The sequence below is a fragment of the Panicum virgatum genome, chromosome 8K, assembly GCF_016808335.1.
Source record: "Panicum virgatum strain AP13 chromosome 8K, P.virgatum_v5, whole genome shotgun sequence".
In the NCBI taxonomy this organism is placed as follows: domain Eukaryota; kingdom Viridiplantae; phylum Streptophyta; class Magnoliopsida; order Poales; family Poaceae; genus Panicum; species Panicum virgatum.
The window spans coordinates 2,538,903-2,599,850 of record NC_053143.1 but is presented as its reverse complement, the minus strand read 5'-3'; the positions used below and the strand labels follow the sequence as shown (position 1 = coordinate 2,599,850).

Here is a 60,948-nt window from a genome sequence, read left to right as displayed (position 1 = left end):
CGCGGGCCTCCGCTGCTGTGCGTCGCTCATCCGTGGCGCCGCCGCCGCGCCACCTGCTGGCTGCTGCTACCGCCGCATAAGAGGAGCGGACAGCCTTATGCGTTCGCCTCCTCGCCATTCCCTTTCGCCTCACCTCGCCGCACTAACAAGCCGTCGTGTACACTCTGCGCGGGCTAAGCGCGCACCGCGCCTGAGCCAGAGCCGCAGCCGCCATTGCCAAGAAGGCAGAGCTCCAACCCGGCACGTGCTTGCGCGTGCACAAAGCCGCTGCGCCCACGCCTTACGGGTGCCGCACCCGCCGCCCTCGCTTCGCGCTTCCGCTCCGCTCTCCCTTGCCCAAGTCCGCCGCCGAACCAAGCCGCCAGCCATTGGGGTCTCTCTGCCGTGGGTCCCGATTCGCCTCAACCGCAGTGGCTCATCTCGATTCCTCACGCGAGGAGCTCCCTCACGACCTCACCGACCTCCCCTGCACCTCGCCCTGGCCGTCGTCAGACGGAGCCGTAGAGCTCGTGCTCGCTACGCCGCGGCATGTTTGCCGGCCGCACATCACCGCCGCCGCCTGCCATGGCCGCCGCCCGCACGTCGCCGCCACGCCACCGCCGCGTTCGCCGCTTGCCATGGCAAGCACGAGGTGCGCGCTCGCTCGCTGATGCCATAGAGCCGATCCCCATCCTCGCGAAGGCCACCGCTGCGTTCGCCCATGGGCATGTCCAGCGCGCCGCGGCTCCGCGCGCTGGCGTCGCTCGTAGCGAACCTGCTGGCAGCGAGGCGGTGCCGCGCGGGTGGGCGAAAGCACGCACTGGCCTCCGGCCTCCACGCCTGGGCCGCCGTGGGCGGACAGGCGGGCAGACGGCGGCGAGCCGCGGCTACACAGGCAGCGGCAGACGGCAGCGAGCCGCGGCGGCACGGGTGGGCGACCGAGCATCGGCCGCGCGGTCGGGCGAGCAGCGGCGAGGAGCGGCTGCGCAGGCCGTCCCCTCCCGTGACTTCTTTCCCTGCCTGGCCTCCTCTGTGTCTTCACGTGTGGGCAGAAGGGCATATTAGTCATTTTGCGATGCGGAGCCCACGCGTCTAACGGTGGAATCTAACAGAAGCAAGCGGAGTGTCAAATAGACCATAAAATTTTCAATTGGAGACATACAGTCAAATTCTAAACTTTCGATGTCAAATGAGCAAACCTCGTTTTTTCCGGTATCAAATAGTCAATTTTCTCTTTTCCGCTCGCCTTCCCCTGATGCTCCGATCGAAACAGAATCCCCCTACCTCTCTCCGTCGTCGCGGCGGACGCAAGAAACACTAGCATCGGCGATGGCGCCACCGGTGGAGGAACTCCTCCACCCCAATACCACTATAGATCGCTCGGATCCGGAGTCCACTTCGGCGCTTGGCCCTGAATACTGTGCTCCCATGGGCCAAGGTTCGTTGTTCTTTGATGCTTCTCAAATATTCTACTATTGTGTTTATTTGCCCTACCCGCATCACTACGCAGGCGCTACACTACCCGCATCACTTACGTAGGGATTGTTTGGTTCCAGGAGCTAAACTTTAGTCCATGTAGTATTTTTATATTTAGAAGCATTAAATAAAGATTAATTATAAAACTAACTGCAGAACTCTAGGGCTAAACTGCGAGACGAATCTAATGAGGTATATTAATCCATGATTAGCGGATGGTTACTGTAGTATCAATGTAGCAAATTATGGATTAATTAGGCTCATTAGATTCGTCTCGCGAATTAGCACAACAGATTTTATTTGATACTATAAAATGGTAAAATTCTTTTTGATGTGATAGGGACTAAAAAAATCCATGTATGATTCCTCGCTTTCAGATGACGACGACGACCTCTTGGTGGCGAAGACCACACCGCGAGGTGGAGGATGACCCGATCGACTATGAGAGAGTCTTTTACGTGTATGTCCTTATGAAAGTTGGTGCTGACCTCTGTACCCCTAAAAAGTTTAGTTGCACGTGTATGCCCTCACATTTTTTTTCCTGTGACCTGTATATCCTTCCATCCATAATCTGTTAGGAGTTAACGGTAGAGAGCCCTGACAGGTGGGACCTGGCACGAAAAATGTCCATACTGCCCTCCTCTCCCCCGTCTCCATCTACACCTCCCTCTCTCTCTGGGTTGTCTCTGCTCCAGTCTTGGTAGGTAGCCAGCGGCGGCGTGGTGGGTGCCGGTGGATGCGGGCGGAAGCTCGAGCTAGCCTGTGCTGCCCTTTCTCTCCCGTCGATTCAAGCTGCAGCTCCTGCACTCCATGTCCTCTTCCAAATCGGCAAGAAGCTGCAGCTCGAACCTTGCTTGCATGCTCTTAAGATTACAATTCACACTCACCAGCTTTGCAAGGGGGCCGCGCTTTGCGAGGGCGCGCCGCTCGCCGAGCTCACCGCGCCTCTGCGGGCCGGGAGCTCGAGCGGGTTCGATGGACGCGAGCTGGCCTCGCGCCGGCGGACGCGGGCGGCCGGCGGCGTTGCGCGGCGCCAAGCTGGCCCGGCGCGCGGCCGCCCCTGCCCTGGTGCGCGGCTCCCCCAGCACGCGGTGGCCGGCCCACGCCTACCCCGGCGTGAGGCCGCCCTCGCCGGTGGCGGTCCCTGCCCCGGCGCGCCCCTGTCCCAGTTCGCGACCGCCCCTGCCCGGCGCGAGGCGGTCCCCGCCGCCGGCGGTCCCCGCCTGGAACCGAGGGGCGCGACGGGCGGGAACAGGAGGCGCGAGGAGCGATCTGGGCGGCGGCTGGCGGCGTGTTGCAAGGAGGGGAGGCAACGGCCCCAGCTTTCTGCAGCAGCAACCCGACGGTCTCCCTCCTCCTCGCTTGCCGCGTCCCTCGGGAGGGACCTCGACGGCTCGCCCGTCGCCTGCTCTCCAGCAAGGGCAGGGGCAGCGCCTCCTCCACGTGCTGGGCTGGGTCGCTGGGAGGCCGCCCGCCTGCACCAGCGCGCGTTAGGCCTGGCGGCCTCGCGCGGCGGACGCTCGGTCCTTTCACGGATCTCCGGTCACGGTGGCGGGCGCCTCTGCTCACGGCGGCGGCCGGACGTCCAGGCGAGCGCGGGCGCGAATGGGTCCACGGGATTGGGCGTTCTCCGGCCTGTTAGCAAGAAGGGCAAATACGTCTTTCTCCACCTCCGTCAGCCACCATAACCCTCTATTCCATCCAAAAGGGCATACGGGTCACAACAAAAAATCACGAGGGCATACAGGTGCAACCAAACTTTTTAGGGGCACAGAGGTCGGCACCATCTTTCATAAGGGTATACACGTAAAAGACTCACTATGAGACAGCTTGCCCGGGTAATGAACGTACTTCGTTTTCCCGGCAGCACCATCTCCGAGCAATAGCTTTATATAACCATACAGTACCACATTCGTATAGATTAGTACTATGTGCAAAGATGGATTACCTGGAGAGGTTAATTGGCATTGCCATGCCCAATTTTTCAGGGCAGAACTTCAGGGAGGAACAAGTAGAGGAAATAGGTTTGAAGTGGCTAGAAAGATGGTGCGATCTGTGCACGCAATTCTCGGATTCGTGCGATGTGGTTCGAAGCCAGGGAGGTGAGAGTGTTACTCTTCCGCCAGGGCCTCTGAAAGTTCTCCCTGAGACAACATATTTCTGCATCACGAGGGATTACTGCTATCATCGTGAGTACATGACCAAAGCAAATGATGCAAGTCTTCTCTCTGAGGTTGTCAAGCTATAAATCTAAATCCTATCCAATAAGTATTTATGGAATATTCGCCGTACGTGATGACTTGAAGCCGTTGAGGAATTATGTCTTTAACCGTTCGAGAGACAATCCTGTCATGATTCATCAGGTATGGTTTGTTTCCTTCTATTAACCTTGGGGAATATTTTGTCTAATCCTTACCATGCTGAGCTTAGGCATGCAACATGTCTTAAAAGCCTAAACCTAATAAAGTTTGAAGCCACGACTATATAAAGTTAGCAAAAAAAAACTGAGTGTACAAAATGTGAGCTATGGTGTCAACAAACTGTAACTAGCCACAATTATGTCATGAATCTAACGCATGTATAAGAAACAGTGCATGCCTAAGTTAAGGTGTGACCGAAACAACCTCTAAATTTCGCTGGCACAAACACTTGCCTAATGTTAGTTTTAGCAAAGTTAGTATGGTTCGTTCATTGCTAAATTCAGATTAAACAAGGTACGCTTGCCATTTTTTGGTTCATGCACGGTTGTACCTTGCCACACCTTCTGAGCACCTTAACCCATATTCTTGATCAACTTTGGAAGTGTGTTAGATTTGATCAACTTTGACAAGGAAACAATATGTCGCTCTCAACCAAATATGCTCTAAATGTTTGCTCTAAATGATTAGAAGTACGAGATACAACAAATTAGCTTCTTTTTTTTGTTTGGATACATCAGGAGTTATGTACGGTTACATTTAGTCCTTGAACTTTGTACAGTTCATTTATCTGTAGCATTTCAGAATAATTTTGTTCACTGCTTCAGTTCCATGTTACTTTTGATTGACAAAACAATCATTGGATCCTGACTATCATTGCAGTTCATGTTGCAATAATTTCAGCATGGTTACATTTTTTTTGTTTTCAGTCTGTGACCACCCTAACATGCTATAGATCCACTAAAAATTATATAATTGTATTAAGAAAAATTTGCAAAGGTGGGCATCTTATTGATAAAGTATCACCCAATAATTCATTTGTACATGAGCATTCACATCTTGTGTTATTCTGTTGTCACTCATGTGTGTTTTAGTATGGGTTAAGCCCTTTGAGTTTTAACAAGTTGTTAAATTGTAGGATTCCCTAGCCCTGCCTCTTCGTAGCCCTTGCCGAGGAATGTATGTAGTGGATCGTGCATTGTTGGAAGTTGATCTTTGGGTGAAAAAGGAAGGAGATGGATCAACTGATGAACAATTACTTTCTATGTATGTTGAGATTGACTCCGGTTCTAATCTCAAAAAGACGCTCACAGGACGGATTCACAGTGAAGATTGCATCTTGGATATGGACTACATGTTCCTTGCAGTGGGTGTTGAAGTAGTTATTCAGGTGTTCACAGCTGTTGACAGTCCTCATCATGTGAGATTCTTTGCTTCCAGCAGCTGTTTTGATAAAGAGATTGTGATTTTTTAGGGCAATTGTGCCAAGAAGGGCGAGCTATTCACACATACTGTTGCGGTGATGGCAAAAGCAAATTTGAGTGTTTGCTTGGAATGGGAGAATTCAGTTCTGGAGTGGACGTTTAAGGATGGAGAGCTTGGAGCTATAAGCTATCCTGATGACAACTCCATTCCGTTTTATGTAAGGGTGTTCTTTTCTCCAAAGAAACTGGAATTCAGACCATCACGAGACCATGCCTGAAAAGAGATGTGTTGAAACAAGGGGAGAAAGCTTCCAGTGGTGGATTGCTGAAATTGGCCATTTTGAATACAGGAAAGTAAAAGCAACTTGTGGTGGATTGTTGAATTTCCTTTTGTAAGCCCTTTATCACAAATGGGAGGAGTTTGATGTATGACTTTTGTAGCCATGTGTGGCTCAGATACTGTAATCAGCTATGTTCGGTGCATGTATGACTTTACACAAATGGCAGGAGTTTGATATATGACTTTTGTAGCCACTGTCGCTCAAATATTCCAATCAGCTATATTCAGTGCATGCTCTGCGTTATGTTTTGAGTTCTGATTATTTCACTGTGATTTGAATGCATTATGTTTTGAGTTCTGATTTGTATGCATTCATAAATTGCACATCTCTTGTACCCTTGGGGCTCGTGGATTCATGTGTGCATATATAATGTGGCGATTGAATGAATTCCCAAAGCTAAAAGAATAGTGGTGTTGTTGCAAGTGTTTGAGATGTGTTACCAATCTATAACTTGGCAATTCTTGTAACATGTGTATTGGAGGAAACGTTACGCTTGGCAACAATTTTCTGTGTTGCCCCAGGCGCAGGCTCCCCTGCTAGCTGTCGCTTTGCTCCCATGAGCTGCGCCTGCGCAGAGCCAAAGTTCTTGCATTCCTCTTTGCAGAGTTACTCATATCATTATCGACTCGCTGTATAGAGAGACAACATTCAGTTCTAATGCCGGACAACATTCGAATGAAGCATCCTTGCTGGGCAAATACGGACCAGGAAGGTCATGCATGGTGCACTGATTACGCAACATCGTCTTAGCAGCCTAAGCTTCATGCTAAGAGAATGCTGCGTGCATGCGTGCGTCAAAAATAACAAAGTGCCTGGGAGGGTCTTGCATGGCGGATGATCCCAAAGCATTGTATTAGCATCTGAAGCTCCATGCACTTAGTTCTCTTGTTTCTTTCTTAGCTTATATCAAAAACACCAAGGGCTTCTTCAAGTCTGACCAAAGCCTCTTTGATAAATGGACGGCACAGGGAAATTCACACAAGGGACAGTGATCATCTCCAGGCCAGAACCAAGCATACTTTGCAGCACCCATCTATCTTCTACCCAACTCTCTATCCGCCAAGAAAATGACAATGCACCCAGTCTGTAGAAGGGAGAATGAAGGATGCACCCCAGCAAAATCACGATTGATCAAGTGTCTTGGTGGGGCTGATGCTGATGAGCAATCTTCATAACCATATCTGCAGAAAGTGTCTTCTCCTCCAGGAGGCCATTGGCAACTGCTTCTAGCTCCTTCTCTTACTGCAGGTCAGGATGCAAATTTTATTGGGTCGACCCAACGACCCGGTACCCAAAACTCAAAGTTTGGTGTAATAACCCATTGGGCCGGCCCATAAAAATTTGGTGTCAATTGTTGCTAATAGGTCTGGGTCTTTGGGTAACCCAATGTCATCCATCCCCGCTTACCCCATCCGACGCAACCCCCCTCATCTCGACGCCACCCCTCGCTCCTTCGTCTGCGCGCCGCCTCTTGTCCCCGTGCCGCCCCTCCCCTACACGCCGTGGCTTGCCCCGTGCGCTTGTGAGTCCCACGGGCTCCCGCCTGCGACGCACCAGGTGGATGCGGCGGCGGCCGCGGAGGATGCGGCCCTGGGTGACCTCGGCCCTGGGTGCCGGATGACCAGCGGATGCGGCGGCAGCAGCGGCGCGGCGGTGAGCTGGTCGAAGGAACGAAGCACGGCGAGTGGGGGCTGATGGCAGCGCAGATGAACACGTTGCTGAACTCTACGGGCGGGCTTCGGCAGGAGCAGGCACTGGCGGGGAAGCTCGTCGGGTTCTTCTTCGCCGCTGGCATCTAGGGCGGCATGTGGAAGTCTATCGCGCTCACTGCCGTGACTCACTGGCGCACCACGGCATGGACGAGGCAGGTCAGGGGGAAGCCCGTATGGGGCTGGCACCTTCACCGGCACCGACAGCAGCAGGACGCCCAGCGAGACCGAGCTCGTTGTGGCGAACCACCGGGGGAAGACCCGATGCACTCATCATGATTCCATGATTCAATAATAATGACAGGAGTGATGGATTGGTGCGTGATTTGCACTGGTTGATGCTAATTAATAAAGAATAATTTGCAATGGCCATGAGCAGTGCATGATATTTTTTTGTATGTTTTGGGTTAATCCACTGGGTCACTAGTGTAAATATTGTAATGGGTCGGACTAACCCAAAACCCAAAATAAATGCTAATGGGTTGACTGGGTCGGTCACTGGTTGACCCAAACGCGACCCATTTGCATCTTGAGCTGCAGGTAACAGCTTTCATCAGTAAAAAGCTAGTTTTCCCCATGTCAAACAACCTATCAACAAGTATGAGCTACAACACGGGACATATCTTCTTGAGAAAGAGCTTCACTTGCTCATAAGATTCTTCTAGTACTTTGTTCACCTCTTGCAAGCCCACGTTATCAAAACAACATATGGACCTAGCTCTTTCGTAACTTTCTAGGGCATTATGACATAAAAAGGTTATTTTTCTTTGCCTGAGTCTCCCCTGCACTTGTAGATTTTTCCACATTCATCAGATCGGCAGTATCACTTGTACAATAGTTCGATACCTACAAAGTCACCATTCAGTCAAAACACTCAATACATCCAATAATTAATACCTACCTATATATTGACAAAATATTCACCATGTTTTGAGCAAGTTCTTGTGCAGTGACAAGGTCATTTTCAGCGCCACATGTCACACTTTTTTGACCAAAAATGAGCTCTTCTGCAACTCTTGCACCAAGGCACACATCAAGACGTGCCAAATATTATTCCATAGAAATGGAAGCATCACCCCATGAAACAACTTGTGTGACCATCCTAAGAGAAGAACCTTGAGGAAGTATATTGACCCCTATCTATGAGATGAGCACCTGGGGTGTGCATTGCAACAATAGCATGCCCACTTTCATGATAGGCAACAAGCTGAACAAGATAGACATTCCGTTAATACATTGAAATTCACATTTTTTATACAGATTAGTAAATATCTCGTGGTTTCCCCCTACACCACAACTTAAGACAACAATCTAGTTGAGAAGAATGACAAATTCGATCCTATGCTTTGCACTAAGAATGATGGGGACTAAAGACCTTCTTGCCATGATTTGATAAATTTATCCTGGTTATGTCTTACATGCTTATTAAATTTACAAGGCTTGGTAGGAGACATATAAAGAATAGGAGCAAGTCTATTGCTCTCACTCCATGCATGTTTAAAGAAAGCAAGGCAACCTTGTAGAGACTTCTCTACCATACATGAATGAGAGATATTTCATAGAGTGCTCTAAGATTGGTAATAAAGAAAATATTGTAATATCTAGGAAATCTCTAGAAAGAGGTACACTTGTATCAATCTCATGATCCCCTATGGCCTATAACTAGAGGCCTCCCTTGCCATGGTATTCAATTATTAGCATGGTAAATGAGAGCGAGGGGTATAAGAAAGAGTGAGGTTATCAGTTATCTAAAATTCAACCACATTTTTATTCCCTCCTTATTATTTTGATGTTTTCTCACATGATTTGTTTGCTTAAGAAGATAATGCAAAGTTGACATCACAGAAACTTAGTAAAAGCCCCATGAAAAATGTCAAGAAGAAAGTGACGAAGACTAAAACAATACACCCAACTTCACTTTATGTTAGGAAAGAAAGAAATAAATTTAGAAGACAACTTAAAGAAATACTATTTAAAAATGTATATACAAAAGGTTTTTTAAGTAATGGTAAAAAACATCAGTACAACTATAAATTGTAAGTAGCACATATATGTACAAACTAGGAAGAATATAAATGTCAGCTTAAGATACGTTTTAACTTGTTTATTATGGTGTCCTAGGCACTTATATAAGAATTTTTTAGTAAAGTTTTTGTGCTTTGTTTGTTGTACCGGTTAGAAAATGTAGAGAAGTTTTGTAAGGGAATTTTTCAATTTTGGTTATCCAAATCCAGTTCATGACTACCCCTAAGCTCCTTTTATGACCATGTAGGAGCTACAGGCTCTTTTTTCGACAAATATAGATGTGTCTCATATCTTTTGATTTGTCATTAGATTTTGCATGTTCTATTTCTAATGCTTCATAAATAGTTGAACAAGTGCGTTTACAGTATCGCACATCGAGTTGAATTTTTACCCATTACATTCTCTGCCCTAAATTTGTAAAGATAATACCCATGTAGAGATCATACCTTTCAGCTTTTGAAAAATGTAATGTAAATGTTTCACCAGTGCTGATCACTTTTGTATTCGAGGATCCGGGCACGTGGTCTTCAATGTGAGCATAAATAACAAAATAAGATTGAATTAAAGATTGATGCGTACAAGCATATTTTTAGTACTCACCTAAGATGGTTGTTTATCTCATCCCGTCTGACGCTTAATTGCCACACCTACACCATAAGGCCACTAGGTGCTAGTCTCCTTTGGTATCTGTGTCGCTAGAGCACATAGGCGTGTGAAGCTTTTTTTAAAAAAATAATAATTTGAAACTCGTTTAGCTTCTCCCTTTAGCACATAGGCTACTAGGTGCTACTCTCCCTTTAGCATCTCTATTCCCGATTGAAGCTTGAACAATCAAGACTTTATTTTCAAAAGCTTCTTGTCTTTACATTTTCCATACAAAATGCTGAAATGCAGCATCCATTTTAGCCCTATTAATTTGGTTAACTCTTATAATAGAGGCTCAAGGGTAGATAGTCTCCTGCCACTCCGTGGCGCGAGGACCAGGGTTTGAACCCTCGCCAGTCCACCCCGCACTCTACCAGGGTTGCAACCAACTGGACTACTACAAGTTCTCCTTAATTTGGTTAGCTGCAAGCAAAGAACAAAATGTGTCCAATGTTGTACGCAACACGATAGCAAAGTTTATTTGCGATACAACCATGAAAGCATCTTCCTTTACAATGGGGTGTGGAGTGGAGCAGTGGCTATGACATGACGAGTGTCCATCGCAGCCAGTTGCCTTGACTCCAAACTCTCGAGACGACGGCCTGAAACGCAGCGTTGGATGCGTCATGAGTAGCACTAAGGAAAGTATGAGGAGGACGGGGAAGCCCACGAGGTGAGGCAAGAGCGGCAGGAGACCCTTGTTCACCGCCAGGCGCAGCTTGCCGGTATCTCCATGTCTCTAGTAAAGGCAAAGGCGCCACCGACGTTGGTGGGCGGGGAGGGAATCCATGGCCATCGAAGCGAGAACAAGGACTAAATTGCATAAAATTGTGTTGCTATTAAACATTACAAAAAACTTAGGGGGTTTATGTAGCAGCACCGTCCAAATTAAACCGGCTTAAATGCACTAACCATCATCTTAATACTTAATCAAGTTACTGTGCACTTAAAACAGTGTAACCTGACAGGCTGTCGGGTAAAATCCCGATTAAACTACTGTACTCCAGGATCACAATTGCACTTAGACCCGTACGAAGACGAGCACAGGTGATACCAGCAAACAAAAATCTTCAAATTAATTTACAACACAGGTTTTACATAAAAGTCTTAATACAAGCGACAGAGTTTAAAACACAGCGGAAGTTTAAAACTGAGTTCGAAATACAATACGGTAACCATGACGATGATATAAGGTGAGCTCCACATCCTGCCCACCGATGTGATGGCAACCTGCCCAATCTTCACGGAGAAGACGGGGCCCACTCGACGGTCCAACCCGGAGGAAGCGGCTGTCCAATCCAGGACGCACAGACCTCCTCGAAGTTAGCGGGGACACAACCTGCTAAAAAGGGTACAACAACAACCCTGAGTATACTAATACTCAGCAAGGCTTACCCGACTTTGGGTATACTTAGCCCATTACCTAGACATGCAAAGCTTTTTGGCTCTGGAGTTCTTTTGCTGAAAGGCTACTAGAAGTGAATCCTTACTTTCAATATTTTAGCTCCATTTAGTACAGCGATTATTAGCTAAATTGCCTAATAAACTAGAGCACACATGGTGGAACAGATTATCTTTCAGTAACTACCAAACCAGCCTTTTCCATTCCGTTTTCATTCCACTTTCTTACTACGATGTGACAAAGTGAATAAGGCTCTCATATCCGCGAGTCACGGCGAATCGATCCGATTTAACCTTGCAAGGTGGACCTAACTCACACGACACGTGTAACCCCGTCGGGCCACGTGCGTCAACTGTTTCCATCATTACCACGGCATCTGAACTACGCCTGCTAAAACCCAGGTGATGGGCCCCTCGCGGTGTACTCCCGGAGAACCCGGAGGCGGCATCCTATCCAACACCCGCCAACTCCCACGCCCAGCGTAGCATGACAGAATTCAAATCACCGTTGTAAAGTGGTACACAGCTTACCGGTTTCGACTACCTCCTACTTCCGGTATGTGGTTAGTACTGTTCAATCCTCGATCAACACTGCCAACAACGGAACGGTCCTCAATCGACACAGGCGGAGATTTCTTTTCATCCATTCTATACCATTAATCCAACTTATTTCCGCCCGGTCTCCATTTCTCTTTACTCAACAACTCATTTCAAAGCCATAGCTAAAGAAACAAGATCCTAAAACTCGCTGAGTGACAGCAATCACTCTACTTTTACCGAGATCCTACTTAGCAAAGCATTTCTACCGATACCTGCACACTAGTATGGACTCATAGGTACCTAGGGAGAACATGCATACTAGGGTTTCATATAACTCCTAAAACTTAAATGCACAAATACTTAAATAAACATTGAATAATTTAAATTATGGTTATGCTCCGGGGCTTGCCTTGCAGGTCAGCGGGGTTAACGAGATCTTCTGCAGCGGGCTCAACGGCGTCCTTCTGCGGCTCTTCTGCTCGTGGCTCCTGGACCGGCTCAGCGATCCGCTCGTAGGCGGCTTCGTTCGCGGCGTCTACACGAATACAAATATGCCATGCAACAGTTAGGACACAGTGCAATGCATGAGTGCTTATGATGCGATGCAAAGAACTCATTTTAGCCTGAAGCGTTTCCTTCGAAATAACAACTACTAAACTTGCTTAGGGTAGCAAGGATTAAAACAGAGGCTTGCTTTGCTAAGGTTACACACGCATGAAACAAATAACTACAACACTTATATAAAGAAAAGAGCACAGCTAGGGGCAAAATAAAAGCAAAACCTAACTTACATACATGATCTATCAACAAAAATTAAACAACTTAACGTGAAAGCAGTAAAGCATGACACCCAAAATTTTTCCAACATTTAAATACTGCTAACAAAGCATTTAAATAACCCTAGCAAGGTAAAAGGAACATAAATAGATCTACACAAAAGTGCACAACACCAGCATATGAAATTTTTACAGTGGATTACACATGCAAGGAGTAAGCCACTGCGAATTTTTCATAAATTTTAGAGCAACAGAACAAGTGGTACAAATTAAACTAGCTCAAGCACAAAACAAAATATTAACAGGGGTAACAGTGACAAAATGCATGCTTAAGCATTTTTTCCTCTGAAGATCATGATTTTAGAAACCTAACAAAATTTATTTTGCATTTTTAGTATTTTCCTACAAATTAAAAGAAATAATTAAAAGAAAACACAAAAGATAAAATGGGGGCTGACAGCCGGGCCCCACTTGCCAGTGGCCCAGCCTGCCCCCCACTCTTCTGTTTTGCACCGCACGGGCGGCGCGCGGCCAGGCGCAGTCCACGGCGGCGCTCCCCGCCGGCGAGGCCGACCGGCGGCGGTGCGGCGGGGCTGAGCCGAGGACCAGGGCGGCCGGGGGTGCGGGGCGGCAGGCGGCTCGTGGGGAGGCACAGGGCCAAGGGCGGCGGCGGCTCGCGGCGGCGCAAGGCCAAGGGCGGCGGCGGCTCGTGGTGTTCCGGCCCGGGCAGGGCCAGCCGGTGGCGGAGGCGGGCGGCACCGCGTTCAGCGGGTCCCGGCGGCCCTAGGGCGCGTGGAGGCGGCGTGCGGGGCGCGCGCAGAGCGGCCCGCGGCATGCGCGCGGTGGCGGCGGCGCGACCACGACGGCGCGGCGGCGCTGCGGCGACGGGGGCGGCGGATTCGCCCGGGAAAACGGTCGGAGAGGATGAGTAGGGGACAGAGAAGCTCGTAGCTACCTTCAATCGGCTCGAGGAGAGGCGGAGGTGGTTCGTCGGCGAGAGGGCGAACTCCGGCGGTCGGCTTGTGGTGGTCTGCGGCGGTGGCTTCGATTCCGGCCGGGCAACAGCTCAAACGAGGCCGGGAAGGTGCTGCAGAGGTGCGGGGTGAGGCTAGGGAGCTCGGGCGCGAAGGGTTCGCGGCGGGACGGCGAGGAACGACCGGCGCGATGAGCTCTGCTCGCTCTGCTCGGCTCGTCGTGCACGCGAGCTCGAAGGAAGAGGAAAGGAGACTGGCTGGGAAGCTTCTAGGGCGTCCGCGAGGAGAAGAGCGGCGCCGGGGCGCGATTGCCGACGCGTGGACGCGCTCGCCGGCGACCACAGCGGCGGTATGGGCGTCGGGCTCACAGTGACGAGCACAGTTGAGGAACAGTGCCCCTGTTGAAAGAATTTGACTTGATTTTGACCATGTAAAACTCCAAATTTCATAAAACAACTTGAAATTTGGCCAAAATAAAAGTTGTAGAGGAAAAGAAGATCTACAACTTTCGTTTTGGGCGAAAGTTGATTTGGAGCTCGGATCGATGATAAAAACGAGATTGAAAACGGCTAAGACAAAGATTAAAACACGGACTCGGTTATCGCTAATGACGCGCTTAAGCCAGGATTATCGATTAAACACGTGGTTAGCGAGTACGATTAACACAGGGGTGTTACAGTTTACGCAAAATGTTGGACCACGATTATTAGCCATGAACCAAATTAGGGGCGTTTTGAAAAATAAAATTATTATGGTGATACGGGGGACTCTTAGTCGTTGGATCCAGAGTTTGTGGCCAGATGGAGCGGTAACCCAATTAACCACACAGAGTCTTCCTGGTTGACTGGTTGCCAAGGCGACGTGGACCTTCCCCTCCGATCGCGGCGGCCGGCGGCCGTCGAGCCCTCGAGAACCAGCGCCATGGAGGCTTCCACGGCCTCTGTTCCACATGGAAGAGCAAGCACCAGTGCCTGTGGCGTCGCCTGCAGGACTCAAGGCCCCTCGGTTCGGTTCGCGCATCCAGGGAGGAGAGGACCCGCCTCCTCATCTCCGTCACTGTCAGTGCCGCCGCATGCGATGCGGTTCCAACTCACTTGCCATTGCCAATGGGTTCAGAAACGTCAAGTCGTGGCTCGACTCAGACCGATCGGAGAGAAAGTGTCCGGCACTCCGGCGTCCATCGCCGATTCCCAGTTCCGCCGTCCGTGACAGTGACTACGGCGGCGGCGCTCTCTGCCTTGTGTTCCACTGCAGTGCAGGAGCCGGCAAGCCGGAGAACTCCACGGCTGTTGACAGTCTCGCTTGAAGAACGGCGGCCTCTCCATTCTCCCACAGACCCACACGTAGGGATGGCAACGGGTCTAAACCCATCGGGTTTTGCCATCCCAAACCTAAACTCATGAAAAATATTTGAACCCATTAAAAAATTCATACCTGTGACGGGTTTAGAATTTTTCTCAAACTCAAACTCATCGGGTTAGCGGGTACCCATGGGTCTACACTTTACTCTACATTTTTTTTGTCAGGATCAATAAGTTTAATATCGTAAACATCATTGTAGCGTATTATGAGTAAGAAATCAATGTCCACTAAAAATTACAAAAGAAAATAAATATATAAATAGCGTGCTCTATAATTAAATGATCGTAACACCATACAATGTCACAAATCCATCATATGCATATATAAACACGACAACTGCAAATCGACAACACCCATACCCACCACTTAAAGGTTCACTAAAATAAGAATTGAAGGAAAGAGATGTTAAATTTGTTATAATCTTACAAAATAAAATGACAATTGCTCTATGTTGGATCGGGTTTAAAAAACCCATGGGTTCACGGGTTCAGGTATTGTAGGAACAAACCCGTGTCCATAAACCCAACAGGTAGGACTTTGTGTCCATTAATAAATCACAAGTCTAAAAATTAACCCAAATCCGTACCCTAATGGAACAAAAACCCGTCGGATTTCGGGTACCCATTGCCATCCCTACCCACACGGACGGGCATGGCTTTTGTCTTGTGATGCAGCGAGGGGAAACGCAGGGGCTGCTCGCACCACGCCGGAAAAACACCGATGCTTCATTCAGTTCAAAGTTCAGACTTGTTCCGTGATCACTCTTACCGATCTCGACTTCACTTGCTGCTGAGTTGGTTGGTGCTAGTTGATCACCAATTCATTCACTTCTGCCAGCAACTCTTGCTGCCTGCTTGGTAGTTGCCCCTCTTAGCGAACACATCTCATCTGACACACATTCCGTTTCCACATGGCAAAAAGTAACAGGTTAAATTGCAACTTTTATAAGACCACTATCGGCCATCATTTAATTCCTCACGCTAAACGTGCCGAGACTGATCAGAGACGCAAATGTAGACCACAGCAACTATTCCTGAAGCTGGATGAAGAAACAGAACACAGAACTACAACTGCATCAAAGCTACATCTGCGGTTTGCAGTATTATGAGCTCAACGGCAGTTTGAAGCAGACCGACAAAAATAAAAACCCCTAGAAAGCACAATTTCCAGCATTAACTGGTAGCCAGCAAGGTATTCTTTCTTCGTGCTAGGTTCTTCTAACTTCTAAGCGCTAATAACCTAACAGCAACATTTGCAAACATCAGTAGGGACGGTGTCGGCCTCTGCGGCTGTTGTTGCTATTACTACCACGGCCATCTCCTCTCTGCCGCCTTCCACCGGAGCTGGATCCGCCGCCGCTGCTGCCGCTGCCACCATAACGACGACCACCTTGCTGCGCCGGAGGCGAAGCCAGATGCACAGTCTGCTGCCCTGCAGGTTGTGGTCTGCCAAAAGAAAAAGGAAACTATAAATGGACAATGGAAATATGACTGCAACAGTTCAAATGGTTGCTCTTAAGATGTAAGATGGAACAAAAAAAAATAAATGTGATGGAAAGATATAAAGATCTCATTTCACCACACTATTGGACAATTGAAAGTGTTGGAAAAGCAAAACAACTTCCTTCTACAACAGAGACTAGTTTCATAAAAATACTCCATGTCTATGTCTGGTGTCAAACTTAAGAGCTGCAAATATTAAATAATACATGTGATTTAATACACAGACAAGACTTTTCTAGAAGAATACTTAGAATAGATCGAATACTTACACATATACAAGACGGCCATCTGGTAGAACCATTGGGCTCATTGTTGAAGCTGAAGGAGCACCTGGAGCATACAAAATTGGCTGCAGACGTGCAAAGAATGCCAAGCATACACAACAGTTAGAAAGATGTCACCTCTGGCACACGTAATGTATCCATGCATTGGCCAATGCATAACGGATGATGTCATGTACCTGTGCAGCATGAGCAGGAAGCACACCATAAGCACTTGCCAATCCATTTCCAAGTGGATTATAAACACCAGCCAGTCCATTTCCTAGTGGATTATAAGCACCTGCCAGTCCATTTCCAAGTGGATTGGCCCCCACCAGTCCATATCCAAGTGGGGTATAACTTGGCAGCAATGGACCTTTTTTCGCAGTAGGTACTGATACAGTATCATCCTTCTTATCAGCTTTTGCAAGTGAACAATCCAGCAGCTGGCCTGATGGATAAAAACAAATCGTGAGCATTTTGTTGATACATGAAGCGAAATTGACTAGCCATAGAAGGATGTTTGATAAGAAAACTCACCATCAAGTTCATATCTCTCGGTGTTCTTCAAAGCCTTAATAGCCATGTGCCGTTCCTTAAAGTGAACAAAACCATACCGATTTTCATGACCAGCTTTTGCAGGAGGAAGAATAACTTTTGTAATTTCTCCAAGATGCTCGAACAGCTTTTTCAGCTGCTTTTCAGTAACAGTCTTGGGTAGGTTTTTGACATATAGAGATTTAACCTGAAGACAAAATTTACATCCATATACAACATCATTATAGAAGGAAACATAAAAGTAACATTTTGTCTTGTGGTGCTCAAAACTCAAAAGAACCTGCGCAGTAGAAGCAGATTCGCCGCTATTTCTAGGATCTGCCCAGTTGACAGTAGGAGCATTTGAATCTAGTTTGAATTCTGGGGTACACATTTTCTGCCTAGCATACTCTGCACATGCCTGGTTGTAGTATTCAATAAAGCCATAACCCTTGTGGCGATCTGAACGCGGTGCCTATGACGAAGATACATTCAGTGTAAAACAGCTGTAATGATGCACACTTAAGTTATTGAACTATCCAAATATTTCATCAATACCTTCGGGAGATTAACTTTTAAAACCCCAGGACCAACTTCTTCCACTGCATTTTTGAAATCATCCAGTGTCCAATCTCTGGGTACATTCCCAATAAATAGCCTGTTCTTTGCCTGGGAGGAAGAAACTTTTATCTTCTTTCCCTGGTACAAGAACCATAACAATAGGTCTATTTCATATATATACAAGATATACGAGATGTAAGTTAATCAGGTGTAACAAGGAATCAGGAAGTACTAGTGTGCAATCATGTGTTCTTTGGGCTGCAAACAGGTCTGTATAACATGGAGCCAAGATATTTAAGAAAGGTCCCCCAAAAAATTATTGTTGAAAAGATAACATACCACCATCCACAATTCTGATTTCTGAAAGTATGACTAATCAAGTGTGACAAGGAACCAGGACATAATAGTGTGTATTCATGTGTTCTTTGGGGCGCAAAACTAGGTCTATATGGAGCCAAAAATATTTTAGAAAGGTCCCCCCCCCCCAAAAAAAAAAAATTTTGCTGAAACATAACATACCACCATCCACAATTCTGATTTCTAAAAGTATGACTGAATACAGGGGTTTGCAATTAGTCACAAGGCTCTGTATTTTAAACTTGGCAGTGGAATTGCTGCAAACATTTTTAAAAACAGCAAGCCTGTAATCATATAACCTTGTAATTTGCAATGTCTCAAACTGAACGCCAGGTTTTGTATTTTAAATTCAACTAGACTGAACAGTGCAACTGCTGCAAACTTTTTCTTTTACATACCAAGCAGATGCGAGAGTAACCATGTAACCTTGTATTTTGCTATGTCAAAACTGATCCGCGAAACTAAATGTAAAGTATATGAAAATACAATTTTCGACTTAGTTTCCTACTACTATCTTGGGAAGATATGTGCTACCAAATACTTGCTTTAACACATATACCCATATTTTTGTAAAAGATCAATATAAACAATGGCAATTAATCACTGGTGGACTAACACGAAGATTGACTCTGAGTTCAAGTGAAAACAAACCTTTAGGTCCTTATTGTTCAACTTTTGGATGGCCTTTAAAGCCAGTTCTTTATCTCTGAAATTAACAAAAGCATACAGCTTGTTATCCCCCTTTCCTCGTATCCGCACCTGCAGGAAAAATGTACTCTGAATTGCAGTAGAAAACAAATGCAGAAGCTAACCCACAGAAAGTAGGCAGTACTCACCTCCACGACTTCTCCAACCGACTCAAATAGATTTTTTAGATCTTCAGAAGATATATCTGAGGAGATGCCCCCAACGTACACTTCGGATCCATGAGGAGGAAGAGCAAGAAGCTCAGCATGCTTCTCTTTTTCGTCCTCATCCTTCTGATAAACACCCGCCATTTTACTATCATGTTTAGCATCACCTTCACACGCAACTTCAGATTTTTCCTCCTCCTCCTCCTCTTCCTCCTCTTCTACCTCTTCATACTCAACCTCCTCCTCAATTTCTTCATACTCAACTTCTTCCTCTTCATCTTCCTCGTCAGGATCATCAAACTCCAAATGGTCTTCTTGTTTGACCAATTCAACGGATTTGGTGGAAGCAGCAATTTCTGTCCTCCTTGACATCTTCCAAAGCTCAAAGTTCCAAGGAAACTTTGGAAAGAGCACAGGAACCAACAATATTGGGGGAGCAAAGTGATGATGTATGGATAGGAAGAAAAATGACAGAAACAGCTAGAATAAAAGATATGTAATACTCTCAAAATGGATTTAGCCATGGGTATCCAAATGGAAAATGGCACCTCAAAACAGGTGACTGTTAAGGAATAAATGCACATATAGCAGTATGCTCAGATGGAGAAAGTACAGAAGGTTTTCAAGAATACGATAGCACCGTCAACGAGAGTATGTTAAAGAGGATAGGCAAAGATGATGCTATCTGAGGTATAATTGAGCAGAGTGGTGTAATTGCAAGGCATCAAAATTCCATTAAATGAATGGAAGGGAAGAAAAAGGAACAGGAAAAAAATAAGAATTAGAGAACAATGTACATGATGTGTGAATCTAAAAATAAAACCTGAACTCGAGTAAATAGCTAAGATTGACGAAGCATTAAGACTAATGCCTTTCTGATTAGATAGTGTAAAGTCTGCCTCCAATATATCTATGCATCTAGTACATGAATAGGAATATCTGATTAGATGGCTTTGGATGATTGTTCCGTCGGGAGAGGGGTCAGTGCGGAACTTGAATCAGTCCACCTCATTGTTTCGCAATCAACTAACTGAATCTAGGTGAAAAGCGGAGAGTTTTGACACCGCCCCACCCGCCCTAATTCTCCCCCCCCCCCCCCCCCCCCCCGCTCCCCACAGTACAATCACATCTAACACAATAATAGAAGCGAATCGGAACGGGAAAAAAATAGGGGCCTCTGAAAGGGAGGGACTCGAGTTCTTACCTCAGAGAGATCCGGAGCTGCCCCCAGCAAATTTGGGGATGGGATTGGAAAGCCAAGGGAGAAACTGCCCTAGGCCGCCGAACCGAAGAAGAAGGAACGCGATGGGATGGAGAAATTATTGAGGTGGTTGTTTTGCAGCCCGCCCCCTCCTGTTGCCGTCCGATCCGTCTCTGGCAGCCTGCGACCGTTGGTTGTGCCCGATTGGTCTTCTGCCAATCTTTGGTCAACGGCTTCAGCTCCGCCTGGGCCTGGGCCTGGCCTTCCGCCGAGCCGATGCGCGACACACCAGCTTCGTCAATTGTTTTTCTTTTTTTTTTCTCTGTGTTTTTTCCGTTAATTTTACCACTTTCTTTCTTCCAAAAAAATCGCCTATACTCCCTCCGTCCTAAATAAGAGGCTATTTGATCATAGTTCTAATATTTTATCGGAATATATCAAGTGCAAACCAGCATTTTTATATAAACCGTGCAAACTTCAATCTGAATCACCAGATCAACATTTAAAGGACATGAAAGGATTGGATAATTTTACAATTAACCGTCCGTCTCTGATCACACTTTTGCAAATCCCCCTCCCACTCTCTCTATGGGCTCCTGTGGAGTTTGGATGTTGATCCGGTGGCTCATATTGAAATTTGCACGGTTTGCACGAAGGAGTTGGTTTGTACCTAATATATTCCCAACATTTAAATCTCATATATTCTGATGATAATTATGAGTATTAAATATAGATTAATTATAAAATAAATTGCATAATTGAACGTGTAGGCCGTCCGATCCATCTGTTGGTGGAGAGTGTCTCTGGAACGGACGAACACAACAACAGTAATGGGCAACACGGAAGTAAAGTAACAAAGTGCTCTTTTTTCATTTCCCAAGCTCCTCTTCAATGAACATTACACAGGGTATTTATAGGTGGCGTTACAACTTTAATGTACAATTACTCTATTGCACCCCTACAACGATAATATTCCCGGAATATTCCTAGATGCGAGCGTAATTTGCCCGTTACAACTTGAGTGCGCCACAGCTCAGCAGCGGGACCCACGCCGACCCCGGCATCTTCGCCGCATCCGACGAAGCTCCCGGACCCGCTGCTAAGTACTCTGCGAGACTCGTGTCACCAAGTCTTCGCTCCTCTCCGTCTTCTTGCTCGTGGAACAGCAAAGACGGAACACCTCCGCGATAGCTCCTGGCATCAGCTTCAGTCTTCCGAGTGCACCGTCTTCGCTTCTTGACCCGAAGACACGTGAAGATGGGTCACCTTCTGCTGATAGACCTTCGTCTCGCCCTTGACTCGATGTCTTCGCGTGCCTCCGGCGATCTGACCGAAGGTGGTGACCCCAACAGTAGCCCCTCAGAGCCTCGTCCCGATCTTGTTAGGGGCGTGGCTTCGACCTTGTGGACGCCGTCGGCGTCCCGAAGCGCCACCCTTCGGGCTGGGCGCCGCGCTGGTGGTCGTCGAAGCGCAGTCCGTGTTCACCTGTAAAGAAGTTGTGCCCTCGTCGAAGAAACCAAATTTTTCGCTTTTGTAAACGTTAGTTCGCGCGCAAGATGGTGAATTCGAAATTTGGCGGGAGAAATTGAGTTGGCGCGAAGATATGAAAAGACCGTAAAGCCCTTGAATCGTCGTGATCCTAAACGCGCCGTGCGGGGCATTAGCGTCTTTTCGTCTCGCGCGCGGTGAATTTTCGCGCTTGCCGTTTGCCTATAAGTAGTGGCCCTGTTATTCTTCATTTTACTTTTCACCGCCCCTGCTTCCCTGCCTCTTCGCTTCTCGATTCGCGAAGGTCCTCTCAGAGGTCGAGAGTGGAGTTCTCAGAACACTCGGAGTCTTCGGAAATGGCGCCGAAGAGGAATCAACCGGGAGATCCGACAACCACAGTCCTCGGTCTGTCCAAGATGACTTCCTCCCTCCTCGATGACCTGGCACGTCGGGGCTTCGTCTCTGCTGACGATGTCCGTGCTCCACCGTCGGGTGAGATTTCTGCACATCCCCGCGCCGATGAGGTGGTGGTCTTCCACGATTTGTTTACCGCTGGCCTTCGGATGCCCTTGGATCCTGTGGTTGTGGATATTTTTCGTTTGTTCAGAGTGTACTTGCATCAGATGACACCTACTTCGGTGGTTCGGCTGAATCTGTATATGTGGCTGGCGAAGACCTGCCGCCTAACTCCGAGCGCTGAAGGCTTCGCTCGTGCCTTCCGAGTGCATTACCAGCCGAAAATTTTTTCAGTGGAATCAACCGGAGGTGCGGAGATATCAGCTGTTCCTCAGTACGGGTGTTATACCTTCGCATTTCACAAAAATCTTCCCAGCCCGGTCCCGGCGAGCAAGAACAAATGGGCCAACGACTGGTCCTCGTACTGGTTCTACCATAAGGTTACTTTGGACTCTGTCACGGGGACCCATCCTCTCGCCGTCGACCATATCTCTGATCTTGGTGACGTTCCAAAGGCCTCCTCCAATGTCCGCACCGAAGATGAGGCTCTTCTCGCCCTTCTTCGAAAACTGTCGAAGACCTTTAGCACCCGCGACCTCGTCGAAGAGTTCGTCGCATGTGGCTGTTTTCTAGTCAAGGCCGGCTGGAGCGTCTCGTCCTGGTTAGCCGAAGACCGCTGGATCGAGGGTATTCCGGTACCTGACTTCGTGACCGTTTTCAACCTTCGGAGCGATCGTGAGTTTTCGAACCTAATCTCGTTAAGGAGGTGCAATGCTTCGTGTTTTTGCTTACAGCTGTTGCTACCACGGTGATGCAGGGGTGGACCCTACTGTCATCGAGACCCGGGCCGACGAGTTGATCGGGTCGGTGTCGAAGGACGAGTACAAAGCCCTCGCCGGCCATCTTGGTGGGGCCCGACGGAACCGGGTGTTCCACGCGTTGGGCGTCTCGGCTCCTCCTCGATTGGCAGAGTTGAAGCTTGCCGAAGGTCATGGCGGCCCGGAGAAGGCAAAGGCTCTTGAGAAAGCAAAGCGGAAAAAACTTCTTCGTCCGCGGAGCCGAGGAAGAGAAGCCGGCTGCTCGATACCATTCTGCAGCAGTCTCCTCTGCGGAGCAAGGGGGAATCCGAAGATGGCGGAAGTGCGGACAGCAATCGTCCTCCTCCGGAGGCGGCGCCTCTTGACATCCCTCAGGTGGCGGTGCCCCTGAGGGCAGTCCGTCCCGCCCTGGATCTCGAGTTCAGTACTGCCCAGGAGAGCGAAGACGAGGGGCACGTCGAGGAGGTCAACATTGTGGCTGACTCCCCCCGCCGCTTGTCCCCCCTCGCGCAGCCCCTACTACCGGTGATGGAGCCGAAGTGTCTTCTGGAAGAAAGGGTGAAGCCGCATCCTCGTCCCGGAATACCGCATCCCCCTCCGAAGCGAAGCAGAGCGGCAGCGAAGCTTCATCGAGCTCGTCGGACGGCAGTAGTTTCTTCGTTCGCGATGCTGATCCCGAAGCTACTGCTGTGGAACTCGGTGCGAAGCACAACGCTGTGCTTCTTGGCGGGAAAATTGTGAAATCTCTTCGTTTTGAGAGCCGGGACCGCAAACGTGAGCTTCTGGCCGCGGCAGGCGACTCCTTCTGCTTTCCCCTCATGGAGAAGGACTTGATGGGGAGCGGGGTAAACAGCATCCTGGAAAGTGCCCAAGATTTATCGCTGAAGGCCTTCATGGCTGCGCGGTGTGCTGCTCGGCAACTGGCGGCCGAAAACAGTTCAAAAACTGCTGTTGCCGACCTGGAGGCGAAGGTGGCGTCTCTTGAGAAAGAGAAAACAGAGCTGGAGACGCGCCTCGCCAGATCCGCCGAGGAGAAAAACACCCTCACCACGGAGCTCCTCGCGTCCGCTGAACGAGTGGTGAGAGCCGAGGACGCCGCCAAGGCTGCGAAGTTGCTTGCGGAAGACGCCGCGAAGCGCCGAGATACAATGCAACAGCGGCTTCGCACCTTCAAGGAGGCAATAAAGACTAGGTCGGAAAAGCTGCAGGAGGAACTGCCCGACCTCCTCGCCCGTTATGGGCTTGTGGCTCCGGATATGTTCCCGGAGGGCGCCGACTCCATTGGCCTGGGCTCCTTCTTCCAGTGGCTTCGAGCGTGCGTCGCCATGCTGGATGCTGGGGCACACTTTCACGAAGACATCAGCGCCATGGTCGCGGTCCGTACGCTCAGCGCCGCCGTGTACAGCCACTTCCCCTCTGAAGCTGGACAGGCTAGCGTTGTGACGAAGGCTCAACTTCGTTCCCTTCGCGACCCCTCCTTCTGCTGGCCAGGCGAGGATACTGTCAACCCGGACGCGCTCCCTGCTTTGGCGAAGAACATCGCTGTCAGCTTCATGGAGCGTTTTTTCAAAGGTGAAGGTCGTGCCCTTGTTCAGCGCGAGGTCGAGCGGATGAAGAACCAGGTGACTTTCATTTATCTATTACTATGTTGATTCCTTGACGGAGAACTTGCTGACTTCAGAACTCCAATCTTTCGGCTACAGTCTAAAGCTGACGCTATTGCAGAGCCCATTCTCCAAGAGGCTGTGCTCGCGGAAGAGAGACCTGGCGGCGAGGGTGCGAACGGCGACAACGGGCGCGGCGATGCTGATGCAGCCCCAGAGCTTCAAGACCAGACGAGGGCGTCCTCTTCCCGTCCTCCGGTTGGCGAGGTGCGAGGGTCACAGTAGGCTGTTGTATAGGGTGTCAGTTGTAATAGTTATTTTTGTACTCTAACACCTTCGGTGCCTACGCAGGACCCTGCGTTGGCCCCTACGCAGGCGGCCGAAGACGTTGCTCCTCACCGACTGAATCGGGGGAACTTTTATGTTGCTGGTGCGTCTTGGATGAAGTTTCATATTCGTTATCCTACGATTTCATTCGAAGCATTCTGGGCGAATAGGGCACGTGTGTATGATCGCCGGAACAAACAGGCGAAGCGTTTTTTTGCCGATTTCCAGCGTGATCCGGCGAAACACGCGAGGATCCTTGCTAACCGTAGGCTTCGTCGTGAAATAAAACGGATTATTGATACCGATAGGCCTTATAGTTCTCCGGCTGGTCTGCGCGAGCCGAAGCCGGAGCCAGTGGACGACGAGCCCCTGGCGCCTCACGAATTTATGTATCGAAGCAAAGGCATCTTCGCCGAGAGCTCTAGTTGATGTGCGTTGCCCTCGGTTTCAGGGGGCGACTTTGAAAAGTTTCTTCGGCGGACGGCCGAAGAGATAATAGATGTGGCGGTCCGAGACGTGATATCCGAGGTGGACCGCCTAGTCTTCGAAGAAGAGGCCTCGGATGTGAGCGTGTGATTTGTTTCTTCGTGCTTTCACACTAAGTGTAATTTCGCTTTGTACCAATATGTACTTTGTAATTTACTTCGTCTCCTCGGGCGACGTGTATCTTCACTGTGTAACATGTAATTTGTCATTTATTTCAACACTTCGGGCGGAGTGTATCTTCGCGGTGTAATGTGTACTTTGTAATTTATCATATTGTCAGGCGTTTCAACCTTCGATTGTGCACACGTGTGTTTTGCGAAGCGCCACCCCCCCTTTTGCACGGGAGAGGTTACACGTTTTTTTTGGCTGTTCATCTTCACTGGCGTCGTGCGTCTTGTTTTGCGAAGCGCCACCCCCCCCCCTTCGCTCGACTGGCGGGGATGATGAACTCCGACTTCTTATTGAATGTTGCATGCCTGCGGGGACTAGTGCCATCGCTTCGGTGACAGGGCTTTCCACCCGTCGCTCTGGCGGCGGGATTTTCGTTAGGGAACCTTCGGTTCTTTAGCTGGAGAGGTCCGCGCCTAGCCTTCGGTTTCTGCGCGACAGGACTTTCCACCCGTCGCCGAGCGACGGGATTTTTGTTAGGGGACCTTCGGCTCTTTAGCCGGAGAGGTTCGCGCCTAGCCTTCGGCTTTCGCGCGACAGGATCTTCCACCCGTCGCTCCGGCGACGGGATTTTTGTTAGGGGACCTTCGGCTCTTTAGCTGGAGAGGTTCGCGCCTAGCCTTAGGCTTTCGCGTGACAGGACCTTCCACCCGTCGCTCCGGCGACGGGATTTTTGTTAGGGGACCTTCGACTCTTTAGCCGGAGAGGTTCGCGCCTAGCCTTCGGCTTTCGCGTGACAGGACTTTCCACCCGTCGCTCCGGCGACGGGATTTTTGTTAGGGGACCTTCGGCTCTTTAGCCGGAGAGGTTCGCGCCTAGCCTTCAGCTTTCGCGCGACAGGACTTTCCACCCATCGCTCCGGCGATGGGATTTTTTGTTTTCTGGGAAGTGGAGCTAAGGGGAGCGAAGACCTCGATTGGGTTTTGCTCCTCGTGCTCACTTCTTTCAAGCGTTAACGGCTTGTTTTCCGCGCCAATGACTCCCCTCTTCGCGTTGACGAAGGGGGATAGATGCTTTGGCGCCTTTGTAACGTGCTCGTTTGTTGGGGGCCTTGTTTATATTTCACAAGGGGTTACATAGGGTCCCGCCTCGTTAAAAACCTCACACCTCCGGCGCCCGAGTGGACACTCGAAAGCTTCCCCCTTGAGGAAAAGAGTACGGGCCCTTTGGTACATTGTGCTAATTTACAGGAGAAAAAGGAGAAAATTTTATTCTACGAGCCCCTTCGGTTATTTCCCTCAGGTGGCTTTTACACACTTCCCTACGCGACTTCCCTACACGTAGTATCTTTGTAGCATGTCCTTGTTCCATGAATATGGGTCTTCGGTGCCTTCTAGCGTGCGGAGTCTGCAGGCCTCCGGTCTTGCCATCGATGCGACGATAAACGGGCCTTCCCACTTGTTGTACATCTTCCCTTTCTGCTTGGCCTTCGGTATTCTTCGAAGCACCAAGTCACCCTCTCTGATATTCCTGGGCTTCACCTTCTTGTTCCTCCACCTTCGCGTTTCATCTTGGTCTTTACCCAAGTTGATTGCTGCTTGTATCTTACCAGCTTCGATTGTGTCAACTGAGGGCTTGATGTCTTCTTCGATGTTTTCTGCCCCTTCGGATGTTCTCCAGGATTTGAGCTTTATTTCCTCAGGTGTTACGGCTTCTTCGCCGTATAGGAGCTTGAACGGTGTGAACTTTGTGGTCCTAGACTCTGTCGTGTTATGAGACCACACGACCCTCGGCAGTTCGTCCACCCATTTTCCCTTCGGCAGCTCAGTGATGTTTTTCTTGATACCTGCGAAGATGATGCCGTTGGCCCTTTCCACCGCGCCGTTGGACTGCGGGTGGTAAACCGATGCGAAACATAAGTTTGTGCCAAGTTGTGTGGCGAATTGTCTGAAAGTTGCGCTGTCGAACTGTTTGCCATTGTCCACTGTGACCTCCTTCGGGACGCCGAAGCGACAGACGATGTTCTGCCAGAAGAATTTTTGCAGGGCTCCTGCTGTGATGTCCCAGAGTGCTTTGGCTTTGACCCATTTGGAGAAGTATTCCACCGCCACAGCGGCGTACTTGTAGTTTCCTGGAGCCGTGGGCAACGGTCCTACTATGTCAATTCCCCATCGCGCGAGGGGCCACACCGGGGGTAGTAGCTGCATCTCGTCGAGTGGCAATTTGCTGTAGGGGCATGCTTTTGACAATTCGGGCACGTGCGAACCACCTCGTGAGCATCTGCCACGGCCGATGGCCAATAGAAACCTTCACGGAAAGCTTTGCCGACCAGGGCCCTCGTCGCGATGTGCGAGGAACACATCCCTGCATGTATCTCTTCAAGCAGCTATTTTCCCTCTTCGTGTGAGATGCACCTTAAGAGTGGTGCGCAGACTCCCCCTCGATATAACTCTTCACCTATGATTCTGTAGTTTCTCGCTCGAAGTGCCATTCTTTTTTCTTCCTTCTCGTCCTCCGGGACAAAGTGTCCGCGAAGATAGGCCATTATGGCGGCCCTCCAATCTTCGCTGGTTATGGCATTGATGAATTTAGCTGGTTCTTCGGCACAGTTTACGGAGGCCTGCTTTAATGTTTCGAAGAAAACATCTGGCAGTAATGGATCAAACTGTGTTGCTGCTTTCGCCAGTTGATCAGCTTGCTTATTTTTTGTTCTGGAGAAACTACGGATGCTGAACCCCAGGAAGTGTTTCTCCATGCTTCGCACTGCTGCCAAGTATTTTGCCAGCCCTGGCTTGAGAGTCCTGTTGGATTTGTTTATTTGACCTGTGATCAACTCTGAATCGGACCTGATAGTCAGTCTTCGTGCGCCCAGTGCCCTTGCTTTGTGAAGACCCAAGAGAAGGCCTTCGTATTCTGCTACATTGTTTGTGCATCCGGTGAAGTCAAGCCTGACTGCGTACTTCAGTTGAGTACCCGAAGGTGCTGTAAGAACTGCCGAGGCCCCTGCTCCATGTCTCTGGTAAGCCCCATCACACTCCAGTTGCCATATTGCTTCTATCTTCGGCTGCTCTTGCGAAGGTGCGGCTGGTGCCCAGTCTGCGATAAAGTCTGCCAAGACCTGTGACTTGATTGCTGATCTGGAGACGAAGTCAATGGTGTGCTCGGCTAGTTGCGTAGCCCATTTGCCTATCCTGCCGGAGGCTTCTCTGTTCTCAAACATGTCCCGAAGTGGGAAAGATGTTGGAACCTTGATTTTGTGGCTCTGGAAGTAGTAACGCAGCTTGCGTGATGCCATGACCACCGCATATGCCATCTTCTCCATTTCTGAGTATAGCAACTTTGACCCGTTTAGGGCTTCGGAGACGAAGTATATGGGCGACTGGGTTAGTGCCCCTTCGACCATATGCTCTTCGACAAGGGCGGCACTGACGGCTGCGCCTGATGTGGAGATGTATAACAACAACTCCGCCTTCTCCGAAGGGCTGGACATGACAGCCAACTTCTCGATATACTGTTTGAGGTCTTCGAAGGCCTTCGCCTGTTCTTCGCCCCATTCGAAGTTGCCTGATCCTTTCAGCGCCTTGAAAAATGGTAGGCACTTCTCAGCTGATTTTGATATGAATCGATTTAGCGAAGCCAACCTGCCCGTCAACTTTTGTACCCCGTTTCTGGTGGTCGGTGGCTTCATCCGCCTGATTGCTTCTATCTTCTCCAGATTTGCCTCTATTCCCCTTTCCGTTATCATGCATCCCAATAATTTTCCTCTTCGGACTCCGAAGACGCACTTCTCCGGGTTCAGTTTCAAGCCATGGCGGCGAAGGTTCGCGAATGTTTCACAAAGATCTTGGATATGGTCCTCCCTCCTCTTGCTTCGGACAACGACATCATCGACATACGCGGAGATATTCCTCCCCAGTTGATCTCCCAGTACCTTCTTGATCATTCTATTGAAAGTGCATCCTGCGTTGCGGAGGCCCTCCGGCATTCTCACGTAGCAATATGTCCCGAAGGGGGTAGTGAAGCTGGTCTTCTCTTCGTCCGCCTTGTTCATGAATATCTGGTGATAACCTGAAAAACAGTCCAACATGCTGAGCATCTCTGAACAAGCTGCTGCATCGACCAAGGTGTCAATTCGCGGCAGTGGGTATTCGTCCTTCGGGCACGCCTTGTTCAAGATTGTGAAGTCAATGCACATTCGCCACTTCCCGTTCTTCTTTGGTACCATTACAAACGTTTGCTAGCCATTCTGGGTACTGGACTTCGCGAATGACGCCCGCGTCCAGCAACTTTTGTACCTCGGCTTGAGCCGCTTTCTGCCTCTCTTCGGACATTGATCTTTGGCCCTGCTTCACGGGTTTCGCCTTCGGACTCACCCTGAGCTCATGCTCGATGACTTCTCGACTGACCCCTCGCAGATCCGAAGAGGACCAAGCAAACACATCTTGATTGTTGCGGAGAAACTGTATAAGCCTGGCCTCTTCGGCCTCTTCAGGCCCTTTTTCCGATGATCACCATTCGATCAGGCACATCCTCGCACAAGGGCACCTTCTTCATGTGTTCCGCTGGGGATACACCCCCTAACTTCTCAGGCTCTTCGCAGTTTTCACCATCATTGACCTCATTTGGTGCTTCAATGACATGGACGTTCTTGTCTGAGGTTGATGCGTTGTCCTCGCACCTTCTTGCTTCTTCTTGGTTTCCGAAGACTGTGATAATTCCTCCGGCCGTGGGTAGCTTCATGCATAGGTACGACTGATGGATTACTGCTGCGAATTTGACCAAGGTGTTGCGACCGAAGATTGCGTTGTAGGGATAGTTGATTTCGACCACGTCGAAGGTGATTGCTTCAGTTCTCTGTCCTGCACCTTCGCCAAACGTTACGTTGAGCTCTATCTTTCCAAGAGCTTCGATTCTCTTGCCTCCGAACCCAATGAGTGGATACTGTGACTTCTTCAGCGCTGCTTCGGTGAACTCCATTTTGACGAAACGCTGCTAGACAAGGATATCTGCAGAACTCCCGTTGTCTACCAAGATTCTCCCTACATCATTCCCCGCAAAGTGCACTGAATTTTTGCCAATGTTCGCCCTTATGACGAGGGGGTCATTATGTGGGTAGTGCTGCAGTCGAAGGTCTACCTGTGTGAAAGTTATTGGGACATGCGACCACGTTGTCCGGAAGCATCGGCCTTCGCTGACGTGGGAGACTGTTCTGAAATATTCTTTCCGCTGCTTCTTTGTCTCATGGACTGGTTCGTTGGATCCTCCGGAGATGGCATTGATGATGTTGACCCTGCTGCCCGAAGGTGTGTTGATTGCTCGCTCGGGGATCTGCCCTGGCTCTAGATTTGGCGGTGGAGGTAAATTTGTTGTGTCGCAAGAAAGCGGTGTCGAGCTTTTGGACCATGACTGGTTGTACTATGGTGGTGGTGGTAGCATTGGAAATGATTGTTGCGGAGATGGTGCATATGGCATTGGGTTATAATTGAAAACCGGGTACGACACCGGCCAATTTGGTGTAGGAGCCCAAGTATTTGCCGTTGTCGAAGACTGAGGCGGTATCTGCGAGGTATGATTGACTGGTTTTGTTGGCTGGGAATTCTGCCGATCAAACTCCTCTTTCCTTTCAATTGCGAAAGGGCACTCGTTTGTCCAGTGGCCTTTGTCCTTGCCGTGGAAGAAACAGAACGGAATTTTCTCCCTTCGACCACCGCTGTCCCTTCGTCCTTTGCTTTGTCGGTCTTCGCGATGGTGACGATCATCGCGGTTGGATCTTTCTTCGTGTCGGTCCCTTTCGCCTTTACCCTTGTGACGGTGTCTATCCTCTCGGGGTCCCTCTTCGGATACGTTGTTCACTGTTTTTTTCTGCCTCGGCTCATCGGCGTGCCATGGTTTCGAATGGGACCTCTCGCTGCTTCGCGATTTCTTCTGCTCGTTCTGTTCCTCGAGCCTTCTCCTCTTTGCCCGGTCGGATATGCAATATTCTTGCATTATCTCGAATAGCTTCATGACTGTCTTTGGCTTACGCCGGGATATGTATTCCCCGCATGGTCCCAGATTGATCCCCTTCACCACTGAATCGATGATGCTCTGGTCGGCAACATTGGGTGCTCTTGCACGAAGCTTCATGACACTCTGGAGATATTGTTGCAAGGTCATGCTTCCTTGCCTTAGATCGTGGAAGTCGCAAGATGTGACTTCGTCGGTCCTTACGGCGCGGAAGCTTGAACATAACTCAATGCGGAGCTGCTTCCAAGACAGAATGGTTCCCGGGGGGATGTTTGCATACCAGCGCTGCGCCAAGCCCTTCAATGCGAGGACGAGCGCCTTTGCCTTGCATGCGGTGCCTCCTCCTGATGCTTCGATGGTGGCTTCGTACTTGAGGAGGAACTCTTCGGGGTCTGACTCCCCATCGAACTGAGGCAATATTGCTGGGTTAAGACGGTGAGGCCACTATACCTCCTCCAGCTCTTCGGACAATGGCGATATCCTGTGATGGCTTCTTCGGTAACACTCTTCGCCGTCCGACTCAGAATGGTCAGAGATCTCTTCGACCGGCACGAACTTCTGGCGGGACCTTAGTGGTTCTTGCTGTCGCGGGTTGGCGACGACTGCCTCCCTCTGGGGTGGTCTTGGTGGAGCCTGCAATTGCTCCAACTGCAGCCTCTGGGCACGGAGCTTCTCCTGCATCGCCTTGCAGCGAAGCTCCTCCTCCTTCAGCTTGTTGTACTGCTCTTGACGCTCTGCTTCGGTGAGCATGGTCTGCTTCCCCTTCGCCCTTGTCATCACTTGTGGCTCCGATGGTCCTGATTCCAATGCCTGCTGCTGAACCCTTCGTGCCTCTTCGATGCGAGCGTCGATGCGACGCATCGCAGCGATGTCTTCGGCTGTGACGCCGATGTCCAGAAGGTTGACTTCAAGCTGGCCATTTGCGAGGGCTTCGACGGAGACGCCGTCGCTGCTAGCCCCGTTCGCCTGTGTTGCTGCTGCTTCGCCCTGCGAGGGCGTTGTCATCGTCGTTTCCTCCGAAGTGGCTCCGGTGGTCCCTCTCTTCTTCGTTGCCGCCATGTGGTGTATCGAACCGACAGGTGGGCGCCAAACTGTTGGTGGAGAGCGTCTCCGGAACGGACGAACACAACAACAGTAATGGGCAACACGGAAGTCAAGTAACAAAGTGCTCTTTTTTCATTTCCCAAGCTCCTCTTCAATGAACATTACACATGGTATTTATAGGTGGCGTTACAACTTCAATGTACAATTACTCTATTGCACCCCTACAACGGTAATATTCCCGGAATATTCCTAGATGCGAGCGTAATTTGACCGTTACAACTTGAGTGCGCCACAGCTCAGCAGCGGGACCCACGACGACCCCGGCATCTTCGCCGCATCCGACGAAGCTTCCGGACCCGCTGCTAAGTACTCTGCGAGACTCGTGTCACCAAGTCTTCGCTCCTCTCCGTCTTCTTGCTCGTGGAACAGCGAAGACGGAACACCTCCGCGATAGCTCCTGGCGTCAGCTTCAGTCTTCCGGGTGCACCGTCTTCGCTTCCTGACCCGAAGACACGCGAAGATGGATCACCTTCTACTGGTAGACCTTCGGCTCGCCCTTGACTCGATGTCTTCGCGTGCCTCCGGCGATCTGACTGAAGGTGGTGACCCCAACACCATCTCTTGCGCCCTGTGACCGTTGGTTGTGCAGACACTGACTTCTCGGCCTCTGTTGGTCAACGGTTCAAACACTACAACCTTCTGCTCCGCCTGGGCCTAGGCCTTCCGCAGTTCGGCCGAGCCGCAACACAGCTAGCAATTCCGCCACCTGGGCCTGGGCCTCCCGGTGTCCGCTCACTTACATTTTTTTTTCTTTTCTTTCCTCCGTGTCCATGATCTTCCATGTTTGCATTGAACATGGATGTGGCATTGCGGCATAAATGGTCCATGTGACATCGCCTTTACCACTTGTGTTTCTTCCAAAATCCGAGAGAGAGAGAGGGAGAGAGAGAGAGAGAGAGAGAGAGAGAGAGAGAGAGAGAGAGATGCCTCTATATCAGTTGCATTCCTTGAATTGAAGAACGGCAAAGCTTAGAAGACTGAATCTGAGCACGGACAAACTCACGCTTTCAGAGACCATACTAGATGAATTTGCAGAATTCATGCTCCTAACATAAAATGAAAATGTTGTTTCGAAGAAGAAGAAGAAAAAAACTTAAGAGAAGGGACAAAGAATTATGGAAGAGAAAGTCCATTCAACCGAACCATGCGCGTGATATTTTAGGCGATTTTGGACTCTCGTTGGGCGCGCTTAGAGTGCAGATGAAGAATCTTGAGTGATTAGTCGACTAGGATCAGAGCATATAGTTCAATGTAGGGACGGCTTACCTTCCTGCCTAAAGATTTTGCGATGTGTTCCTTTTCCCCTTGTGCCACTTTGAGTAAACCTAAAGATTTTTGTAGCCTGTGACTGTGACTTGTACCACAACAACTACAACAGCCACCACTCTTTTCATGACGAGAAGGCAAGACAACCAGACCATCAGACTGGTTTGTGAACCAACAGTTCGGTGCTACATCATCTAAATGATATATATGACGTTATGAAACAAAAAAATGCTAACAAGTAAACATACAGTACTTCCAAATCATTATACCACTCAGCTTTTCACCACAAATAAACATCCTTCCAAATCATTTATCCTTTGCAGTTCCTGTACTGAAGAATCGCAAAACTTAAACAACACTAGTCCGATCAAGAGCTAAACCAAAGTTTCTCAAGAGGAATGATTAAATTGCATTGCGACATATCCAATATTCATTTTGGAAGCGTCGTCAATTTTTGCGGTCACCGTCTCGGCCATCCTTCTCCGGCAGCAGCCGCGCGGCCGCCTCCGCGTCATCCGGCTTGGGCACCGCGGTCGCCGCCGCCTTCCTCTCGGCCTCCTTGGCCTTGAGCCCCTGCAGCTTGGCGTGGTTGTAGTAGGCGACGCCGAGGAAGGCGATGCCGTAGCCGGCGAGGTTGACGGGCGTGACGGTGTCCTTGATGACCGTCCACGAGAAGCGATGAGCAGCCAGTCCTTGACGACGCCGGCCACGTTCATGGTCAGCGCCGATGTCTTCCCCACCAGCAGGAACACGGCCAGGTTCAGCGCGAAGGCGCAGAGCGAGTTGGTCCCGAACACGAACACGTCGGGCCCCGCCGCCGACGCTGCGGCGGCGCGCAGCCTGGGCAGCTCGACGGCGTACCACGGCACGGTGAGGAAGGCGAGGCAGCAGGGCGCGATGTAGTAGAGCGAGGTGATGGGGTTGAGGGACATGCCCCTAGAGGTGAGTAGGATCTGGATGAGCACGAGGCGCGTGGCCTCGGCGGCGACGGCGGCGAGCTGGAGAGCGACGCCGAACGCGTCGAAGCGCGCCTCGCCGTAGGCCGCGACGGCAACGCCCGCAGAGATGCCGAGCATGTTGAGCATGGAGGCGCGGCGGAAGGAGTCGGTGCGGAAGGCGACGGCGAGGGAGTAGACGGCCACGGGCATGAGCGCCTTGAGCATCTGGATGAAGGAGACGGAGAGGTAGATGTAGGCGGAGTTGGAGAACCAGAGGGAGAGCGCGTAGAGCGCGCCGATGGGGACGACGGAGGCGGCGTAGAGGCGCGGCGTCATGGGCGGCGAGGCGGGGACGTCGACGACGCGGAGCACGCGGACGAGCAGCGCGGCGAGGGTGGCGCAGAAGGCCATGTGGATCATGGTGAGCGAGATGGGGAAGGGCCACCCGTACATCTTGGGGTCCAGGATGTACTTGTTGTACACGATCACCGAGAAGCTCAGGCTGATCCAGATGCCCACGTACGCGTACGACATCAGCACAGACCTGAGCACCGACGGTGGCAGCGCTGGCGCCGTGGAGGCGGAGGTCGACGACGAGGACACCTCCATGGCGGCCTTGGCCGGCGCGGTGTCGCCGCCGGCGCCCATGGGGCCTGGACTTGACGCGGCTCGCAGGGAGTGATGCCTGGGCTGGGTGAGCAGTGACGCTGCCTGCTACAGAGTGCAGAGACAGAGTGCTATGAATAGTAGCTTAGGGAGACTCTGCTCATTGACATTTAAGCTTGCCATTGTCGTCAGTGCACGGGATGGGCTGGTGGAGCCTTTACGTACGCTCTGCTTCAATTGTTGACGAAGTTGCTTGCAAATCGGAGATCTTCAATAATGGTGAAGAATGCAAGTAGACCAATAATTTGTACCATGAGACTGCTTGTGATCACACAGCATTCCCATGTAATGTAATGCTAATCACCGTGTTCGGCAGGCTGGAGCTGGAGGCTGGAACTGGAGTGGTGTGAGAGAAAAATACTATTACCTGGCTGGTGGCTGGAGGCTGGAGCTGGAATGGTGTGAGAGAAAAATACTGTAGGGCTGGAGTGCTAGAGACCAGCCGAACACGGTGAATCTTGTGAAAAGTTGCTGCAGAGAAATGGCTGGAGGACGCATGGATTGCTGTAAGCTCCAGATTCTGAATTTGTTGTCAGTTGTCGCAGTGCAGGATCGGAGGATGATGAAATCAGACTCAAACGAGACTTTAGCCACCATCTAGTGCAGTGTGACCGACGTCGAAGCGAACCTTTCGGGATTCGTAGGAAAAAAAACGCGTGTTTCGAAGAGAGACTGAGCATCGACACTTGGACCTGGGGTTCAGAGCTGCACAAGAGAAGGATCCAAGTAGTGTAGGAATGCGTAATTCTATATTCACATGCAACGGGTCCGGTAGTCTGACATAGACTCTGTTTATGATGCAGTATATTTTCAAAGGGCTTGAAATCTACCTGTTAATCAAACGTCATTTTAAACAGAGATATAATGGTGTAGTATGTCTGTAGGATGATGATTTAATCAAAGAAGATGATTTTAAACATTTGGAGAAAGCCCGTAGGTCGTCATTCCAAACATGGGCCTTCTCTTTTGTTACCCCAGTAGTCTCACCTATTTGAAGCGCTAAAACCTGCTCTAAAACTTAGGAAATCCACAAAGTTATGCTCCTGCTACTGAGCAGGAGCTGTCATTCGTCTCAAGAAGAAGAGAGTACACTTAAACCGGTCAACGATGACATCAGTCATAAAATTATTTTTGTTTTAAAGCGTGCAATGCAAAACAGTGTTGTTTTCCTAATCTGTGGTGCAGAATACACATAATGACATAATTTCATTAGTAAATGAACGCCAGAGCTTAACAGCATCATTCGCATTCACTTCATTTTGCCTACACCTACAACAAGAAACAAAATACTACAATTCTCACTATGCATTTGGTTAGGCCATTTTGCAACTGAGGTGCTCAACTTGAGCAAGATTTTCCCTCTTAATGAAATACGTGCCTGTGAAAGAAAAAGACTAGAGCAAGATTCTACTATTCTCTTAGGCCATTCTGTAATCTGATACCAGCCAATGTACGGGGACACCGTCTACATCCTGGCATATCCCTGACTCATATCCTAACAATGTAAGAGCATGCCATTTCTTTGTCAGAACTTGAAAAGAAAAGGGTGTTCAGTATCCACCAGAAAATGACGTTTATACTAATAAATCTGTAAAATCAACATTATAGCAATTCAGCACTGCAAGAATGCATCACATATATAAAGATTTGCAAGCAACGATAGTAACTTTTTTTTTTGACGAGGAGCAACAATAGTAACTTACTACTACAAGGTACTGAAATCATAGCATAATGGAAGGAATGCTAATGTTTGTCTACAACTAAGAATCTCTTGGCCTTGCATGCTGGTAGTACTGGTAGCCAGGTGTTGGTTTTGCGCCTGAAAAGGGGGGCATGAAAAGAAGATTGTGTTAAGTGAATGGTTATAACAATTGGATCAATACTATTGGACATAAAAGTACAAAGGCATTACTGTGTATCGTAAAAAAATATGAACAGTTTTAGGTTTACTAATAGTTTTGATCATTACTATAAAATAATTCATATATTTGCAACATGCCACTAGGTTCATCATTAAGAAAAATTACTTCCTCAATGCGTAATAATTATATTGTCATAGAAAATCGCTAGTCAAAGTGTTAGCAGAAGATAAAAGAACTCCTATCGAAACAGATTACATGATATTATCATTGGTACTTGTGGAAAACCAGAAGGAACTCGCCACAGGGAAGACAGGAAGCAGCATGTCAATAAACGAGCTACTTGCAATGCATGCCAAACTAACTGCCAATTTAAAATCAACCAGCAAACTGCAAAGAGAACTTCAGGAGATGTGAAGCAGCAGTATGGCGTGTATGGGAACAGGGGATGAGGGATACAGTATTTGCAGCAGCTGGATGAGGTGTGAGTGGATTTTTTTTTTGGGTGTGTGTGGGTGGGGGGTGGTTGGGGGGGGGGTGCAATTTGGAAAAAGGGGAGTGTTGGAACAACCCTTGCCTATACTAGTTGACAGGTAGGCCTTAGACACATGAACCTGAGTTCCTGACACTAAACTAAGAACGTACATAGCTCTATTGTTGCTGGAGTAGCACTTAACAGTGGGTGATCAGGCAAAAGGGCAAAATCTATATGCAGGAAGCGCCTTTAGCTTATGAATTCCTAAGAGCAGCATATTAATTTTGCATTCATTCTCTGTTTAGTTACAAAGTCAAGCAGTAGCACAATGCCAAATGAAAAGAAATCACATCACTGTAACTGGGAAGAAAAAAAAAGGGAAAAGAACAGTTAATTGGTCGCATGAACTGAATTACTGTACAAACAGGCTTGTGTGTCGCACAAAGACAGGCACATAGGATTAAAAAAAGAGCAGTATTGCCAAATTATTGCCCGTAACTGATGCACCAGGTACTGTTACAGAAAACAAGGGAGGGAAGGACTAGCCTCATTAGTGAACTTGCTCTTCATAATGCCAATCCTCTGCATTCCTTCTGAACATTAGTCCTCTGCTCCTACAAGCACATAACGCAGAAAAAATAAGCAGCTAGCCCGAAACCAAAAATTGCCGTCTTATTAGTTAGAGAGTAACAGTACAGAAAGAAAATAAAGTAAATGCGCCTACGCACCACTGATTACGAATGCTGCAGCTGAAGACATGGTGGACAAGGCTACTAGGTCCGGGTGTACGGCCATAGAGGCTGCAGTTATCAATTGCCGGTGACAAGCTGCCACTACTGAGGTGGTATTGGGCAAGGTAGGGATGTCCTGAATAAATGTAGACGACACTGTCACCCTTGACAGTCGGCAGCACCTTAGAGGAGACACTTATGCTCCTCTCGTCAATGAACAAGATACTGCCTCCGATGCTTTTCATTGGGATAAACCTCTGCAGCATGATGTCCGAAAGTTTGCATACCAAAATTTGTGACCCAAACCAATCGTTGTGGCCAAGCACCAGGATCTCTGACCCACATTCTACTAGACCGTAGGGATAGACGAGTTTGTGTTCCGGGACTGTGGCGATCAGCTTTGGCGGTTGCAGAGCACGAACTGCCCCCTGCCCATCCCGATCCTGCACAGGTGGGTCAATCTGGAGAACCTGGTGTACGTTGTTCTTGCCGCATGATGTGGAAGCAGTGTACACCATGTAAAGCTTTCCTTGGAACGACAATGGCGGATAGCGCATCGGGCACGGCCAGCTTGAGAGAGTCCATTGCCGATCCATGGAGGTAGCAAAGGCCAGACGGCTCACCTCGTCAAGTGCGAGCATGATGGTCATGGCTCCAGCTGGTGCAGACGGCTCGGAAGCGGACGTAGTCGAGCAGGTCGCCCGCCGCCAGCACGCGCGAGATCCGCGGTCGTCCGTGGCGCGGCGGCGGTTATGTGCGCCGCTGCTGGCCCCCGGCGGCGACGGCATCTTGAGTGATCGGATCGCTCGCTCGCAATTGGAACCGACCGAGAGAAATTCTCGCTTTATTTCGCGACTTGAATCAGAGGTGAAGGAGCCTAAATCAGAAATGGCCGGCGTAGAATTTGGGGAACGAACCAAGGAAGCCGGAGAGAGAGGTCGGTGATCAGGATTCAGGGGAGGCTGGCAGCCTGGCACTGGTTGTTTCCATGCATTTCCACTGGTATGACGGCGGTCTGGCAACACGGCTCACTAGCTATCGCCTGGATACAAGCAGCTAGCACTACTGGAGCCGTTTCACAGAGCACCGACATACACTGCGTTCGGCAGGCTGGAGCTGCAGGCCGAAGCTGGAATGGTATGAGAGAAAAATACTATTTTTTGACTGGAGCTGGAGGCTGAAGCTGGAATAATGTGAGAAAGAAATACTGTAGGGCTGGAGCACCAGCCGAACACCGTGATAGTAATCTCCTTTAAGACCATGTTATACAATTGCCATTCATGACTAGAATGAATCTAGCCAAGAGAAGACATATTGAAGATACAACCTGCTTATTTTGTACGAACCAGAAACGGTGAACCACCTATTTTTTGATTGTTGTGTAGCAAAAGTCCTATGGTTATATCTCTCAGCTACCTTCTCGATCTCTTTAGGAGTTGATTATGAATTTACAGCCCGTTGGTGGGCTTGCAATAAAAATTATAAAGTCATGAACATTTTTGTGGCCGCATTGATGTGGTGCTTATGGAAGTTTCGTAACGAAATGTGTTTTCAGGGCAAGAGCCAGCACAGAGAAAAGTTACTGTTAAGGAGGATAATCAACACAATAAAGAACTGGCGGGTGTTGTTTGTGGATGGAGACTTGGCCACTCTGGATCAAGCCATGTCGGTGCTGCAAACCATGATGGCGGGCACGCTTCAAATACGCTTTCCTCTTCAAAATCTTGTAACAACTGCCACTGAAACTCTAAGCTTTGTTTTCTGGAAATAAAGCGGGGAACTCCCTTTTCTCTAAAAAAATAATAGAGAATTCGTTTTTGTTTGCTATGGCTAGACAAGGTTAGGATCAACCATAAGAAGATTTTGCGCACTCCTAGATTGTACACTGTATGAGGCGCATCACGATAATAATAATACATTCGAATTTGAGACATGCAAACTTATTTTCCAAGTTTTTTTTAAAAAAAACACGACGTAGCGATAGCATGAGCAAATTTTTGGCAAATGTGTGGATTCAAAGTCAAATTTGGGCTCAGCCGAGTACAGGGCCAGCCCATCCAGCCCAATCTCCTTTACGGCCCAAATTTTTCACTGCTTCTACCCCCCGGCCCAATCACGCTCTCAGCACGCAGACCCGGCCCCCCAGCGCCCCGCGCTGCCACTCGCTGCTTTCCGCCACCACCACCACCCCTCGCCGGCCGCCGCCTCCCTCACCGGCCGCCGCAGCGCGCCATATTCTGCCCTCCTGATCCGCCGCTCCAAACCCGCTGGGGAGAGGAGGCGGCTCCGAGGAAGATGGGGTGGAAGGCTGCGGAGAAGCTCATCAGGCACTGGAAGATCCTCCGCGGTGACAACGTAATCTCTCTCGTTCTCTACCCCCCCCCCCCCCTCCGTCCCCCCGTCCCTCTTGTTAGTCCTACTTTCTTCTCATTGCTAGATCCCCCATTCCCCCTTGTTTTTCACTGCCAGGTGATGATCATCAGAGGCAAGGACAAGGGGGAGACTGGGCTCATCAAGCGGGTCATTCGGTCGCAGAATCGCGTCATCGTCGAGGGCAAGAATTTGGTAATGTGCCGTGTTGCATGTTTTTCCTCGTTTATTTAGCCAGAGTGTGGAATCTTTGTAGCAGATAATAATTTGTGGTTACGTAGGACTGATATAGACCAGTTGCACATTGGCAGTTTAGTTTGTTGCACACTGGCCGCATTGATTCAATCAAACCTACCCCTCAGTGGCATCGTGCTGTTGGTGTTCGTTGAAATTCCCAAACTGGCGGCTCATCGTAAAATGTTCTGAATTTTCCTGAGTTCAGAGTAGTGTTTCCACTGTGCCTACGCTCATGGTTTTAATTTTGTGTTGCAAACGATTAGATAATGCCCAGCCTACATCCCCATTGCACTGCTTTGATGCAGATCACATGAGTTTGACTTGAATGCCGACTAATAGATATAGCCCTCCCCCTAAAGAGTACCACATGTTCCATGACACAAAGACAGCAAAATAGGAAGGAAGCAAATATTAATTTTAAGTGAGAACTGAATAGCTGTGTGCATTCTGTATGTATATCTGTATGTCGACCTTCAGCTTTACATATTAGTTAGAGGTCAAAGATAGCAGTGGCACTCAGACCCACCAATACTGATAGTTCGTAGTTTGTTTGAATTTGGAGCATAGGAAAAGCATATTTCTTGCTGTGTAGCAAGCCATTATTGTGTTGTACATACTGCAGTGTCGTTTTACGTGCTTTACTGATTCTCTTCGGGGCATTCGTGCCTACCATATCAGTTATTGCATACTGACATAAGATCCATAACCAGTAGATGCTCCATAACTAAATTAGCTTGTAAAGTGGTAGCCATTTGATTTGTATTGTGGAATCAGCTGTGGTGAATGCCAAACAAGAATGGTGAAACTGTATTTTTCTCATCTTTCTAATATCATTACATATTTGCTAGAAGGATGTTGCTATCTGCTTGTTTATTGTGGGTACCATTAACTGCAACCAGAAAAGGGAAAAAACTGTGTTCTTTGTCTTGTGCCTTGGCATTCCTTCATGCACACCAGTAATTCCGTATATAATTGGGCTATCATCATTTCAGGTTAAGAAACACATTAAACAAGGCGAAGGGCACACAGGAGGTATTTTCTCCATTGAAGCTCCACTTCATGTTTCAAATGTCCAAGTAGTTGATCCTGTCACTGGGTATGTAAAATGATACCTGATCATGTTTTGCTACCTATCGAGATATTACTTTTACATTTATAAAAACATTTAGCAATACAATGTTTACTGCAGGAAACCATGTAAGGTTGGACACAAGTATTTGGAAGATGGGACCAAAGTCAGGTTCGCTAGAGGGATGAATGCATCTGGTGCTGTGATCCCCCGGCCAGAAATTCTGAAGGAGAGAAGAAAACCGAGACCTACATCACGTATGTCTCATAAAAAAACTTATTTATTGCTAACTAATGATGACTCGCATCATGCTTGTCTTGTAAACTCATTTTATATGCTTACGGTATAGTGCTTTTCAAGGCATTTTAATTTCCTAAAAAAGGGTCTAACTAAACTAAATGGAACTTCTTGTGCTGCAAAATTAAAACAAACAGAAGCTAGCTATATAGATGTTTCCTTTATTTTTCCGTCCTGGCGCTCTGACCTTTTTCAGTACAGGAATGCTATAGATTTTTTTTGTATGTTAGACAACTGATTCCCCATAGTCACCCTACTGCAGTTGCTTGTGTGGAGCAGTAAATGATGTTAGTGAGACAGTATACATTTTGAGTCTGGTTTCTGAGCAGGCATGAAAATAGGAGTATAGTTCAACAAAGAATGGAGTGAAAAGGCGCTGATGTTCTGTTTTCAGCAATAATTATGAAGAATCTCTGAAGGATGATATAGATTGCATAAATTTTAATTACACATTTCGATAAATACTCTTTTGCCTTTTCTCTATGGTTTGTATTTTTGTTGCATGAAAACAAATGCATTATGTTCCTGTTTGAGCACTGATGAAATGTCCATTTTGTGTTTGATGCATTCTGTTCTTGGTGTAACTGTTTCCTTTCAATCATGCAGCTGGACCAAAGGATACACCAATTGAGCTCGTGCTGGAGAAGACCTACGATGAGAAAGCTGGGATTGGTATGCCTGATCTATAGATGCCACGTTGGTTGTGCTGACTTTAGTATTTGTGACCAGGTCCTAGTGAAGGTATTAGGGGTTGGATGATTGTTGCAGCTGTACCGTACTTCCCTCATAATAATCATGTATTGAAAATCGGAAGATCCATTACTGGCATGTGTGTTGTCTTTCTTTTGTCCGAGTGTTTGGTTACTTCTGCAGAAACACATCATTGGATGAGAAACGGCAAACATATGTATCTTCTTAATGAGATATCCCGTTCTGAAAAGAGATGGAAATTGAACTGGCTCCCAGTGAATTTAGCTATTCAGATCTGTGCGTTTGGCACCATCTGTTGTCTGAAAACCCAATGCTTTTAGGATGCTTGATGCAGTTGTTCTGGTGATTTTACCCTTCAAGATTTTTGCTGGTTTATTTGTCAAAAATAATGCATGAGACGTTGACGCCCATCATAGTGGGTAGTTTGTGGATTGTGACAGACTAGGGAACCTGGCAAGACATCGATCTATATAAAAATTTGGAGCTACAGCTTCCCAGTACATAAAAAAGTGCAAACAATGCAGGTTTTTTTTTACGACAGAGAACAAATTATAGCTTGCAAATACATAAAAACAGCAAGCAGCTCTTGTACTGCCAGAAGACCGCACAAATCGAATTACGACATACTAACGTTGTTACATCCAGGAAGGATAAAATTGCATTTGCATCCGCAGGCCTCTCCAATGGACGGTAATAGCATGGTTCTATATATTTAATGCCACTGACAATTGCCAAGGTTTATTCGATCTTGTCCATTTATGAGAAGAGATGGAAATTGAATTTGCTAATCGTTCCTGCTGCTGCTAGTTTGTGTGTGTGTGTGTGTGTGTTTTCTGAAATCCGAACCATATATTGTTTCTGAAATTTACAGTTCTTGGAGGTTACAATTTGGAATTTGGAATCAAGCAGCTCTCCGGTACTAACACAAGACTGACCAAATTGAATTCAACATACAACGTTGCTACATTCAGGAAGCATTTGTCTAGAATTGTCGCCCCTCAGTAAAATTTAGGAGTGTCACCATACTATTACTACTGCATGCTACAAGATATGATGATCGTTGAGGCCTACACTTATGCAGTCTCCTCTTTGGGCACGATGACAGCTTCGTTGCCCAACAACGACAACAAATGCTGTTCCATCTCGTCGTCGCTCATCGTCGAGTTGGCGGTCGGCACGGCCTCATCTAGGGCCTTTGCCAGCTCGTCCTCGTCGAAGAAGTCGTCATCTTGAAGCGCCGCAGGGGACTCCTCTGCTTCGTCTCGCAGTTCTGCGGCTTCGAAAGGATCACGTGTCGTCTTCTTCGTGTGCGCCGACGGCTGAGGCCGGCAGTGGTGTGCCGTGTGCCGGTGCTTGCAGTGGCATGTGGCAGGCACGTGCCACCGGGGGAGTCAGCGCCGGCATCTGCTGCTTAGGCTGCCCGAGCGGCCGCGGTGGCGCGGGCGCCAGCGGGCGCCTCGGCGGCGCTACAAGACGGGTCGGGGCTGGCGCCGGAGGCTGAGCTGAAGCCGGCGACGATCTGATCACCGAGGGAGTCGACAGAGGAGCCACGCCACCGAGAAAGATCTGCTGCTTTGGCTGCGCAACTGGCTGCGGTGGTGCGGGCGCCGGCGCGCGCCTCGGCGGCGGCACTGCATGACGGGTCGGAGCTGGCGCCGGCGACGATCTGATCACCGAGGGAGTCGACGGAGGAGCCACGGCGCTGTTAGCCACGCACGGCCGTGGTGGCGCGAAGTACGCCGTGCGACCGGCGGCCGGCTTCACGACCGGAGGGGCCGGGGCGACGACGGCACCCCGCGCCCGCTTGGGGCCCGGCGGCTCGGCAACCTGCGGCGCTGGCCTCTTGGGGGGCGGCGGTGGCAGCGGCAGCGGCGCCTGCGCGATCACGGCGGGCGCAGGCGCGGGCGCGAAGAAGGCGGCGGATTCTTGGCGCGCGTCAGAGCCCGGAGCTGCCCTCGGGGAGACGTAGATGTTGCAGAACACGTACTGCCTGTCGCCGACGACGGCGTCCTGCAAGCAGCACGTCGAGTACTCGTCCATGAGCCAGTCCGTGTACGCGCCGCCCTTCTTGTACCGCAGCTTCCTCATCTCGCCGACCTTCACTTCGTCGCCGTCCACGACGTCCGTCACGCCCTGCGAGTGCCACGATCCCGCGCCGGCGGCGCGCGTGGCCTTGGCCTTGCTGGCCTTGTTCCCCGCCCTGCAGTGTGGCTGCTGGAGCTTGCAGTGGGTGAAGAAGAAGCGGTGCCCGGTCTTGGGCAACGGGCGGAACTGCCGGGCGAGCTCGCCGGGCTCGCAGGCGTAGACGTCGGCGTGGTGGATGAAGGGGCGGACGGCTTCGTGCAGCGGCGCGCCGGCGAGGAGCTGCGGCAGGTAGTACGTGGCGGCCTCGAGCGGCGTCGGGTTGAGGCGGAAGCCGCGGAAGAAGATCTCCGGGCCCAGCGACGACGCCATGGCGCGATCGGCGAGGCGGTGGCGCGGAAAGGGGAAGAGATGGAAGGAAGGGATCTCGATGGAGCGCGGGCTCGGCGGATGGAGCAAGAGAGGGGAGGTGGCTTCGATTTATAGGCGAAGGGCGGCGTCGTCGATTGGATTCCAGCTAGCTCGGCCGCAATTCGGAGTCGGATTGGTGAGATGGGAATCCGACTGACTGCTGGTCGGAATCCGCTCTAGAGTCGGACGCAGCATCATCAAGCACACGTGCATGTGGCGTCGCGTCACCGTGCGTGGGCGGCAAGGGGCACGGCGGCCTCCGCGAACGGCGTGGCGACGGGGGAGTCGCGGCACACGGGGCAGGTGGCGCTCACCCGGAGCCACCGCTCGGCGCAGCGCGCGTGGAAGCGGTGCCGGCACCCGGGGCCGCGCCGCAGCGTGTCGCCGCGCGCGAACTGGCCGAGGCAGATGGCGCACGGGCCGCCGCCGCCGTCGTCACCGGGGCTGGCGACGTGCAGGTACTTTGGGTACAGCGCGTCGATGGCGGCGACGTCGAGGCCAGGCACGGCAGCCGCGGATGGCGGGACTGCTGCTGTGTCGGCGGAGGCGAGAAGCGTGGCGGCGCCGGCGCCCTTGGTCAGGACGCAGAGGCGCCTCGCATGTCAGGATACTTTTTTCTCTCCCTCTCTCTTCCTCCCTTCTCTCTCCTCCTCTTGTCTTCCCCAATGGGGCGCCCCGGTTGGGCGGCGACGACGAGCTCAGCCAGGGGCGCGCGCCGCCGCCATCCGGCCCAGGCGGAGCTGGTTGCGTCCAGGAGTTGTTCCGTGCGTGAGCCTGTGACCCTTCCGGGCTTCCCGCCGCCGCCACGCCGACCACCACCACCACCACCTGTCCACCTCGACCCTTGCCCTCCTCTCGCGCGCCAACGCCGCAGCCGCAGCCATGGACGCGGATCCCTCGCGCCAGGTGCGCGTGTGCTTCGTCACAAAGCTGCCGCCCCCACTTCATGCGCCGCCCGCCGCATCGCCATCCCCGCGGACCTCTATCGCATGGGCCTCTCCGAGATCGTCAACAGCCTTCTCGCCGCCGGTGAGAGCCCCGCGGCCCAATCCCCACCATCCGGAGGGCTGTACGAGCCACAGATTCCTAACTCTTTACTCGCTTCCGTTAAGCAACCGAACCGGACCACAAGGCGCAAGCCTTCGACTTTCTCGTGGACGGCGAGCTCGTGCCGCTGCCGCTCCAGCAGTTCCTCCTCGCCAAGGGCATCTCGGCGAAACGAATTTTCGCTTGACGATTGAATTCTTTTTTCCCGAGGAGTTGCTGTGATTTGGTTGTAATTTGTGCGGGGATTGGGTGTGAATGTTTTGCAGGAGAGGGTGCTTGAGCTTGAGTATGTGAAAGCCGTGGCACCAAAGAAGCAGGATGAGCCCTGCCCCCATGATGATTGGGTTAGTGCAATCGATGGATCAAACCCGAGGTATGGTTTTTTTCAGGGGCGAAGCCAGAACAAAATGCCACCGGGTCAGCAGGCTTCTCGTTGAAGTTTAACCGGGGTCTAACACGGTGAAAATCAGTTGGGTATAAAGGATCTATGGAAATCGTCGGGGTCGGCCGACCCCTACGCCACCACGTAGCTCCGCCCCTGGTTTTTTTCATGTTGCTTGTGTGCAACCTGATAACTGTGGAAATAACTTATATGGATTGGAAATGTCTTGTGCTTTCTGTTGTCACAACACCTGTATTGTCTGGATGACACTTAGTTTTGTAGGAGATTAGTTGGTGCAGACACCCGATTATACAGGGTTTTAGTTCATCTTGTTTGGGAAACAAATCGGATGACTCTGCTCGTGTAAATACCTCTCTGGATACTTTAGTTAATAGTTCCTCGCTATATATTTTGACTATGCTGGCGTTGGCGCACTTTAGCTAAGTTTTGCAGACAGATGTTGTTCCTGTTGTATGCTTTTCTACTGCTGCTCCTTCCACCTACTTTTGTTGTGTTGACACAACTAGGACTACAACTGGAATAAAAATAACAGGATGGCCATTACCTTTTATTATTCTCTCCCTTTCTACATACAAAATTCATTTGTTTCTTACCCCACCCATTTTTTTCATAATGACCAATAGCCAATTAACATAGACATTTGGTTTGTAAAGTATAGCACACACCAGATAATCTAGGGGAAGGAAGATTTGCTTTAGGAAGCTAGGGATATTGTGCAGAGTGTACATTAACATGCGGCATGCCTTAACACGCCGATGGTTCTGAATTCTGAATCGGAGTCTGGTCTTAAGTTTTCTGAACTGCAAGGATGGCTATGATTCAGATGTCCACAATAGTTAGGCTCCATAGTTAGCATTATGTTCTGGTGATATGATATTATTCTGTCTATAAATGTGTTTTATAATTCCTTCAAATTCTTCTGTTAAAGGTTGCTGACATTCACATGTTTCGAAGTGCGAAAGGTTATTGTACAATGTTTCTTGCTGAATGTACACGTGGCTTCAATTTTGAGAAATCATTCTAGTTCTACCGTTGAATTGTTGGATGGGTTTCCTGTAGATAATCTTAGCTTGTGTATATGTACAGCAATAATAATAGTTCTAAAGGTTTCTAGTCTTAACTTCACTGCTTCCTGAAGTATATTGCATTTAACTGGATATCACTGACTCATTGTGCAGTTCCACATGAGCGAATACCTAATTCCAATGCAATTGTTCATGGAATATACTTGTATGTAATGTTTGCATTGTGGCATTTTATAGCTAGAACTGTGTAAGATTTAGGATCAAGATGATTCCTCTTCCGCCATATTAATGGATGTAGGGTAATCCCTTAATATTTTTAGTAGCTTTTATAAAAACAGAAGGGGTCAGTTATGAATTTTCAGTTGCCGTTTTCATCTTTAGCGGTTAATATCATAATTTGGTTATCGTCTAAATGTATTTAACATTTTCTGCACTCATGTGTCTTTTCTATTATTGGAAACAAACAGATGGATAACAAACAAGAAGCTGAGAAGACTGAGGCACAACTGCTGAGAGTGTTTGATTATGCATGGAACAAGCTCCAAAATGGTGCTTGTCGCCGTGAAGAAATACTGCTCAAGTTAGAACAGGGCGCAGCCAGCCATAGAACATCTCTCTACTTAGCAGAATGCGCCACATCAAACAAGATATATTTGGAGTAAAAGCAGGTATAAAAGATAAAGGGCAGTGGGTGAGTTAACACCTCGCCTCGCGATAAGATGGTATTTACAAAGCTTTAATCATCATGGAGATTGGGATAGCAGAGAAATTGTTGAAAATTGAAATATTTAATTGCAAAGCTTTAATCATCATGGAGATTGGGATAGCAGAGAATGACTTTAAAACCGGACTGTTTGGCATTGTGAAAAATCATGGACACTCACAGATAATCATGGACACTCAGAATTAGGGAAAACGAACCGGCGTCGCCAACAGACCGCTGACCGGCTGGAGCAAGAGCGTGACACGCGCATGAAGCCAGACCATCTTGTGACCACCAAGTAGTGCCTGATCAGCGGTATCCTTTAGCAATTCGCCCACCTCTTCGACTCGGTCTGAGATCACATCGTCAAACGATTGGTTCTTTTTTTTCGAAGCTTTCCTTAACGGCCTCCCCCAGATGTAAGACCGTAATTGCTGAGTTCTTCAGAAGTAGGAGGGCTTCCACGACGCCCCCTTCCAGCTTGGCCTCCTGATCCAGGAGCCGGGGTAGCGTGACAGAACCGCTAAATTAAAACTCAAAATTAAGCTAAATGGCCATCATTTGAACACATCAGGTACATTTGGCTTAACGGTTTAATTTGACAGCCCTTTCGGAATTGACCTTTCGATCGAAACAAACACCAGTAATCTCACACGAAGATGAGCACAGGCAGTACAAACATGTTGAGTACATACAAATACAACTACAATACAGAGTAGGGTGCATTAAATTTTACAAACCTGGTTTAATTACATAAAATAATATACAAGTGCAACTTCAGTTTAAAACAAAGTTCGATATAGGAAGCCTGACGTTTATAATACATAAAGAGCAGAGTCGAATCACACACTCAGCCCACGGGTGTGTGATTCGGTAACTAGCTAGGACTAAGCATCTAGTCCGGCCACCTCCCAACCATCCGCGTCAAGCTGGATGAACTTAGCACAACAAGGGCAGAAGTCTATCTCATCCTGACCTGAAATAGTTTGAGCCACAACCCTGAGTATACTAATACTCCGCAAGACTTACCCGACTATGGGTATACATAGCCCATTATCTAGACATGCACGGCTTTCTGGCTGTTGGTTATTTTGCGGAAAAGCAAATAAGAGTGAGTCCTTACTTTCAATATTTTAGCTCAAAATTAGGAATGGGTACCTATTTTCTACGGTTTGCATTTCTATACCAATCAGTGTGGAAAAACAATTGATTAGGTACAACTATACTAATCATCTCATTCCCTTCTATGTTCTTACTACGATGTGACTCGGAGATCAAGGTGCTTATGTCCGAGAGCGACTGACGGCGAATCGATCCGATTTAATCTTGCAAGGTGGACCTAACCAACACGGCACGTATTTGCCCCGTCGGACAATACGAACCAACCATTCCCCTCTCCGCCTCGAACTACAGAACCGCCCCACCTGCATATAGTCAACCGAGCCCTACGAGAGACCACCAAAAATAAACATATGCATCCCAATTCTTCGCGGCCACTCGACTGCCCTAAGGGGTGGGTAGAAGTTCTGTACTTTCGAAACAAGGCAGTACTCGGCTTACCGGTTTCGACTACCTCCTACTTCCGGTATGCGGTTAGTACAATTCAAACATGATCAGCAGGGCCGACAACAGTGCGGTCCTTAACCGACACAGACGGGGCTAGACAATTCCCGCCGGTCTCCAATTTCTTTCCTTTCCTCCATATTCCAATATTCCATAATCAAATTATAAAGACATCCTATATCTCGCGAGTAATAGGAAATTACTCGACTTCTACCGAATCTTATTTTTAGCATGGCAAGGATAACGACAACACATACTAGTATTCCGACCAATGGAACCTAGGAATCATGCAACTAGGGTTTCATCCAACGCCTAGAAACTTAATGCATAATCAAGTAAATATATATATATATATATATATATATATATATATATATATATATATATATATATATATAAAACATTTCATAAGTTAAAATAATAGGTTATGCTCCGAGGCTTACCTGCGGGCTGCTGCTCAGAGCTAGTGTCCACTGGGCCTTGGGCCGGGTCGTCACGAAACTCCTGCGGGGCTTGCTCCGCCTGCTCCTGCGGCTCCGCGATCACCTCGTACACGACTTCCTCGGTCGCGGATTCTATATGTATGCATATGAGACAATGAGTAAATGCCAACTTGACTTTGTAATTAGAAGATAAATATTAAACAAATTAACAATTTACATAAAATGACGTAGGTATGGTGATAATTAACTTAAACCCTAAGTTCTAAGAACAACTAATCTACCTAAGTATCAAACTAGAGTACCATTTAATATCAACAGAACATGACTTGCAAAGACATTTATTAAATTACTTCTCATGATTTCTAAAGAATCTTATATATAAAGATATTATTTATCCCTATGCAAATATATTAGCTAGGTACATTTTATAATCATGTAATAAACTATGCATTATGATCATGAAAATTTTACAGTGAACCACTCATAATTAAAATAAGCTACTGCAAAAATTTTGTAATTTCTGGATGAACAGATTTATAGAAACTAATTAAGCAAGACTAAACACAATTTAAATTATTGCAGTGGTAAAAATGTTATTTTGCCAGCATGGATATTTTCCCCCATAGATCTTACTCTAACAAATCTAACAAAATTTATTTCATATTTTTCACATTTTTCTTTGATTTATAACACATTTTTGAAGTTTCAGCACAAACTAAAGAAAATAATTAACCCTAACCCCTGACCCGTGGGCCCCATCGGCCAGTGACACAAAAACAGAGGAGGCGGCCCCGCCAGGCGCGCACGCCATGGCACGCGGCTCGCCGGCGCGGGGGGGGGGGGGGGGGGGCGAGGGCTTGCGGCGACGGCGGGCGACGGCGGCCTGCGCGGTAGCCCGCGCAGCCACGGCCCAGGCAGGGGTAGGGCCCGCGCGCGCGGCTCCGGGCAGCGGAATAGCCCTCGGCGGCGGCGGCGGCACGGCTCGCCGTTCCAGGCGGCGGTGGGCTAGGGGGCGGCGGCGCGAGGCAGCTCGAGCATCCGCGCGACCATGCGGCCTCGGTGCGCACGCTAGCATGGCGCGGGGTGACGCGAGCGCTTCCCGCGGCGTACAGCGGCGACGAGCACCTCGGCCGGCGGCGGCATGGTGTGGATCGAGCGTGGAAATAATGCGAACGCGGAAGAACGAGGAAAGCACAAGCATCACGAGCTCATGTACCGTCGATTTGAGCTGTTGGACAGCATAAACAATGGCCGGAGGTGAGAGTTCGACGGTGAGGTGGATCTTGAGCTCACTGGTGACCGACGGCCGCAAAACCAACGATTCCCGGTGCACTGGTCGAGGGGGCTCGCGAAGGAGAGGTCGAGGAGGAAGCTAGGAAGGTAGATGAGCTTCGGGTGAAGTGGATTTGGGATCCATGGAGAGGAGCTCGCGGATTCGGCCGGCGAACGCAAGCTACTCAATTTCCGTTCATGGCGTCGGGAGGAAGAAGAAAATGAATAGGGAACAAGAGATCCAAAGCTCGAGCTGGAGAATGGAGGAGGACGTTCTGGACGTCGGAGCCAACTAGCAAGAGGGGATGAATCATGCTCGACGGCCGTCACGCGACAGCGACCCGCGGGGAGCTCGGTCACGGCATGGGCGACAGCGCGACAGTGTTTCCCTATTGGCTAAGGCCTGTTCCCCAGTACGCTCGCTTGTCGTGGATGGCTGGCGCGTGGCCCAGCTCGCCGGGAAAATGGGGAAGGCTCCCCGACGGATAGCGCATGCCGGTGGGGAGCTTCGGGAGGCGTTGGCCTCCACACCGCACACTGGGCGGCACAGGGAGAAGAGAGGGTGAGAGAGTGACAGGTGGGGCTCACGTGTAAGCTCCTTCAAACATTTTTGTATTTTCAATTGAATTTAGTTTGAATTGTTACAGGTAGCTCGACCTTGCGGAGCACCAGCGCCACGCCTGCCACGAGCGAGAGGAGATCCAGCTCGGCGCATAGCCAGGACCTCAGCGCCGCCATCTGGCGGAGGAGTGCATACGACTCGGGCGCTACGCGCACGGACTCCAGAGAGACAAGGTTCACATACAGGAGCTCATCGGAGCGGGCCTGCAGGGCTTGGACGTCGGCGCCGGTGTAGCAGCAGACGCTTTTGTAGTCCATCTTTGACGGAGGTGGTGGTTGGTGGTGGTGGGCGGCGGCGGCGAAGACGAGGAGGGGTGGTGGTTGTCTGTTGCGGCGGCGATCTGTTTATATAATGGCGGCGGTAAGATTTCCCCTGGCAACGCGGCGAGGAACCCTAGCTCGTCAGTCCGTTTGTCTTGGCGTGGGGGTGCAGGAGCGATGAGGATGGCTCCGATCCGGGTCGGTGCCTCGGTGGACGCGCTAGCGCTATCCGTTTGTTTGTACGTGGATGGAAAAAAATTGGGTGCGCACCGGGCGCACTGAGCTTCCCGTGCGCACCCTGGCCCGATGCCGTCCCCGTACAATCGAACGGCGAAGGCTCCCTACGGCGCGCGGCTCCGTTTCCAGCTGGAGATGCAGCTCGGCTCACTTCCTTTTCCTAGTCCTCAGCTCGCTTCCTTTTCTTCACTCGTCTTCTTTCCGGAGCGCCGCAGATCGAGATCCATGGCCGGAGCCGCCGCGGATCCCCATCACCAGAGCTGCAGTAGATCCCCATCACCGGAGCTGCAGCAGATCCCCATCGCCGGAGCCACCGCGTTGCCCGCTCCCGGCGGTGCCCCCGCTCCCGCGCGCCTGAGCCGCCCTCCTCGTTGCCCGTCACTGCTGCTTCCCGTCGGGCCGCCATCCCCGTCGCCCACGGCCACTCCACCCGGCGGCGCCTCCGCCCGCCCGGCCCTGCGTCGCCCGCGGCCGCTTCCCTCCGCCTCCGCTGCCTCGCCCGCGGTCGGGCGCGGCTGCTGCTACCTCACCGTCCAGTCGCCCTCCCCATTCGGCCTCTGTTTGCTACCTTGTTTGCTGAATTGGCTAGGTCCATTCCATTGATGTGGATTCAAGTTTAGGTAAAAATGGTACATATTCCGATTAATAACTGAGTAGTCAGTAAATTCTGAAGTAGATTCATGCTAATACTCTTCTTCATGCAATTATGCAGTATCACAGGTTTTTGGCATAGACAGCAGGTCCTCGTGGCCTGTGTCTTGGTGCTTGCTGCTCACAATCTAATGTAAATTGTTCAACGTTAGGGCTGCAAAATTGTGTCTTAGTTATTGAGTTAAATTTTGCATTATTGGAATTTGATGTATGCAGTAGTTTTTGTGTCTAAATTTTGTCAGAGCTAAGAAAGGTCCACATAGTTTAACTTTTTGGTGATGCACTAATTCAGTAATGCTCTAAAGAATAAATATCAGCTATAGTTTGTACTGTATATAAAGAGTACCCGAGGTCCCAAACAAGACAATATTTGTAACATAAAGATTTTTTATTCCAGGTTATAAATCCACAAGTTCAGTTATGAACTTAGTATAAAGCAACTGTTTCTTCTCTTATACTCAGTTGATAAGCTGAGGAATGTAGTTTGTGATTGAGTGCGAACATCCACAATAAAGAGCTGAACTCTCTTGTGTTTATTTGGCAGCAGTTACCTCTAGTTGGTAGGCATGAGGCACCCAACGCATCATCGAAGATGGTGGCGACACCATGAAGTCGGTCCATGGGCAAGGAAGAGAGAAGGATGTAACTGCCCGACATGACATGAACTAGGGACGCAACATTGATGAAGCTTCTTGTGCCAGCCTAGATGATATTGGTGAAGATTTATTTTTCTTGTGCCAGCAGCTGTGAAGAGTGCAGACGGTTGTGTTAACGGGAATTGTAGGTTGTAGTTGTACTACTAGAGAAGATTGCTGTGTATGGATGTAATAGTGGTTCACATGAATAATGTAAAATGTGATTTTTCTCTGAATAATTTGATTGTTTGCCTGAAATGCATTATGAACTATTGACTCGGATCCTTCTTTGCCTGATACTATTGACAGAATGTTGAGAACAATTATTCTTGCAATAAAACCATATGTTTTAGGCCACAAATTTCTGTTTCATTTTGAATATATCCGTGCTGGAATACTACTAGCCTGAATTATTGGATACATACAATTAGTAAAACTAAGGTTCCTAACATCCTATTGCATCGAGGAGCTCCAGGAAACGTAAAGTGCAATTGCCCAGTAACTTGTTCTTCTTTTTGTTCAAACTTGAGCACTCTTCTTGCTGCTCGCTGCCACCGGGTTATATCAGTTTACTACACACACATGTTCAGTAAATAATTTATGAATCAAAAGGGTCCTTGTAGCATTCAGTGGTACAAAATATACTGATAAGAACTCTGCAGGGATTTCACCAAAAGAACTCCACAATGCACAGAAAAGGATTACAAGCTCCATATTGTGAATAGTAACCTCTACTCATCAACTTTGAAGATTTAATTGAGGTGCTTAGGGTATGAGTTTACAAAACAATATGGTTCATTTCATGAGAATATGTCTACATAGATTCATCAAAATGTAACTTCCTAACAGCAGCTTGCGTTGTAGCATCTTGATCAACTCCCATTAAGAGACTTGTGTACCCTCCTGGTATGTATGGAGGAGCCATTGCAGAAGGATTGGCAAATAAATTGAACGGGGACATTGCGACATTAGTATATCCACCTTGGACGAAAGGAGCATTCATGGTTGAAGATGCCCCAACATTACAATCCTGTGTTTACAACAAGAAAGTGTTCATAAATCATGCATGTAATGGAATAAATTTTGAAAATAGGTATTGTCTTACAATTATTTGGTTTGTCTCAGCACGTTCGTCTCTTGCTTCAATATCATCATGTTCCAGATCATCACCTACAATGCAAAATATATGATAAACAAATATTTAGAAAAAAATTTACACTAGAACAAAAGGCATTTAACAGTTGGATACCTTTCTTCTGGGCACCCTTCTTCTTCTTCTTCTTTCCTGGGTTCTTCTCAAGAACATTTTTAAAACGTGTCTCCTTTGGACCTTTTATGACTGGAGGGATTCTGAATGATATTACACCATTTAGTGGATCTCGGACACATTCATTTGGAGTAGGGGAAATCTCATTGGATTTATCATGCATCTCACTTAGATAAGTATCCGCTTCCAAGTTCAAGTCATGCATGGCTTTCTGGATTTTATCAAGTAGTTCTTTTGATGACGAACACTTCAATGCAAGAGATGTGGCCTGTCGAGATATAAGTGTTGCCTGTGCATTCAAATCTCCCTCCTCGGATCCTTGTTTTGTTTCAATATAAAATCCACTTTTAGCATATTTTGTCCATCTAGGCAGTATATATTGTGATGGCAAATTATATACCCCATTCATATTGTAGACTCTAAGAGCATGTTTGCATAATAAACCTGAAACATATAGTTCCAAATTTAAACAAACAATATTTCAGGATACAAGATGCAATTTAAACAGCTTGGAAGATAATACTTAACATACCTATGCATTCAAACATCCGGCAAGAGCATGTAATAGTCGAATCTTCTTTGTTCAATACTACTGTTGCTTCACGTTCAGATTGCATATACTTAACAAAGAATGTGGAGTTTGTCCCATTACCTTCCAACAATTCACAAGACAACGTAAATTGTTTTTTAAACTCTTCCTCAAAATCTGAATACATTCTCCTCGTATATGTTTCAGCTGCAGTTTTCAACATTGGCAGATTTGGAATGTAGCAAACTGGGATCTTTCGACGTGACTGAAAATCAGCATCCTTCTCATTTGACCTTAGAGTGACTATAACATTTTCACATTCTACAAGGAGTTCTGAAAGACCAAGTTTCCTACGAAATGTTTTCTTGAAGACATTGTTCATACCTTCGCTCCTCTGAGTCGAGTGCATGTCTGCTGTAAATGAGTCACGGTATACCGCAGCCCACTTTGCCCTCAAAGCATATAGGTTTGACATCCATGTGTTATCCTCAAGGTTGTATTTAGCCAACAATTCATCCCATTTCTCTGTGAAGTAAATCTCTACTCTGTCTTCGTAGATACAACTTTTGAAATCCGCCCAGAACTTGTTGAACTTGTTACCTGACTTGTCCTCTGCCTCGTCCTCTGCCTTGTCCTCTGTCTTGTCCTTTGCCTTGTCCTCTGCCGCTTTAATTATAGGACCAAGATGTTTGACAGCATTTTGGCCAATATGCCACAAACATAGGCGATGGGCTGTGTTTGGGAATACATGAGCAATTGCTGCTGCCATTGCCGCGTCTTGATCTGTGAAAATTGTGCTTGGGTGCTTTCCAGACATTGCTTGAAGAAAGGACTCAAATAGCCAAACAAATGATGGAATAGTCTCGTTGAACATGAGTGCACACCCAAAAATTATTGTTTGCTTGTGATGGTTGGTGCCAAGAATCGGAGCAAAAGGCATTTCAAACTTATTTGTTTGAAATGTGGTGTCAAAGGACACAGCATCACCAAAGCATTTGTAATCCATGATAGACTGACCATCTGCCCAAAAGAAATTTGCTATATGACCAGTATCCTTGTCCACCTCAACTGCATAAAAAAATGTTGGGTCCTGGGCTTGTTTATTTCTCAGATAATGTTTGTGCATCATTGCCTTCTAAGTACTGTCTGCGCTCGCGACCAATCTCATTATAGCAATCCATCTTAGTAAATGGTACTTTGTCTTCCCCTCCATAATGCTCCTTCATAAAATTGAAAACTTGGGATGGCTTCATTCCAGACCGCCGTGCCTGCCCAATTAATTTTCTATCTGCCTCTATAATCTCTCGTTGGGACCTCAACTTATGTATCTTATTTGGACTGGCAAGATAATGGTTGTGCTCTACTACGATCTTTTGCACAGTCCATACATTCTCCTTGCTGATACTAAACTGGACACGAGCATCACAACAGGTCCTTGTAATATCTTTTTGTGATGCCTCATTTTTCCGAAGTCCTTGGCCACTGCAAACAAAATATTTCTGAGATAAACTATCATCTGATTTGCGGCGCTTCGTCCTGCTCTTTCTAACACTGAAGCCAACAAGTCCAGCATAGGTATTGTACATCTCATAAGCTTTTTTCTCACAGTCAAAAGTCATTCCAACTTTAGGTGCCATCTCAGCATATTTATCAACCACATCCTGTACAAATAATTATCAATTAAAGGTCTAACATAAAAAAAAATATTAGATATCGTTTGTGAAGTTTGTTACTTTTATTTTACCTCATTTGGTACTTCAATCTCCACTGCTCCAACATGTGGTATTTGTTGTTCCTCTTCTCCACGATCACAAGCAACATCATGATTCGCAGAAGGAGCATTTAATCTACATTTGGAAAATTGATAGTGAGGTGTAATAATAAACCCTAACGATCATGAGGGATCGCAGGAGCTTTCTCAGGGAGTAACATGGATCAATAACCAAGACATGGATGGGGATCATGATGAAGCGAGGAGCAGCCACACAAGTTACCTGAGGATCGACGATGACAGAATAGCTTGCTCGCGATCGCCCAGGGACGTCGCGGGCACGCCACCTTCTGCCCCATCGGTGGCGTGGCCGTCGCCGCCTGCTGTTGTCTGAGGAACCAAACGAAGAAGAAAAGGCGATTCACAAGTTGTCTGAGGACAAAGTAGCCCTTGTTCAACATTACGACTGCAAATTGTGGCTAGTTATTTATATGTAGTTAAATTTTGCATGATTCATCACTGCAGACAGGATAAGTCAGGCTGACAATCTGATGTATATAGTGTTGGGCTCAAATTGTACAATGAATGGATGTATTACAAAAGAGATATTATTCTAAAATAAATATGATTGTTCTTCAACATATTTGTCGTTCAGTTTGTATACAATGACAGGTTTCTATTTTGGTTGATTCAATTTAAGACCCAAGAACATTGCAAGGGATATGAATAATATTGTTCACTCAAATGGATGACAAGTTCAAAATGGGGTATCCTATATAACAGAAATGTCATATTTCCATACAAATTACATTGAACATGTGAAGAAAAAATGGCAGATCCATTATAACAAAGAACAGTGCAAGACATGAGATGTTGCATCAGGATTCACATTATTTCAGAAACTGTCGAACTGATAAAAAATGACAGGTTCCTTAACATCAAAAGGAGCACAGTTATACTTCCAACATATTCAACATATCCCCGTCCGTGGCCTCTGTTTTTTACCTCATTAGGTATTTCATTGTCCATTGACCCAATCTGTCTTATTGGTTGTTCCTCTTCTCCACCATCGCCACCAACAACAACAATTTGCAGTGAACGTGGATCCTCCATGAAAGCAGAAGATGCAATGTCTTTAGGGCCTCGAACACCATCCATGGAGGATGCTCGTTGATCCATGGAAGCGACGGTGAGAGGTATACTTGATATCTCCTGCATAATAGCAAAAGCAACTAAATCATTGACAGATGGAGTGCTAAAGCAAATGAAATTAGCAAATGATGATCGGGGTGCGGCCCATTCAACTTAATCATTCACAGATGGAGTTCCACCTATATGCAATAAAAATACCAGCTTAGATTATACTAGTTACCTATGCTAAATTATACTAGTCTAGCATGAATGCATCCAGATAATTATACTAGTCTAGCATGAATGCAAAGGAGATGTGTGCTCAAGATGCATACGATCGAACTGGGATTCGTGGCCTACCTCGCCGCAACGAACAGGTGGACAATCCCACAAGCAAAGTTCTACGTTGATCGCAAATGAAGTTGCCGTGCTGCCACACGATCACCGGCCGGTAGGGCTTCGCGGCAACACCGTTCCGCCCCGACCGCGGCGACGTCGACCTTCCTGGATGGCTGCTGTACGTTGCTGACGGCGCCGCAGCCTTGCGTCCTCCTCCTCCTGCCGTCCGCTTCTGGGCGCGCCTGCACTACGGCGGCCTGCGCGGCAGCTAGGGCTCCGGTGCCGCCTTCCGTATGAGATGAGTCCACGAGGAACTTCTGTCCCACGATCGCTCAATTGATGCGGGAGCCGAGGAAGCGAGCTGAGGACTAGGAAAAGGAAGTGAGCCGAGCTGCATCTCCAGCTGGAAACGGAGCCGCGCGCCGTAGGGAGCCTTCGCCGTTCGATTGTACGGGGACGGCATCGGGCCAGGGTGCGCACGGGAGCGTCCGTGCGCCCGGTGCGCACCCAAATTTTTTCCACGTGGATAGCTCAAGAAGATGGCCATATGTTTGCACAAGTTAGTATAATTTGCCTGCTTGGCCATTTTGACTTGTCCAACATGTTGTGTGTAAAAAAACAGAGACGAGATCATCTCAAGATCCTAGGCATGGCTCTTGACGATTACCTTGATCTCGCTTGGTTGGCTCCACCGGAGTCATGGGATCGATCATCTCAAGATTCCAAGCGTGATGTAGAATGCAAGCATTCGGTCCTTGGCAGCCCTGCTGTCCGCATCAATTTCGCTAGTGCTCAATTGAAAGAAAAAAAACGCAACTTCAATCGATTCCTCAACAGCAATCCACGAGATGATGACGATGTTGCTTCGCATCGCATAATGATCAATCCAAGCAACTAAAAATGTCAATGAAACTGTAGGACCCCCACATCCCCAACAAGGTCAGTGTCAGCACTCGACGGCGGCACACGCGGCCCGCCGGAACCCCGGCGGCAGGTCGGGCGCGCGGCTCCACTTGCCGCCGCCGATGTCATACACCAGCACCAATCCTTCCAGTGCTAAGCCGCCACCCGCCGCGTTGTGGCCCCTCACGGCCGCCACGTTCACCACCGCGGCCACCCTGTCAGCGCCCACGCCGGCCATCGCCACGCGCACCGCCGTGCCCAGACCCACCGAGCCCCGGGGCACCGGCGGCGCCTCCAGCGCCACCCACCCGCACGCGCCGCCTCCTCCTCTGTTCCCGCCGCCGCTCCACCGCCAGAAGGAGAGGTCCACCGCGTGGCTGGCCACCACGTAGAGGTGGCCGTCCCCGGCGCCGCATGCGCCCACGACGCACCCGCCGCCGGGTACCGCCCGCGGCCGCGCCGACCACGCCCACGCGCCCGACGCCACGTGCAGCGCGTCCACCGACCCGGCGCACGCGTGCGCCTCGAGCGCGCGCGGGGCGCCGCCCTCCCCGACGGGGTGACCGGACACCGCCA

The 60,948-nt window shown here is 48.9% G+C and overlaps 7 protein-coding genes, 1 long non-coding RNA gene and 1 pseudogene across 14 annotated transcripts in view; 3 read left to right on the top strand and 6 right to left on the bottom strand.

Annotated features, from left to right (window-relative positions):
* Positions 1 to 1,925: 1,925 nt before the first annotated feature.
* Positions 1,926 to 5,669, top strand: LOC120646488 (translation initiation factor IF-2-like). Its single transcript, XM_039923046.1, has 3 exons — positions 1,926 to 1,931; positions 2,160 to 3,818; positions 4,792 to 5,669. The coding sequence occupies exons 1-2, from the start codon at positions 1,926 to 1,928 to the stop codon at positions 3,141 to 3,143; spliced, it is 990 nt and encodes a 329-aa protein (XP_039778980.1). The 3' UTR covers positions 3,144 to 3,818; positions 4,792 to 5,669.
* A 10,121-nt stretch (positions 5,670 to 15,790) lies between these two features.
* LOC120643505 (heterogeneous nuclear ribonucleoprotein Q-like) lies at positions 15,791 to 20,300 on the bottom strand. Of its 4 annotated transcripts, XM_039919888.1 has the most exons (10): positions 20,126 to 20,285; positions 18,904 to 19,320; positions 18,719 to 18,826; positions 17,708 to 17,848; positions 17,451 to 17,624; positions 17,153 to 17,357; positions 16,989 to 17,063; positions 16,813 to 16,913; positions 16,622 to 16,701; positions 15,865 to 16,295 (listed from the first exon to the last, which is right to left on the bottom strand). In XM_039919888.1, exons 2-10 carry the CDS (start codon positions 19,291 to 19,293, stop codon positions 16,112 to 16,114), a joined length of 1,458 nt encoding a protein of 485 aa, XP_039775822.1. In that variant the 5' UTR covers positions 19,294 to 19,320; positions 20,126 to 20,285; the 3' UTR covers positions 15,865 to 16,111. The 4 variants fall into 4 exon arrangements, with proteins under 4 accessions (XP_039775820.1, XP_039775821.1, XP_039775819.1 ...); XM_039919886.1 differs by having other exon boundaries at positions 15,791 to 16,295; positions 16,813 to 17,063; positions 20,126 to 20,300; XM_039919887.1 differs by having other exon boundaries at positions 15,791 to 16,295; positions 16,813 to 17,063; positions 18,904 to 19,606; positions 20,126 to 20,279.
* A 13,717-nt stretch (positions 20,301 to 34,017) lies between these two features.
* On the bottom strand, positions 34,018 to 35,484 carry LOC120643504 (annotated as a pseudogene).
* A 1,459-nt stretch (positions 35,485 to 36,943) lies between these two features.
* LOC120646091 lies at positions 36,944 to 39,448 on the bottom strand. The gene is made up of 2 exons (XM_039922808.1): positions 38,452 to 39,448; positions 36,944 to 38,337 (listed from the first exon to the last, which is right to left on the bottom strand). The coding sequence occupies exons 1-2, from the start codon at positions 39,240 to 39,242 to the stop codon at positions 38,274 to 38,276; spliced, it is 855 nt and encodes a 284-aa protein (XP_039778742.1). The 5' UTR covers positions 39,243 to 39,448; the 3' UTR covers positions 36,944 to 38,273.
* Positions 39,449 to 40,591: 1,143 nt separating this feature from the next.
* Positions 40,592 to 43,397, top strand: LOC120643503 (50S ribosomal protein L24-like). Of its 2 annotated transcripts, XM_039919884.1 has the most exons (5): positions 40,592 to 40,809; positions 40,924 to 41,019; positions 42,054 to 42,157; positions 42,251 to 42,387; positions 43,034 to 43,397. In XM_039919884.1, exons 1-5 carry the CDS (start codon positions 40,750 to 40,752, stop codon positions 43,114 to 43,116), a joined length of 480 nt encoding a protein of 159 aa, XP_039775818.1. In that variant the 5' UTR covers positions 40,592 to 40,749; the 3' UTR covers positions 43,117 to 43,397. The 2 variants fall into 2 exon arrangements, with proteins under 2 accessions (XP_039775818.1, XP_039775817.1); XM_039919883.1 differs by having other exon boundaries at positions 40,592 to 41,019.
* A 2,458-nt stretch (positions 43,398 to 45,855) lies between these two features.
* On the bottom strand, positions 45,856 to 46,601 carry LOC120646487 (RING-H2 finger protein ATL70-like). Its single transcript, XM_039923045.1, has 2 exons — positions 46,575 to 46,601; positions 45,856 to 46,203 (listed from the first exon to the last, which is right to left on the bottom strand). Exons 1-2 carry the CDS (start codon positions 46,599 to 46,601, stop codon positions 45,856 to 45,858), a joined length of 375 nt encoding a protein of 124 aa, XP_039778979.1.
* Positions 46,602 to 53,228: 6,627 nt separating this feature from the next.
* On the top strand, positions 53,229 to 54,761 carry LOC120643502. Its single transcript, XR_005663021.1, has 2 exons — positions 53,229 to 53,826; positions 53,919 to 54,761. It is a non-coding gene; the product is annotated as an uncharacterized LOC120643502 (long non-coding RNA).
* Positions 54,762 to 54,798: 37 nt separating this feature from the next.
* On the bottom strand, positions 54,799 to 60,149 carry LOC120643499 (protein FAR1-RELATED SEQUENCE 5-like). 3 transcript variants are annotated; one of them, XM_039919878.1, is made up of 7 exons: positions 59,005 to 60,149; positions 58,283 to 58,389; positions 58,033 to 58,135; positions 56,292 to 57,949; positions 55,742 to 56,203; positions 55,598 to 55,662; positions 54,799 to 55,522 (listed from the first exon to the last, which is right to left on the bottom strand). In XM_039919878.1, the coding sequence occupies exons 4-7, from the start codon at positions 57,415 to 57,417 to the stop codon at positions 55,307 to 55,309; spliced, it is 1,869 nt and encodes a 622-aa protein (XP_039775812.1). In that variant the 5' UTR covers positions 57,418 to 57,949; positions 58,033 to 58,135; positions 58,283 to 58,389; positions 59,005 to 60,149; the 3' UTR covers positions 54,799 to 55,306. The 3 variants fall into 3 exon arrangements, with proteins under 3 accessions (XP_039775812.1, XP_039775811.1, XP_039775813.1); XM_039919877.1 differs by lacking the exon at positions 59,005 to 60,149 and having other exon boundaries at positions 58,283 to 58,525; XM_039919879.1 differs by lacking the exons at positions 54,799 to 55,522; positions 55,598 to 55,662 and having other exon boundaries at positions 55,771 to 56,203; positions 59,005 to 59,445.
* A 128-nt stretch (positions 60,150 to 60,277) lies between these two features.
* The window catches only part of LOC120643500 (F-box/kelch-repeat protein At5g26960-like), a 1,639-nt gene continuing 968 nt past the window's right edge, over positions 60,278 to 60,948 (bottom strand). The window contains exon 1 of the mRNA XM_039919880.1: positions 60,278 to 60,948. This exon is cut by the window's right edge and continues 968 nt beyond it. Within this exon, the coding sequence (XP_039775814.1) occupies positions 60,416 to 60,948 (533 nt within the window). The 3' untranslated portion in view covers positions 60,278 to 60,415.

Excerpts from the sequence above, each read along its gene's own strand:
- LOC120646091 (XM_039922808.1), bottom strand. The coding sequence starts at position 39,242 with ATGCCGTCGCCGCCGGGGGCCAGCAGCGGCGCACATAACCGCCGCCGC. Across the intron at positions 38,338-38,451 it reads TGCAGCATTCGTAATCAGTG|GAGCAGAGGACTAATGTTCA; the intron begins GTGCGTAGGCGC and ends ATGTGCTTGTAG.
- LOC120643505 (XM_039919885.1), bottom strand. The coding sequence starts at position 19,293 with ATGTCAAGGAGGACAGAAATTGCTGCTTCCACCAAATCCGTTGAATTG. Across the intron at positions 17,064-17,152 it reads CGAGAGATATGAACTTGATG|GCCAGCTGCTGGATTGTTCA; the intron begins GTGAGTTTTCTT and ends TTTATCCATCAG. Across the intron at positions 16,296-16,621 it reads GATGGCCGTCTTGTATATGT|ACCACAACCTGCAGGGCAGC; the intron begins GTAAGTATTCGA and ends TTCTTTTGGCAG.
- LOC120643499 (XM_039919878.1), bottom strand. The coding sequence starts at position 57,417 with ATGATGCACAAACATTATCTGAGAAATAAACAAGCCCAGGACCCAACA. Across the intron at positions 56,204-56,291 it reads CCGGATGTTTGAATGCATAG|GTTTATTATGCAAACATGCT; the intron begins GTATGTTAAGTA and ends TATATGTTTCAG. Across the intron at positions 55,523-55,597 it reads CTGAGACAAACCAAATAATT|GATTGTAATGTTGGGGCATC; the intron begins GTAAGACAATAC and ends TTGTAAACACAG.
- LOC120643503 (XM_039919883.1), top strand. The coding sequence starts at position 40,750 with ATGGGGTGGAAGGCTGCGGAGAAGCTCATCAGGCACTGGAAGATCCTC. Across the intron at positions 42,158-42,250 it reads GTAGTTGATCCTGTCACTGG|GAAACCATGTAAGGTTGGAC; the intron begins GTATGTAAAATG and ends TGTTTACTGCAG. Across the intron at positions 42,388-43,033 it reads AAAACCGAGACCTACATCAC|CTGGACCAAAGGATACACCA; the intron begins GTATGTCTCATA and ends TCAATCATGCAG.
- LOC120646487 (XM_039923045.1), bottom strand. The coding sequence starts at position 46,601 with ATGGCGATGCGGCGGGCGGCGCATGAA. Across the intron at positions 46,204-46,574 it reads TGCGGCGGGCGGCGCATGAA|GGCGCCGGCGCCGCCACGCT; the intron begins GTGGGGGCGGCA and ends GTCCTGACCAAG.